The sequence below is a fragment of the Spermophilus citellus genome, assembly GCF_964194105.1.
Source record: "Spermophilus citellus genome assembly, chromosome: 9".
Taxonomy (NCBI): domain Eukaryota; kingdom Metazoa; phylum Chordata; class Mammalia; order Rodentia; family Sciuridae; genus Spermophilus; species Spermophilus citellus.
In genome coordinates this window covers 112635384-112704773 of record NC_138191.1, presented here as the reverse complement: position 1 = coordinate 112704773, position 69390 = coordinate 112635384, and the positions used below count along the sequence as shown (strand labels likewise).

General features: G+C 48.8%; 4 protein-coding genes across 10 annotated transcripts in view; 2 read left to right on the top strand and 2 right to left on the bottom strand.

Moving 5' to 3' along the window:
* The window catches only part of THRAP3 (thyroid hormone receptor associated protein 3), a 55533-nt gene extending 54366 nt beyond the window's left edge, over positions 1–1167 (top strand). For all 4 annotated transcript variants that reach the window (XM_081307740.1, XM_081307743.1, XM_081307741.1 and 1 more), the window contains one exon: positions 1–1167. This exon is cut by the window's left edge and continues 431 nt beyond it. The gene's annotated coding sequence lies outside the window, so the exon portion shown is untranslated.
* Positions 1168–2363: 1196 nt separating this feature from the next.
* SH3D21 (SH3 domain containing 21) lies at positions 2364–15711 on the top strand. 4 transcript variants are annotated; one of them, XM_081306192.1, is made up of 17 exons: positions 2364–2564; positions 2754–2830; positions 2993–3059; positions 3282–3400; positions 3613–3703; positions 3858–3913; positions 4003–4048; positions 4181–4281; positions 4399–4485; positions 4698–4740; positions 12996–13031; positions 13259–13352; positions 13445–13497; positions 13629–13723; positions 13881–14737; positions 14822–14885; positions 14955–15711. In XM_081306192.1, the coding sequence occupies exons 1-17, from the start codon at positions 2561–2563 to the stop codon at positions 15024–15026; spliced, it is 1962 nt and encodes a 653-aa protein (XP_081162318.1). In that variant the 5' UTR covers positions 2364–2560; the 3' UTR covers positions 15027–15711. The 4 variants fall into 4 exon arrangements, with proteins under 4 accessions (XP_081162318.1, XP_081162316.1, XP_081162317.1 ...); XM_081306190.1 differs by having other exon boundaries at positions 2754–2911; XM_081306191.1 differs by lacking the exon at positions 12996–13031 and having other exon boundaries at positions 2754–2911.
* Positions 15712–15866: 155 nt separating this feature from the next.
* EVA1B (eva-1 homolog B) lies at positions 15867–17487 on the bottom strand. Its single transcript, XM_081306194.1, has 3 exons — positions 17285–17487; positions 16835–16930; positions 15867–16534 (listed from the first exon to the last, which is right to left on the bottom strand). Exons 2-3 carry the CDS (start codon positions 16899–16901, stop codon positions 16110–16112), a joined length of 492 nt encoding a protein of 163 aa, XP_081162320.1. The 5' UTR covers positions 16902–16930; positions 17285–17487; the 3' UTR covers positions 15867–16109.
* A 6190-nt stretch (positions 17488–23677) lies between these two features.
* STK40 (serine/threonine kinase 40) lies at positions 23678–66858 on the bottom strand. The gene is made up of 11 exons (XM_081307546.1): positions 66652–66858; positions 45822–45941; positions 43477–43562; positions 42973–43116; positions 40319–40546; positions 39359–39411; positions 32182–32297; positions 27962–28106; positions 27700–27819; positions 27259–27343; positions 23678–25998 (listed from the first exon to the last, which is right to left on the bottom strand). The coding sequence occupies exons 2-11, from the start codon at positions 45931–45933 to the stop codon at positions 25780–25782; spliced, it is 1308 nt and encodes a 435-aa protein (XP_081163672.1). The 5' UTR covers positions 45934–45941; positions 66652–66858; the 3' UTR covers positions 23678–25779.
* Between the last annotated feature and the right edge of the window lie 2532 nt (positions 66859–69390).

Below are 69390 nucleotides of genomic sequence, written 5' to 3'. Positions count from 1 at the left end.
GGAGCAGAACACAACACATTGGGCTCTAGCTGTGTTTCATTTGTTGTTGGTGTGTAGGGTGGGGCTGGGGTCGGGAGGGAGAGCAATGCTTGGATTTTGGTTTGTTCCCTATTAGAAACCCAACAGTTTTGTTCTTAATTCAATTTCATTTGGAGCTGAGAGGACTAATTTGATGATTTGCAGTCTCTTCTCCCTCGTCCTGATTTTGAAAGTCTTGTCTTTTCTTTCTTTTTTTTTTTTTTTTTTTTTTTTAGGCATATGTAGTAATATTAGCAGAAAGATTTAATTTGGGCAACTTTTGATTCTTAAAAAGAGAAAACAAAGCATGTGAATAAACATTGAAGTGTTCACCTCAGTTTGGGACCAAACTGCTTGGATCTTTGTAAAAACCTGTTTTGTATGTCAAGGAGGAGTTTAAGGCCTTTCTGATCACCTTGTGTTCCCCTTTTCTGCGCAGCCATGTATCACATGGAGTTGCTTCTAAACCACTCCCCATGCACCCTTGCTCCTATATTTTCTGATTTCTTCTGGGCTGGGCTGGGCTTCCCATTTCCACCAGCAGCTCTAGTATTCCAAACTTTCTAGTCCTGCTGGTCCTCAACAACGGGTGGAAACTGGAGGGCAGTTTCTGGTCTGTTTTCTAAGAAACTTCTGAATTCTATTATCTTTACAAATATGAGAAAATAATTTTTTCAATATTTTTTATTAATCTTTTTATAAAATGAAAAGAAACTCCTATGATCGATTAAGGAAGGTGGTTATGGCTGGGTGGTTTGTGGGGTTGTGTGTTTTTTGGGTTTTTTTTTTTTTTCCTTTTCTCTTTTTAACCTTAAGCTTTAAGTTGAAACATTCTCAGATATTTGGGGGGAAAACATCCTCTTAAAATGGGTCCTTGTTCTTGCCTTCTGGGGAGGCGGTCCTGAGCAGGTGAATCATATGGCATTTGTGCATATGTTATATGCGGACTGCACCCTCCTCTTCCCCCCAACCTTTGCCTCTTGGGTTGTTGTGCTACTTTCCCCTTACTTTGCTATATTTCTATGGTTAAGTTGGTTTTACTTGAATGATTCATGTTTAGGGGAAAAAGAAAAAACACCCTTAAAATTTGTTTCAACTCCTCCTGCAAATAAAAACAATAAATGAAGTGGCAGATGTGCATGGACTGTGTTCATTGTTGCCTCTGTGTGTGTATGTGTTCCTGGGGGTGGTAGATAACCTCCCACAATAGTTTCAGCAAACCTGAAAGAAAAAAGAAGCCTGTGGGGGTTGGACCCAGATTGTGACTCAGCCCTTTCCCTTTCCGGGACTCTGACATTTCTCCACCCAGTAGTAACTCCATATTCCCACCCCAGTGGTTTTGCTTCATCCTGTGCCTTGGACACCTGAAGAACCAGATTTTTTTTCCCCCATTATAGTGTTGAAAGGAAATCAGATGTTGAATATCCAAAGCCCTTTCCTCCTGCAGCTCCTACCAGTGGCTTACCTTAACCTGCCCCAGGAATTGTTCCTCCCTGCAGGGAGTTATAGGACCTGTTAATTACTGGGTTATCACCTTCTTGCCAGAATCTCCGCTGTCTGGCCCATCCCCCACCCGTTTGCCTCTCACCTTTTGGCCCACGGGTCACGTTCGTGGGATGAGGAGAGGAAGGGTCGGGCAGGAGAACAAAGAAAATCTAAAATGTATAACAGGAGCAGGACACTTATTTGGTTACCAACTCTGGGTCCCCTTCTTCCTCCTGAAGGAGTCAGTTTCTATCCTTTAAAGCTTGATTTCTACGTTCCCCGCGGCAAGGACTTATGTTTCCTCGGTGGGGCAGAATTCAAGGGCTGGGTTAACAACTCGGCCTTCTCACGGTGCAGGAATATGACCTGAAAGCCTAACTCACAAGGGGCTGGTTTATAGGTGGGCCCAAACCTTCACACTCGGCTCTGGCCTTGATCGTATGCTTAATAAAAGATGTTCTTGTCTTCCTCAAGGGAGTATCTGGAGTTGTTTTCGAAACCCAAATAGAGCCCGAAGCATGGGATCTTCCGTTCTCCTTCCATAGGGGGTGGCGGGGAAGAGTGCACCTTGCAGGAAAGCGGAGGTTTGAAATAGGCGAGCAATAAATAAGCTTTCCGGACTGGAGCAGCCTCTCCTCCATCCAGGGTCCGGTTTAGAGCGGTCGCTTTCCGCTGGCGGGCTCCACCCTGGGCATGTGCCTCTCCCCACCTTTTGCCCTGCAGCTAAAAGCTTGGGAGCCAGTAGAGGTTGGCCCTGAGAAGGCTGTGTAAATGCTGGGTGGGAGCTTCCCGGTCAAAGCTAGGAGAAGGACTAGAATTCGCGTGGCCGGGGAAGAGCGGCAGGAGCTGTGACCCATCAGCAGTCTAGAGACCCTGGAGTCCTTACAGGGTAGGGGCCGAACCAGCTGAGCCAGGCCGCCCCCTCCCACGCCCACTCTGCATCTGGAGCCCGACCTACGGCTCGCGTCTCCGCCTCCAAGGCTCCAGTCTCGCAGCCCGTCCCACTCTGCCAGTACTCGCCTTCGGGACGGGCTAGGCTCTAGGAGCCCTGGAAGCCATGGGTATGTGCGGAGGGTTTGGGTGGCCTTCTGTACAACCTAAGGGGGACGTTGCAGGCCTACATCACCCCCATTCTCCCGCTTGACCTCTACCCCGAGCCTTGGACTTGTTTGGGGGTGCGCCCGCCTGGGCCAGTTTATCTTCCATGAGGCTTTTCTGAGCCGCGCCCCGATCCGGTCCTGCATCTGCAGAGGTCCTGGTTCTGGCTGAATACCACGCGCAGAAGGAGGATGAGCTGAGTTTGGCCCCCGGGGACATCGTCCGGCAGGTGCGCGAGGGGCCAGGAAGGGGCTGGTTGCTGGGAGAGCTGAGGGGCCATTGTGGCCTCTTCCCCAAGCGCCTGGTGCAGGTGAGGCCGGGTCGGGAGCGGGCTGGGGAGGGGTTGTCGGTGTTTGCCGCCCGGGAGCTTAACGCCAGTCCTCGTCCTCAGGAAATTCCAGTGGCTATGCGGGACGCCGGGGAGACCCGGAGACCACCGCGCTGCGCGCGCAGCCGAGGTGAGCTCCGGGCGGGTGGGCGCGAGCTGCGGGCGCAGCGTGGAGGCGGGCGTGGCTCTGGGAGGGGCCGTAGGGCCGATTTGTGGCCTGTGATTGGTTCCAAGGACAATACTCCACCTGAGGGCGGGGCCAGAAGGTACTAAACGTTGTGCGTCTGATCCGCCCCCCAGCTCAGCTTACTGGGGCACCCTGCTCAGGCTAACCTCTTCGTGTCGGAACCAGGTCACCCCGCCAAATCTCGGGGCCCTCAAAGATGGTGCAAAGTGAACTTCAACTACAGCCCGGAGCAGGCAGACGAGCTGAAGCTGCAAGCTGGGGAGATTGTCGAAATGATAAAGGAGGTGAGGGAATGAGATAAGAGGGTTTGGGAGAGATGATGGGGCAAGAGTGAGGAAATTTGGGTGAAGTGAGGGTGAGGGCGATGGGAATGATGAGGGGCGCAGAGATGGAAAAGTAAGGGAGCAGGGGCAGGAGCAGGTCCTCCGGCTGAATGGAGGGTGTAAGATTTCTAGAGACACTTGGCAGAACCCCTGCATCCTCCCCCCCTCCCCAGATTGAGGACGGCTGGTGGCTGGGGAAGAAGAACGGGCAGCTGGGAGCCTTCCCATCCAACTTTGTGGAGTTGCTGGACAATGGGCCCCCAAGTGAGATCTCGACCCTGTGATCAGATTGCAATCTCCAATGACCCTCCTGGTGGCATGAGCCTGTGATCCACACATCCTGACCCTGTAACCCCTTTGGTCCCTTCCCCTGACCTAACTGAATTCTCACCCTCCTAACTTTATTGTCCCCCACCAGGCCTTGGCAACCCAGACATGTCTTCCATCAGCCCTGGATCCCAGCAGCCTCCCAAGGTAAATTTGCTCAGAATGTGCACAGAGGTGGTGGGTTCCTCTTGGAAGGGCAGGAGGATCATCTTTTTCTGCCCCTCTGACCCCACTAGCTGAACAGCCTGTCCTGTAACAGCTCTCCAGAATACCTGCAGACAGGTGAGCTCCCAGCCAGAGCCCCCCTCTCCAAGCCACTCTGACTTGGGGGAGGGGGAACCTCCTAGGCTGATGGAGGAGGGAGCTGCTGACTGAGGGGGGAGGGTTGACGACAGCGAACTGACCTTCCCTCAGTCTTTCATCCTGAGATCTGCAGGGTCCTGTTTGACTACCAACCTGAGGCCCCAGATGAATTGGCACTGCGAAAGGGGGACATGGTGAAAGTACTGAAGAAGGTGTGAGAGGAACGGGGAGGGGGAGGTCTCAGGGAAGGGGACATTGAGACCCAGGAAAGGAGCCTGGGGGGCGGAGTGGTGGGTGCTCATCTTCCCGCCATGCTGTTTCTTTCTCAGAACACTGAGGATAAGGGCTGGTGGGAAGGAGAGTGTGAAGGCAGAAGAGGCGTTTTCCCAGACAACTTTGTCCTCCCACCACCCCCAGTGAGTACAGAGCTGGACATCCGGGTGGCAGGAGGCAAACTATTTTGACAAAGTTGGGGGTCATGGCACTCAGTGGACACAGAGGGGCATGAAGCTTCCTGAAAAACAGCTAAAGGGTGTGACACTTCCTGAGCCCAACTGGATGGTTACCCCAAATGAGAGTGGAATAGACTGGTGGGGCTCCTCTTTGATTCTAATGCTGCTCTGTCTAGATCAAGAAGCTGATCCCACGGACAGTGATCTCTCAGGAATCAGGTAGGTGCCTGAGGAGTCTGGGACTGGGGCATGTGCTCTGGGACATCCATCAATCCAAATCCAGAGGCCCAGAAATTCAATTTGCAGTCTCCCAGTGTTCCAGTGTACTCCAGAGGAACTTTCTCCCTGTAGGTCAAAGGTCTGGTAGGAATGTATGTGAGTCAATGTGTGGGTCAGTTTATTTATGTTAGTGTGTCAGTGTTTCTCTTTGAATCTTGAGAATGTGGTAATCACAGTCTCTAAGAATGGACCCTATATGTGTTTTGAGTCCATGAGACTCTGTTCATGAGTCTTTTAGGTGTGTCAGTGAATAGCTCTGTGTGGATTTGTACGTGTGTAGGAGTGTGTCTTTTTGTCTTTGAAGTATAATATTTGATACATGCCAAAAATAATACATAACATGTGTGTTATAAAACTTAATAATGAGCATCCCACACACTAGCCCAGGCACTAAAATATTGCCAATAAGTTAGTGTGTTTCTTCTCTTTCCTATTCTACCATTTTTTCCCACCCCAGAGGTAACCACTATCTTGAATTTTATGTTTGTGATTCTCTTGTTTTTAAGGTTTCATAATAAGTAATATGTCCAAAAGTAAATTTCTTTTTGCTTCTTTTTGAGCTTTATAAAAATGGTAGCATGGAGCTGGGGGTGCTGCTTAGTGGCAGAGTGCTTGCCTAGCATATGTAATACACTGGGTTCAAGCCTAAGCACTGCATTTTAAAAAATAAATAAAATAAAGGTATGCTGTCCATCTGCAACTACAAAAAAGTGTTTAAAAAATGGTAGCATAGGGCTGGGGATGTGGCTCAAGCGGTAGCGCGCTCGCCTGGCATGCGTGTGGCCCGTGTTCGATCCTCAGCACCACATACCAACAAAGATGTTGTGTCCGCTGAGAACTAAAAAATAAATATTAAAAAAAAAGTTCTCTCTCTCTCTCTCTCTCCTCTCTCACTCTCTCTTTAAAAAAAAAAATGGTAGCATATGTTGATAGTGTGTTTTTTGTTTTGTTTTGTTTGTTTGTTACTAGGGACTGAACCCAGGAGCGCTCTATCATTAAGCTACATCTTCAGCCTCCCTTTTTTTTTTCCTAGCTGTTGATGGACCTCCATTTTTATTCACTTAATTATATGTAGTGCTGAGAATCATCCCAGTGCCTCACAAATGCTAGACAAGTGCTCTGACACTGAGCACAACCCCAGCTTTTTTTCTTTCTTTTTTCTTTTTTTTTTTTTTTTTAATTTTTAGATAGGGTCTCACTCAGTTGTTTAGGGCCTCCCTAAATTGGTAAGGCTGGCCTTGAACTTGTGATCCTTCTTCTTCAGCCTCCCTAGTTTCTGGGATTATAGGCTTGTGCCATTGTGCCCAGTGACTTGGGTGTTTTCAATTAACATTGTTTCTAATATTCATCCATGTTGTGTGTAGATTGGCATTCTTTCTTTTTTTTTAAATTTTTTTAGTTGTAGATGAGCACAATACCTTTATTTTATTTTATTTTTTATTTTTTTAATTTTATTATTTTTTTTTAAAGAGAGAGCGAGGAGAGAGAGAGAGAGAGAGAATTTTTAATATTTATTTTTTAGTTCTCGACGGACACAACATCTTTGTTGGTATGTGGTGCTGAGGATCGAACACGGGCCACACGCATTCGAGGAGAGCGCGCTACCGCTTGAGCCACATCCCCAGCCCTTATTTTTTTTATGTGGTGCTGGGGATTGAACTCATGCCTCACGCATGCTACCATTGAGCCACAACACTGAGCCACAACTCCAGTCTAGATGTACATTTTCTATAATGTATAATATTCTTTGCAGGGAATTTACCGCAGTTTATGTATCTGGTTTCCTGATGTTGGATGTTTTAGTTGTTTCTAGCTTTTTGTGTGTGTGTGTGTGTGTGTGTTTGTTTGTGTGTATGGTGCTAGGGATTGAGCCCAGAGCCTTGTGCATGGAGTCAGGCATTCCACCAACTGAGCTATATCTACCTACCCAGCCCCTATTTCTAGTTTTTTAAAAAACTATTACAAATGGTGCTGCCATGAATATTCTTTTGCCCATCTTATGGTTTACAGATAAGATAGTTTCTCTGAGGCTGGGTGTGGTGGTGCATGCCTTTAATTCCAGTGGCTTGGGAGGCTATGACAGGAGGATCTCAAGTTCAAAGCTAGCCTCAGCAATTTAGCAAGGCCCTGAGCAACTTGGTGAGGCCCTGTCTCTAAATAAAATATAAAGGGCTGAGGATGTGGCTCAAGTGGTAGCGCGCTCGCCTGGCATGCGTGTGGCCCGGGTTCGATCCTCAGCACCACATACCAACAAAGATGTTGTGTCCGCCGAGAACTAAAAATAAATAATAAAAAATTCTCTCTCTTAAAAAATAAATAAATAAATAAAATATAAAAAAGAGCTGGGGATGTGGCTCAGTAGTTAAATGCCCCTGGGTTCAATCCCTGGTACCAAAAAAAAAAAAGTTTCTCTCAGGTATACTCCTAGGAATAAGATTGTTAGGGTTAGAGTTGTGGCTCGGTGGTAGAGCGCTTGCCTAGCATGTGTGAGGCCCTGGGTTGGATCCTCAGCACCACATAAAAATAAATAAAAAACATAAAGGTATTGTGTACAAATCAAAAATAAATATTAAAAAAAGGGAGATTGTTAGATTTTATGGTAAGTAAAGGTTCAGCTTTTGAGGTGACTGGGATTGAACCCAGGGCCTCAAGCAAGTGCTCTGCCACTAAGCCACATCCCCAGCCCCTATGAATTTAAACTTTTATGAGATAAAACCAAATTAATTTTCAAAATAATTGTATTCTTTAACACTCCACCATCAATCAGTATGAAAGATCCTGTGGATCTTCATCCTCTTCCACACTTTGGTGTTATAATATTTTATTATTTTTGTGAATCTGGTAAATCAAAGTAGCATCTCATTATGAACTGGATTTGCATTTCCTTGTTACACATTTAACAATGTGTAAGGGTTCTTTACATATTCTGAATATCAGTTTTTTATGGTATATATATTGCCAGTGTTTTTATCTTAGTTTGTGGCTTGTCTTCATTTTCTACAAAATGTTTACGAACCTAATTCTTCACTATTGTTATTATTATGACAAGCAGTATTACTGTTATCAACAGCAGCAGCAGCATTTGTGATGCTAGGGATTGAAACCAGGGCTTTGTGCATATAGACAACTGCTCTTCCATAGAACTGTATCCCCCCATAAGTTCTTTTTTTTTTTTTTTTTTCGGTTGGACACAATATCTTTATTTATTTTTATGTGGTGCTGAGGATCGAACCCAGGGCCTTGCACATGCTAGGTGAGCACTCTACCGCTGAGCCACAACGCCAGCCCGACCCCCCCACAAGTTCTTAATGTTAATGTAGTCACACATATTAATCTTGCCAGGTAAGGGCACATGCCTGTAACTCCAGCAACTTGGGAGGCTGAGGCAGGAGATTTGCAAGTTTGAGGTCAGCCTTGACCATTTAGTGAGACCTCAACAACTTAGCAAGACCCTGCCTCAAAATAAAAATAAAAAAGGGCCGATGTTGCTCAGTGGTAAACTGCCCCCTGAGATAAATCTCCAGATTCCCAGTATAAAAAAGAAAATCCTTCCCTGGGCTGGAGATACAGCTCAGTACTATAGGGCTTGCCCAGCATGGGTGAGACCTTGGTTTCAAACCCCAGTCCCAGACAAAAAGAAAAAGTAAATCCATCCCTATTCTAAGATGAAAAATTCATCTGCCTTTTCTTAAACTTTTTAAGTGTTGCTCTTTATATTTAAGTGATTTTATCCATGTAGCATTGATTTGAGTGATCCAATTTTACTTTTTCCTATATGGCCAATCAGTTCTAGCATTTATTATAAGGTTTATTCCTATATACTCCTATGTACTCTTGAGATTTTATTGTTATCTTTTAAAAAGCTAGATATTCTTCTCTTTATTGCAGGAATATAGAAAGGCATTGATGTTTGGTTTGATTTGGTACTGGGAATTGAGCCCAAGGGCACTTTACCCCAGAGCTACATTCCCAGCCCTTTTTATTTTTTTGAAACAGGGTCTCTCTAAGTTTCTGAGGGTCTTGCAAAGTTGCTGAGGCTGTCCTCAAACTTGCAATCCTCCTGCCTCAGCCTCCTGAGTAGCTATACCTGGCTGGCTTGATTTTTGTATATTGACTTTATAACCAGCCATGATGCTGAACTCTTGATTTCCAATAATTTATCTGTAGATTCCCCCCACCCCAGGGCTAGGGATGGAACTGGGGTGCTTTACCTACTGTATATCTCCAGCCATTTTTTATTTTGAGATAGGGTCTCTCCAAATTGCCAAGGCTGGCCTTGAACTTGAGGTCCTTCTGCCTTAGTCCCCTGAGCTGCTGGGATTACTGGCATATGCCACCACACCCAGCCTTACATACAATTTTTTTATTAAGAATGGATTTTAGGGTCTTGGGTTAGGGCTCAGTGGTAGAGCACTTGCCTAGCACATGCAAGGTGCTGGGTTCGATCCTCAGCACTGCATAAAAATAAATAAAAATAAAACAAAGGTATTGTGTCCAACTGCAACTAAAAAAATTATAATAAAAAAAATGAATATTGGAAAAGAAAAAGGGTGTTGAGGTCTGAGGATGCAGCTCAATGGTAGAGAATTTGCCCAGCATGTGTGACACCCTGGATTATAACCCTAGCACTGGGAAGGAAAAATGGATGTTGAATTTTCCCAAATTATTTACTGATTTTTGAAAAATTATTGTGTGATTTCTCCTATAATCTTTCAGTGGTCAATGGTGGTGAATGACATTTGTAAAATTTTTATATTTTTTATTTTATTTATTTATTTGGTAGTGGAATTAAACCCAGGGGCACTTAACGACTGAGCTGTATCATCCCCTTGTAAAATTACTGAGGTTGGCTTTGAACTTGCAATTCTCCTGCCTTAGCCTCCCAAACCACTGGGATTACAGGTGTGTGCTACCAGTAGTGCCTGGCTATAGAATCCCCTTGCATTCTTAGAATAAATCCAATTTAGTAATGGTTTCTTTTTCTTTTTCTTTTTTATTTGTTTTAACAAGTCATTGTTTCTTATCTTTTCATATACCGTTGAAATACTTTCTCAGTTTTTCTTAAGATCATAGTATTTAGGCCAGTCATAGATGGTGGTACAGACCTATAATCCCATTGACTTGGGAGGCTGAGGCAGGAGGATTGCAAGTTCAAGATCAGCCTCAGTAACTTAGGCCCTAAGCAATTTAGCAAGACCCTGTCTCAAAAAAATAAAATAAAATAAAATAAAACAAAAAATGCTGAGAATTTGGCTTAGTGGTTAAGCTCCTCTGGATTCAATCTCCAGTATAAAAAAGAAAAAAATATTTTTGTATTTACTTTCACTGTCCTCATCTGATTATCAACAATTATATTAGACCCATGAATGAGCTAAGTAAGGAGTACACATTTTGTTTTTATGGTGCTGAGGATCAAACCCAGGGACTCACAGATTAGGCAGGCACTCTACCACCAAGCTGCACCCTGATTTTGCTTTAGTTTTCTGGTAGATCGTATAAGAGGGGAATCTTTCCTTAAAAGGTGATAAAACTTGCCTGTAAATTCATATGGACTTGGTTTTGTTGTTGTTTTTTTTTTAACATTATGGGAAGATTTTAAATTATTTCTTAAATTTCTTTAAAAGTTTTAGAATAGGCAGGCAAAAAATTCTTGAAGCAATCAACTTTTTTTAATTTTTTTTTTTTTTTTTTTTTTTTTTTTTTTTTTTTTTTTTTTTTTAGTTGTAGATGGGCACAATACCTTTATTTTATTTGTTTATTTTTATGTGGTGCCAGGGATTGAACCCAGGGGCTCCTGCATGCTAGGACCCTCAGGGTTTTTTGGTTTTTTTTTTTTTTGTGATATTAGGAATTGAACCAAGAGATGCTTTACTACTAAGATACAGCCCCAGTCCTTTTAGTTTCTTATTTTGGGACAAGGTCTCACTAATTAGGTAAGGCTTATCTTCAACTTGATCGTCCTGTCATAGCCTTCTGCATAGTTAGAATTATAGGCATGTGTCCAGATCTTAAAGTCAGTTTTAAAAAGTTGTATTTGTAAAATTATCCATTTAATCTGAGTTTTCCAATTATTTGTGTGAAGTTGCTTATAATATTCTTTTATAAAATCTTTTAATCTCAGTGACAAAGTGACAATCTGCAGTTACAGCCTTTTTGCAAGTTTGTGTAAGTGCTGCAAACTAACCAATTGGGTCAGTAGGGCACCCTCCTTTTTTCATTTCTAATAATGTAGTACTTTTTTTCTTTTTCTTTCTTTTTTTTTGGGGGGGGAGGGGGGTGCTGGAGATTGAACTCAGGGGCACTTGAACACTGAGCCACATCCCCAGCCCTGTTTTGTATTTTATTTAGAGACAGGGTCACCTAGTTGCTTATTGCCTCACAGTTACTCAGGCTGGCTTTGAACTCTTGATCCTCCTGCCTCAGGCTCCTGAGCCACTGGGATTTACAGGCATGTGCCATCACGCCTGGCTTCTATTATACCTTTTTAAAAATAATGTGAAGCGCTGGGGCTTTAGTACAGTGGCAGAGTCCTTGCCTAGCATGTGTGAGGCACTAGATTAGATCCTTAGCGCCATAAAAAATAAATAAAAAAAAGCATCCTGTCCATCTATAACTACAAAAAAAGAGATTAAAAAATAATAATAATTATGAAGCTGCTGGGTGTGGTGGCAGGCACATTGCCTGTAATCCCAGTGACTCTGCAGGCTAAGGCAAGAGGATTGCAAGTTTGAGGTCAGTCTCAGCAATTTAGTGAGACCCTGTCTCAAAATAAAAAGTAAAATGGCTGTGGATGGAGCTCAGTGGTAAAGTGCCCTTGGGTTCAATCCCTAAAACCAAAAATAAATAGTTGTGAAGCTGGGTGTAGTGGCACATGCTTATAATCCCAATGACATGGGAGGCAGAGGTAGGAGGATCACAAGTCCAAGACTAGTCTCCATGTCTTAGGGAGAGCTTGTCTGAAAATTAAAAAGGGCTGGGTATGATGGCACAGGCCTATAATCTCAGCTGTGAGGGAGGCTGAGGCTGGAGGACTACGAATGAAACCCTGCCTCAGCAACTGAGTGAGGTCCTAAGCAATTTAATGAGACTCTGTTTCAAATAAAAACTGAAAAGGGTTGGGGATGTGGCTCAGTGGTTAAACACTCTGGGTTCAATCCCTGGTACCAATAAATAAATAAATAAATAAAATGATAATATTAAAAATTAAAAGGGCTTATACAACCAGAGATATGAAAAAAATGTGCTCTATAGGTGTATTATGGATTGTCATGCTTTCTGCTGTCATATATAACAAGTTAGAATAAAAAAATTAAAATTTGGAAAAAAAATTGAAAAGGGCTACTGCTGTGGTTCAGTGACAGAATGCCCTTGGGTTGGATCCTTAATGTGTTTAAAAAAAAAAAAAAAATTGTGAGGCAGGCTCAGTGGTGCATGCCTATAGTCTAGTACAGCTCCTTAGGAGGCTAAAGTGGGAAGATTACCTGAGCCCACCAGGAGTTTGAGGCCTGCCTGGGCAACATAGTGAGCACCATCTCAAAAAAAAGAACAGGAAAATGTATGTCCCTTTGCTTGTTGTTGGTCAATAACAATAACTCTCGAATGTGAAATATTTCACTTCTACTTCTTAATGTCTGTTTCCCCAGTAGACCCCAAGCCCATTCTAGCTATGGTGGGAGGAGCCTCACGGTGGGCAGGGGATGGAGGCTGAGTCATGGGCCAGGTGCTGTTGGGAGTGACTAACCTCCAAGTAGTCAGGAGTAATCAGACTCAGGATGTTTTGTTTTCCTGTGGGGCTGGGGACTGAACCCAAGGCTCTTTACTAGTGAAGCAAGTGCTCCACCACTGAGCTCCACCTCAGGATGTATTTTGATGGTGGAGCAGACAGGATCTGCTGAGGGTTTGGATATGCAGCATAAAGAAGGAAAAGGAGTCAAGGATGACTCTTCATTTCCTTGTGAGCAAGTGGGTAAATGGGTAAAACAGTGGACACTGAGAAAGAAACAGATTTAGAGGTGGGAGGCAAGAGCTTGGTTTTGGATGTCAAGTGTGTGATGCCAGTGGCTCTTCGAATCGGATTTTTTTTTTTTATTGGTTGTTCACAACATTACAAAGCTCTTGACATATCATATTCGAATCAGATTTTTAAAAATTTATTTAAATTTATATTTATATATTGTTTATTTTATTTTTTGCAGTTCTGGGGATTGAACCCTTGGCCTCCCATATGCCAGGCAAGCACTCTACCAAGAAACTACCCCTGCCCCCAAGTGGGAATATTGAGAGGGCAGTTGAACATGTGTCTGGAGCTCAGGGAGGAAGAAGGGGTTAGAGCGGTCACCTTCTTGAGAGTCAGATGGGACTCATCTGCCCACAGTCTCTGCACACAGCACAGACAGGGCCAGACTAGCATATGGATGGCAAGTCAATGAACACATGCTTCGCTGCTCTCTCCTCCCAGCTCTTAATAAGGAACCAAGAAAGTTGATGCCCAAAACATCCCTCTCTAATGTCAAGAAGCTGGTGACAGCCCCGTCTGGGCCCAGCAAAGCCAAGTAAGGAACACGTGGGGTTGGGGGAAGGAAAAAGGTACAGAGGGACTGTTCCTCCCACCTGCATCCCAGGGCCTGATGGGGATATGTTCCAGGACATCTTGGACACCCACTGGCGATAGTCAGAAGCGCCCCTCCCGAGACTCAGGTAAGGGCTTCCTTCTTTCAGTGGAGGGGACACCTGGTGGACAGTGATAAGGGTGGCTGTACTGAGGTACAGAAATGGGGAGAGATCAGGGCTCAGAGTAGCCTTGGGTCTCTGAGATTTTGCTCTGATAGGTTCCAAGGATGGCTTCCTCAGTGGGGGTCCTGGGCAACCTGGCAGAAAGCACTCCAAAACCCAGGCTTCCCGGCAGCGTTCCAAATCCAATCAGGTAAGGGGCTGGAGACATGGGAGAGTCTGGAGATACTGGGCAGAGCTGCGCCCCAGAGGTGTGGTGTGCAAGAGTGAAGGATCCTGGACAAAGGGGAACCAGACTCAACCCTTCACAGCATCCAGCCTTTGGCTGAGATCTCATCCCATCGACACAGGAGGAAGAGCCCCGCCCAGCAAAGCCCCTCTCTGTGAATAGGACCTCTGCTCTAGAGAAGACTGCCACCCCAGAGAAGATCCAGCCTCCACATAAGCCCACCAGCCCAGAGAAGATCCTAGCTCCTGACAAAGTCCCCATTCCAGAGAAGACCCTGACTCTGGAGAATAAGGCCCCCAACCCAGAGAAGATCCTGGCTTACAAAAAGGTCCCCATTCCAAAGAAGACCCGGACTCTGGACAAGGTTTCCACTCCAGAAAAGGTCTTTTCTGTGGATGAGGCCTGTGCCCTAGAAAAGAGCTTGACCCTAGAGCAAGTGTGTTCTGAAGTCTCCCCTGGAGATAATACTAAATTCCAGCACTTCTCTCCCCCGGAGAGTTTGCAGAGGGCGAAATCCCTTGTGGCTCAATCCCAAGAGGAGGCTATCATGCCAGAGAAGTACCCCCTAGAGCCTGACTCCTCAGAGAGTTGCCTTTGTATGATGAAACATGGGGATAGCTCCCCACTCCAGGATGCGTCCAAGTCTATGCCTGCCATTACCAAGCCCCAGACCCTGGAGAAGGCCAAAACCTTCCTGAAGGAGGCACTTGTGAAAGAAGAGCCTACCCCAAAAGAGGAGGAGATGCCTCTGACAGAAGAGGTGGCTCCCAAAGAGCAGGTGCTCTTTAAAGGGATAGACCCTGACCCCCAAGCCCCACACACTGTAGAGCCAACTCCAGACCAAGAGACTCCCAACTCCCATTTCCTAGTGAGGCAAAACTCTTCTGAAAGCAAGAATGATGAAGTGGATGTAAAGACTCTAAAGGATGAGATGGGGTCTCTAAGGGAGCTGCTGGGGCTGCTGGAGCTGCAGCTGGAGTAAGTGGACAGGGGCTGGGCGGTGTGGGTGTGGGGACGAAGGGAAGGGTCTGAGGACCCCTCACCTGATCCTCCTGTACACAGAGGGAAGATTACTGACATCTGGGAGGAGCTCAAGAGCGAGAGGGAGAAGCGCCGGTTGCTAGAGGTGAGTGGGGTGCAGACCCCCGCGGGAGGGTGGTAACCGCTGCCGGCCCTGACTCCCTCTCCCCTCTAGGTTCAGCTGATGCAGAGCAGACCGAAGTCGCCGAAGCAGGGCTTCAAACACGCGCAGACGCAGACGCACTGAGGTTGGGCCTGAGAGGCGCCACGGCAGGACCTGGGGGGACATCTGGCTCGGGCCAGCCCGCCCTTGTATACAGTTTTTAAAAACTCAAGAAAGTAAACAGCCCCAGACACGCCACGCTGATCCTGCCTGATTTGTGTGGGGGCGGGGCCTCTGTGGTGGGCGGGGTCTTTCGGCTCTCGCCGCCCTCCGCATTCCTGGCGGTCTCTCCCGGGCACATCTGGCCAACATGTGGCTCCCATTACGTTTCCAAGGCCTGAGCGCAGCTATTTTTATCCACCGGATGGTGGGGGGCGGGGAAGGCATCTCCTACCTATGGCAACCCCTAGCCCGAGACCTGGGGGCAGAGGGGGCTGGGCGGGTTGGGTTCTGCCTGAGGGCTGGGATTCCGGAATCCAGCTGTGCATGGAGGTTGGGCTGAGAAGCTCTTCTCTCTGGGCCCAGACATCCTCCCCCCACCCCCCACCCCCACCTACCTCCCAGAGAGTCACCTATCCACTCGAATGCACCCTCGGTTTAGACATGAACTCCGCCCCCTCAAGCACACACAGTTATATTGGGGCTGAAAGCCCTTAGCGTCAAGGTCAGGGTCCCCAGACCTTGTGTGTGATTGCAATGATGCCTGAGCCCAGGGCAAGGTGCTCAGGTGTTCGCTGGTAAGGAATGCATATTGTGGCGGAATGTGGAGCAAGGGTGTGTGACTCTTTTTGCTGTCTGTGAAGTGGGAACAAGCATGTCGGTCTGGCGGGGTGTAACGAGGTGGTACAGTCTGGTAAAGGAGTGGAGTTGGCTCTCAGTCCTGGGGACCACTAGTAGCAAGGGAACAGAGGGAGAGACTGAGTCACTGAGAATGCAGCTTTCATTGGTCACTTCACCTCTTCATCGTTTCTTAAGGAGACAAGGTGGGGACTTTGCATCTTCCTCCCACCCGGCCCAGGGAAGGGTGCCTCCCAGAAGGTAGCGCCCATATCCAATAGCACCAGGGGAATGTGAGGGGAGTGAGGCAGTCCAAAAGTCCTAGGGCAGCTCTAGGCTCAGTTGCCTGACCAGTACTCAGCGCCATGCACCATGCACCGGAGTAAGGCGTCAGTAATAGTGCATGCGGCCCAGTGTGCCCGTAGAGCTGGGCCCCAGGGTGCCGCTGCCCAGAAGGTCTGGCTGCCCTGTGCGCCAGATCTCGCGCAGGATCCGCTCGCGCTCCTCCAGCCGCTGCGCGCGCTCCAGTTCCTCAGCAGAAGTGAAAACATTGACGCTGAGGGGTCCGTCGGGCTCCGTAGCCATCTCCTGGCCAGGTAGCGTGTCGTCGGGGCCCAGTCGCGTCACCGTGTCGTCATCATCCTCATCGTCGTCCTCAGGCTCTACGGTGCTGCTGCGGAGGTCCCGGCGAGAAGCCGGACCCCCGGGCCGCGCGCGGGGCGCGCAGGAGATGCTGATGACCAGCAGACAGAGGGTCAGCAGCAGGCCAAAGCAGACGCCCAGCACGAAGTAGAGGCCAAAGCTCTCGGGGTTAGCTGGGGGACAGAGGGCAGAGGTCATGGAAGGACCTTGGCTTATAGGAGCCATTTCAACTTGGAAAGACTCTGGGTTTGGGGCAAGGACGGTAACCCCCCGAGGTAACCCCGATTTGAAGGACGGCGGGGAACAGTCATCAGGAAATCAGAGTGGGAGGGGAGGGAGTAGGTGACAGGCTGGGAAAGGGTTATAATGGCAGGGGCGTGGAGGTGGGGCGCGACCCGAAGGTGGGGAGCGATCGGGTGGTATAGGGGCGCGGAAGCGTTCTTGTCCCCAAGGCCCTTGAGCCTGGCCCTCACCGCGGATGTGTGCGTAGGCCGCCAGGCTGTTGCTGAGTAGCTCCATGTCTCTTCGGGGGGCGTCCATGCTGCTCCGGGGGCAGCTTCCCTGTCAGCCTGCGAGGTCAGCGAAGTCAATCCTCCCCTTCAACCCAGCCCAGCGCTGGCTCTGACCCGCTGGCCCCTTAGGCAGCTCCTCTCCACGGAGGAGCGGCCCTTTCCACCCCAGGAAGCGGCTCCCTAACTTGGTCGCAGACCTGGGTCCTGTTAGGGGGAATCCTTCCTCCCGGCGCGGACGCCCCTCCATCCTGGGGAGCAGTCGGGAGAGCCGCCGGAGGCTCCGCCCACCTGTGGGGTCCCCGGGAGGCCCGGTTTCGTCGTCCGGGGCGGGATGCGGGTTGGTGACGACTCCGGGGAGGGGAGGCCGCCCTCCCGAATCTCGCCCGGGGGCCGGAGGCCCGACTCACTCACCGTCAGCGCCCGTTCCCTGGCTGCCCGGCCCTGGCGGGTCCGGCGTGGGTCCCGGCGGCCGCATACACCCAGGGCCCGCCGGTCCCGCCCGGTCCGGTCCCAGCCGCCCCGCCCGGCTTGGCTCCCAGCGACGGCAGCGCGGGCCGGACACGGCCGATGGACCAGCGGCGGAAAGTTTCCTCGGAGGAAAGAGGAGGGGCGGGGCGGGGCGGCCCGGGAGGCGGAGGAAGGGCGCCGCAGAGGAAGGGGAGAGGAGCGCGCGGCCGCCGAGGGGTGGCGGTCGGCTCCCCCACAGGAAGCCGCTGGGGAGGCCGCGGGCAGGGGCCGCCCCCAGGCCACCACTAACAACAACAATAACTGTTATTAATAACGCGCTTTTCTGCCTCGGTGCCAAGCAGCGGGCTCAACCCTTTACACGTCCTCCATTTATTCCTAACAACCCTAGAACGCGAGTATCATTATCTCCACTTCGCAGATAAAGTAAGCAGAGTCATGGAGAGGCCCCAGAACCTCACCAGATGGTCAGGTTTTGAACCCACAGCTCTTTGACCCTAGCACTAAGGCTGCAAACCATTTCCCTCTCCCCTACTTCTTTCAGGGGTCTCAGACAGACCAAGCTCCCTCCCGCATCCAGGGAATACTGCCCCTCCTCCCCGATCTTTCCCAGACCTGGGCAGAGGTCGCCAGCACCTCTAGGCCCTCAACCATCTTGGAAGGAAGGAGGCTCTCAGCCCCTCCTCCCGAGGCCCAGGCATGAGTGTGTCCAGCTGGCCCAGCTCTGATCTGGTCGCGCAGGGTTAATGATTGTTGGATTGTTGAGCCAGGCTGGGGCCAGGCTTGCAGACCCAAACCCTGCATGGGGCCTCTGCTTGTGCAAAAGAGCTCTTGGGCTCCTCTTCACAGACCCCTGTGGCAGAATGCATGCCCCCACCCCCCAAACCTGCCTGGACACACACACATGCTTCTCCATTTGGGTTCGGGGTGTGTGCATGCAATGTGTGATTAGTGTTGCAGCTGGGGTCTTCTTTCTTTCTGCCCAGTACCCTCCTCCCTGCTCCATAGCTTCCCCCCCTGGTGTTGGAGCTGGGGTGAGGGGGAGGCCTTCTTGGCGGGAGCCTTAGAAAGGAGGAGGGAAGGAAGGGGGAGAGGAAATTGCAGACATAGCTGAAGGCCCTGCCTGAGGCCTGTGGGCCATCGACCCCCTCCCTGTCCAGGCCGCAGACCCCCACTCCACCACTCCTGAGACTGGGTTCAAGTAGAGGGCAGATCTAGATGGGGAAGTGACTAGGACTGACGCCCACCTGGATGTCTTTGTGACTGTTCACTCGGCTTCAAGAGGTGGCCTGGAGGTATTTCTGCCCACATCTGTGTGGTTGCCTATTTCCATTTAATAGTGCTTGAATCTGTTTGCGGGGGTGGGCATGCCTGTGTATAAACTGACACAGCCCGTGGTCAACAACTGCTGAGAGTGTGTGCCTAGCCCTTCCTCAAAATGGGGATTTGGCAGTAAACAAGACACCAGTCCTTGTCCTCTCGGAGCTGACACTAAATTGGGAAGAACGCATGGAGGAGATAGTCTTGGGTACTGTGAAGTGTGCACAGGAGGGTGGGCGAGGGGGATGGGGTGAAGGACACGGGGGTGCTGGCACAGGGACATTTGAAGTGAGACCTGAATCCTGCAAGGGGACAGCCAAGCCAGAATCTGGAGGAGAGTATCCCCAGCAGGAAAAAGGGAAAAGGGCTCACAGGACCAAAAAACCAGTATGGGCACCTGTGGGCATGGGAGAGTGACTGACAGAGAGGGCGACCATGCAGGGGCTTGCTTTTGATGATAAGTGTAGTGAGGAGGTCTGGAGAGCTTTAAGCAGGTGTCATGGTCCCATGATATTTGGGAAGATCCCTGTGGTGACTGGGGTAGGGAGGGCCACAGGGGTGCAAGAATGGAGGCAGCAGTGAGCAGGTTGGCAGCCATCCAGGCAAGTGACTGCCAGGGCCCCCGATTGGGATGGCTGGCAGAGGAGAGAGAGGAGACTGGTGGTGTTTAGAAGAGAGTTCCTGTGTGGACTTGGACATGAGGGAGGGAAGAATTTAGTGTTGATCTTGGGCCCAAGCACCGGAGGGAAGTTGATGTGGGAAGCAGGTTTTGGGGAAAGTGAGAATTTCATGTTAGATATTAGATTTGAGGTGCCCATTATATACCTGGGTGGAGGGGTCACAGAGGCAGGTGGAACCCCAAGACCCAGGTACCATTTCCAGTCAGGAAACAAGATAGATTTAACACCCAATTAGTGGTGGATCATCTAGGGTGGAAGAGTAGAGAGAGAAGAAATCTGTCTACAGCATGAACCCCCCACACCCAACTCTGGGTAGGGGTGGAGGTTACCTGCAAAAGTCCAGCGAAGTGGGAGAAAAAACAGGCAAGAGCAAGGACATGAGCAGCTGCGTTACATGGGACTGAGCGGTAAAAAAAAATGCGGCCAGAATCTGAACCTTGGCTTGGGCAACACAGTGACGTTGTCAGCGATGCTGGTAGGTTTCCATGGTTTATGTCCTACCTCTTCAAGGCATGCAAGTGCCGGGCTGATGGCACAGATAGTATAGTTGCTCTATTGTTGGGAATGTGTTGACATGTTTAGTACCCGCCATCTACTTGAGTATTGGTGTGTGCCGTGGCTTTGCTGTATAACCACGTGCGTTGAGGGGTATGCACCTCGGTTTATGTGGCACTTACCTGTGCTTCTGTGAGTGTGAACATGCACGCTTGTCTGGATGTGTGCAGGTGCAAAGCCTAGGATATGTTTCTGTAAAGCTGTTGCCATTCATCTCTGTGCTGTACAGAGCTCTGTGCACCTCTACCCGTAGGCAAAGGCGTGTCTGTGTCTGGGTTGGCATGGGATGTGTGTGTTTGCCATGGGTCAGGTGTGACTCAGCCCTGGGGAAGCAGGTGGCTATGCTGGAATAAGGTGAGTATTGACAGTTGCTGGTCCCTATACAGAGGGACACACAGTGTCCAGAGTGTGACCTTCCATAGGGGGATGCATAGAGCCAAGCCAGGCCTGGTGGGAGAAGTGGCAGTGTTGCCCTAGAGGGTTCTGAGAAGACAGGGTGGCTCCTGGAGGCCCTGGGGAAGGTGCCTGAAACCTTCAACCAGTGTCATCTGCACAGTCCATCTGCCCTGTGGCTGCCTGCCTGTCCCTGCCTGCTTCTCCTCCCTTGCCATCCTGCCTATAGATCTGCTCAGCCACTGCTTCAGTCTTGTGGCTGGGATCCCTCTGCATGTCTGTCAGGGGCCTTGTCTCGCTCATTTCCTGCCTGCATATCCATGTGCTAATCTCCTTCCTACCACCTCCCATGTCTCCCCAGAATTTAGCTACTGCCCGTCAGGTTACCCTCCTGCTGGCTACTTCTCTCCTATCTGCCTGGGAGACTGGGATTTGTCACTTTGTAAAGCACAGTACGCTCCTAAGAGGAAACCGGAAAGACAGGTCTCCATGGGAGGTCAAAGGGATTGAGATCCAGACTGTGGGGAGGGGCCTCGTGGTGCGTAGCACGTTCAGGGACCAAAGCAAAGCATTGCTCCCTCCCCCGTGGCCCAGCGGGGGCTGGCTCTGGCTGCTCTGCTGCTGACACTGGTCCTCCCCCAACCACAATGGTGGGTTTTGGATGAAGGCAAGAAGGGGCCTCACACAGGGCTTCCTGGGGCCTGCCCAGTGCTCTGCGTGTTTCCACTCCCCCAATGCCCAGGACAGCTGCTGAGACCAGGGTACAAGGAGAAGGAATAGAAATGGATACTAAGTCCCCTCCTGGTGCCTGATGCTCCCTGTGTGGTTCGCAGCACAAATCCCATTTGACAGGAGGAAAGCGAAGCTCCTGAGATGAAGACCATGGCTAGTATACCAACCTTAACATCTAATTTAAAAAACGTAGGATGGGGCTGGGGTTGTAGCTCAGTGGTAGAGAGCTTGCCTCATGTGTGAGGCACTGGGTTCGATTCTCAGCACTGCATATAAATAAATGAATAAAATAAAGGTCCATCAACAATTAAAAAATATATTTTTAAAATGTATGATGGATTTTTTTTTTTGTCCTGTGACAGAAAATAAAAAGGAATGATGTGGATTTTTGGAATGACCCCTTGCTGGAGGGCGACACCTGTATGCAGGCAGATGCTGGAATACTGCAGTTGTGTCGTGTGAACTGAACCTGGCTAAGGTTCTGAACAATGTAAAGTACGAATTTCCCCCACTCTACCCAGCAGTTAGATTCCCAGAAAATTCAACATTTATTATGTTGTGCCCTTTGTCTATGTGTGCGATGGAGTTGGATCCTGGCTCTGGTCATTATAAACAGGTTTCCCCTTATGTTGTGCAGGCTGCAGAGTCTGGTGTCCTCGTGGGGTTGTCCGAGATCCCTGGCCCCCACCCTCTAAATGCTAGCACTGACCCCAAGTCATTGTGGTGACTACTGCACTCCGTACACCCAACTCCAGTAGATGACAGAAAAGATTCTTGCTGTCCTCCAAGCAGCTCAGCAATTGAGTTTGGGAGAATCACTGAGTGGCAGGTCAGGTTTTGATGTGCACAGTGAACAACAAATAAGGGTTCCAGAAGACCAGGTAGGTGTAGCGAGGGAAGGATCTGAGGTGACATTCTGAGCAGCAAACTGCCAAAAGGGTGGGAGCTGTGCAGGTGGATACCTGGGGGAAGAGATTTCTGGAAAGGGTGCCAGTGCCAAGGCGGGGGTGGAAGCTGTGCCGGCTTGGGATGGGAGCCCTGTGCGATAGGGACAGAATAGGTGAAGGAGAGGGGTGAGGAGTCAGGAGGTGGCAGGCGGGAGCCTCAGTATGGAGCCATGAGGGCCTTTGGATTCCTGCATGGGGCGGAAGCCACTGGAGGGCTGTGAGGAATTTAGAAGGCACATTCTGGCCGCCGGCTGGTGCCTGTGCCAAAGCCCAGAGAAGGAGGAAGGAGAGGGTTAATACTGGAGTAGGGACTGGGGGCTGATTCAAGGCAGGGTTGGGGTGGCCAGGGAAGAGAGACAGATACAGGCTGACTTGGCTCTGGAGCTGGGACAGCTCAGCCACCAGGGCTCCGTTTCCTCACTTCCTTTCCCACTTTAGACAGCTCGGCCGGCAATAAGTCTGGCTTCTCTGAAACTGCTCTCCCTTAGGACCCTGGAGGCCGGGGGTGGCCAAAAGGGATGGAAACTTCTCAGTTCTTACTTTGTTTTGACTTCTCAGGAGCAGAGGAGGCCGATCACATCCACTTTGGGGTACCTACCTTGCTTCCAGGGAGCCCAGTAATAACTTGGGGAAGACAAACAATCCCTTTTCTGATCAATAAATCCACAGTTGTGTGTGCCACTGTGTCAGGCCTAGTTCATGCCGAGGCCACAGGGGTGAGCAAGACAAAACCCTGCCTGCAAGGGACTTGCAGCCTTGTGTCGCTGAACATAAGCCTGGCATGTGTAGGTGCCCGGGAGCCATCTGCACACTGAGACTGGAGGGGTGGAAAGGCAGGAGTGGGACTGCGAGTGGATTCAGGTCCAGGTGCAGTGGGGTGGGATGGGAGCCACGGCACCTCCCGACAGGGTGGGTATCCAGGACAAGCAGGGTATGGACCAAAGGTAACAGGTGGAACCAAAGACACCTGGGTTGCTGGGGTGGAGAGGGGCTGTCGGCAGACATGGGGCGAGGGGACTGGTGGCAGAGGGGCTGTCCTGGAGCAAGGGCAGGTACCAGGGCCTTCATACCTCTTGGGGAAGCATCTCTTGCTTTAGACACCTGCCCAGAAAGGATCTGCCCCTTTTGTGCTGGGCCTGGGTGAGGGTCTGGCGGAGGGAGGGTCTGGCTTACCTCTAGCTTCACTGCTCAGGAAATACAATCTACAGTCTAAATTTAGGCACGAGAAGGAAGGAAGCACGGAAGGAAGGAACCCCCTGGGCTTCCTACGGAGGGGAGGGCAAGGCAGGGAGGGTGGTGCAGGAAAAGGCCTGGTCTGGCCCTTCTAATCCCAGCTGCCCTGGACAGGCATGGACATGTGGGCAATCTTTCTGGCCACACCAGTCTTTGACAGAAAGAATCAGAACTCTCCAGTTGCAGAGGCTCTGGGACCCCTCCTGCCTGGCCAGGTCAAGCAGGCAGCTTTCATCCCGAGACTTAGCTAGAGGCTGGACAAAGGCCTGGGAGAATGGGGGCTGTACCGAGTCCCCTCCCTGTTCTGGCCACCTGAACACAGGGTGCTGCTTGCTGGCTGGGGTTAGGGTGCCCCTGCTAGCAGAGCCCAGAGCTGCCAGGACCTGCCTTGCTGGAATGGGAAGGGACAGGGTGGGGTGGGGGCCAGAGAGGGAGGCATGGAGCAGGGCAAGAATGGCAGACATACAGGCCACAGTGGCTCCAGATCAGGAAGTTTTATTGCTGACATGCAGGAAGAGTCCCCATGTAGTACAAAAATATGTCTTTATACAAACTTTTTTGTGACTTTTTTCATTTTCTTTACAATAGAACTTCTCCCAGTGTGTGACACCAGTGAGGGCAGACCCGATCTCCTCTCATGTGTTTCACCAGAAGAAGTGTAACCAGACGAGATTGACCTTGGAAGGAACCAGTCTGTCTGCTAGGGTTTTGCAGACCTGAGGATATTGCTTTGAAAAGGAGACAAATCACACATGGAAAGCAGGCCCAAGGGGCTGCTGGGCAGAGGCCCTGCCAAGGCAGGCCCTGGCCAGGCCTCAGAGCCTCACTGGAGGACAGTCACAGGGCTGGGAGCCCAGGCCGACTAACATTTCTGCTCCCTTAGGAGAATTTTCTTTAGCAAATAAATATAGAAAAGAGGCCTCCCCACCCCACAGCACCATGCCCTGGCTCTCAGCGGCTGGATGGCTGAGCTAGAGGCAGAGCTGGGTGCTCAGGGAGTAAGTGCTGAGCTCAGGTGGGCTCCCACAGACCCACCAAGGCAGAGGCACAAGGCGCCCAAGTGCTGGATTGGGAGCATGGGAAGGAAGGGGCGTGGGCGGCCCTGCTACTGCTGGCAAGAGGTGGCCCCATTTTTTCCAGATGGGGAAACTGAGGCACGAGGAGGTTTGGGAACTTGCCCAAGGTCACTCACAGTGAGTCAGTTTTTTTCCCCCCTTGTGTTGGGGGGGTGGACAGCTCACACTCTGGGAAACATTGTTGCATCCCCAATGGGGAGCAAAGACAGGTAGAAAGGGCCTTACGCTGCCCGAAGGGGACACTCAGACTCTCTGAGGATACACGGCAGGTAGGCCTCTGGGGAAGGGTCTTTGCTTGGCACCAGAAAGAGCCAAGGTTCAATGAGGGAAACGGGGAGAGGAGGGCATTCTGGTGAGAACAGCATTTCTGGCAAGACGGGCATCCACTTCAAAATCTCGGCTCAAGAGGCAGCAGGGCTGTTCTCAGGCCAGGTGGGCAGGTCCTCAACCCCTGCAATTCTCCCCACAAGCCTCCCACCCCATGGAGGCCCCTGGCCAGGGTCTGTCGGGGGAGACACACCATCTACTGAGGCAAGGTGGGAGGGGAGACACCCCACGGTTCATTCTCCGAACACCAGGGGTGGAGGCAAGACAGCATGCAAACAGGGCCCTGTCCCCAGCCAGGCCCACAGTACCCTCCCCAGCCCGGTCACAGGCTCCCTTCACATTGGGCTCCATGTTACCTGGTACCACATGAAGGATAGAGAAGGAAGCAGGGCTAACACGCATGTGCAACACCTCAGAAAAGCTACTGAGATGAGAGAAAGCCAAGTTTAGAAAGAACTCCCATCACTGGACACAAGCCCAGTGGGCTGGGAGCAGAGAGGTCCAGCAAGGAGGACCCCTCTTTGCCTGGAGGTGTGGAGGGAGCCCACATGTGGGCCATGGACCCCTGCTGTCCAGCCAGGCTGGGGACAGGGATTGGCCATGGGCTGAGCCACCTAAGGATGGGAGAGAACTTGGTTTCAGTAAAAAAATAAATATATTTGAATAAGATGAGGTGAAGGTTTTCCAAAGCTCGGATTGAGGGGCCGGGGGTCAGAAGGGAGGGATGGTGCAGACTGGGGGGACTGGGCAGTGGGGGGTGGCACTCATTCTGGGAGCCAGCAGCGAGCTGCACTTTCAGCTTATTTGACTGTGGGGAGCAGTAGCCCCCAAGCCGGGCAGACGCCAGCTGGATCAGGGCTTGGGGGAGTGGGTGGGCTCCCTCCTCCTATCGCTCAGTCCAGAGACAGCGTGGTTAGAGACAGAGGTAGATTAAAATGTCATGATTAAAAGCAGATTAGTCATCTAGGCCTCTCAGATTTAAAAACCAAACAATCAAGCAATCATTCCAAAAGGTAGCTTCGTGGTACCTCTGCTGACCCCACATGTGACCTGGGCTGTCCCTGTCCCTGCCCTATCCCTGTTGCAGCCTGGGAGAGTCCAGCACTATAGGGCCCAGCCTCAACAGGGCTGGGGGCCGGAAGAGGTGGTGCTGGGGCTGGTGCCCCTGGCTGAGGCTGCTATTTCCGCAGGTAGCGCTGTGCCAGGATGGCGGTGTCCAAAGAGGTCATGGGCTGTGCGTCGTGGCCCAGCCGTCGCACTGGTGGCACGCTGCCGAACTGTCTCTTGGGCACCCAGCTCCGGGCCTCGTGAATGGAGCTCTTCTCCTCGGCCAGCAGCAGCTGCTGCCGCATGTAGTTCTCAAACTCGTATTGAGAGCACTCCTCTGTCACCTTTGCCTGTGAGGCCCAGAGGGACCAAAACAAAGAGGGCAGCAGAGAGAGAAGACAGGGTGAGTATGGCACCTGGCTCCTGAGGTCCTTCCTAGACACCGCACTTTGGGCACCACTGAGCCTGGAGCCATGTGTGGGTCCGAGTGTCGGCCTCTGGCTGATGGCACGGCACACTGCTGGCTGCCCCTGGGCATCGCTTCAGCACACACCTGTGCCCTTTCCTACTCACCCAAGAGAGGTGACATTAGCTTCCTCACTGTGAGGGGAGTGGCTGTCTCCCCTCACAAACATTCTCTGAGCCCTGACAGGGGCCAGTGTAGACACGGGTAAGAGCAAGGCCCGGGGTGTTTCTATCAGTCCTACACATGGGGCCTGCTGCTGGGCTCCCCAGACACAGGCAGGCAGTGACTGAAACTGCACCAGTCATCACAGAGGAAGTGGGCTTTAGAGTCAGACTTGGGTTCAAGGTTCAGCTCTAACTTCTTCAAAGCTGTGTGACTTTGGGGAAATCATTTTCTCTGAGCCTACTTCTACCCTTGGGAACGGGATAAGAACATAGGCCGTGGGGAGGGCTGACTGAGACATACAGGGGTGGGCACTTGGTGCGTGCTAGTGACGATGATTTCAGCTGCTCAACAGCCCAGGGAAGGTGGGAGGTGGAGGGTAGGCCTGAAACTTTCTCTTCTCAAGGGCCTAGCCTAGATGCTTTGCTGTGGTCCCGGGCATGGATCCTCCTGCTCCTGCCCGCCCACTGCTTGCCAAGGTAGGCCAGGAAGGGAAGAGGTGCTTACAGTGTATTTCAGGCCTCGCGTTCCCCCAGGGCTCGGCCAAGCCCTGCCATCAAGGGGGCAGCCTATGATCACTAACGGTTTCTGCCTGGTGCTCAGGTCCCTACCCTAACTAAGGCCTAGCACTTTCTCCAGCGTAGGGAACTGGGAGAAGAGAAAACAGGGATGAATTAATCATCTGGAAAATGAAAAGCAGGAAGAGTGAGAAAGAACCCAGTGAGTCAGAGGGGCAGAGAAATGTGACTTGGGCAGGAAGAGGAAGCTCAGAGGGCCAGGCAGGGCCGCCTGCTGTGGGCCTCCCAGAAGCTGGTAATGGGACCATGGGAGTGCTAGCTGAGGAGGACACAGGCAGGCTGTGGCAGCTCAGGTGGGACACTTTTCTCCTTCCCCACTCCAAGGGCTGGGGAGAAGCTGAGGAGGCCCTGTGCCTGCGAGGGGCTGCCGCCTGGAACCCTCCCCATCTGCCCTCCCCACTCACCTCCTGGGAGCTGTCTGCATTGCTCATCTGGTCATCGATGTCAGGAACCACTTGCAAAGGCCCGCTCAGAGATGACAGGGACTGCCTGCAGGAAGGCAGACTGGTCAAGCTGGCTCCAGGCAGCCCCCACTGCTCCAGGCTTGGCTGGGGTCACTCTGGCCTGATACAACTGACTGCTTCTCTGAGCTCATTTGCTCATCCAATAAAGAAGAAATGCTCTTCCTGTGGCGTGGTGGGAACTCAGGCAATGCCCATCCCACAGCTGGCAGGATCTGGCCCAGCGGGAGAGGCTCTGTCTTGCACTCTGCCTACACCCTCCCAATCTTGCCCTTTGGGAAAATCTGGACATCTGACTGGCAGAGAAATGGGCTCGGAGTGGCCTCTTTTCTGCATAGGACAGACAGGACACCTGGGTGCTCAGCCCAGTGCCAGCCCACTTACCATGATGCAATGATGGCACTGAGGGCTTCCAGGACATCGGTAGCAGCCAGGCGCTGCTGGGGGTCAAGGACCAGCAGTTTCCGGATGAGACACACAGTGTTCTCAGAGACACGTCCATCCCTGACCACAGAGATGGAGGAAAGAGGGCTCAGCAGGGCACCATAGGGCTGGGTCTCTGACCCAGGACTCTAGGGCGCCCTGTGCTGTCTCCCATTATGAGCCCACAGGGCAGGACCATCCCCTCCCTGGACGCAGGACTCACTCGGGAATGGTGTACTCAGCGGCCTTGATCTTGCGGAAGAGCTCCTGTGGGATGCTGTCGTAGAAGGGGAACTGCCCGTAGAGCATGGTGAAGAGCACCACGCCCAGGGCCCACATGTCGCTCGGTTTGCCCCTGTATGGCCGGCCTGGGGGCAGAGAACACCAAACTCAGTGGCAAAAAAAACGCCATGGACACCCCTCAGCTGGTCAGCTAGTGCCTACAATCTCACCTGGGTGTCTCTCCAGCTGCTATTCTCACTCCTGGTCCCCTTCACACACTTGCTCCCAGAGCAAGCACAATGTAGCTGAGCTTCTGCTTGGAGTCCCTGTCGCCAGGAAACCTGGCTCCACAGGCAATACCTTTCCTGACCCTCTCATCTGTGTAGGGAGGAATCACGCTCCACCATGCCACCTGCTCTGACAAACTACAAGCCCCTGGGAGCTGGGCCTGACTTGGTGGCAGCAGAGAGGCTCCCAAAGCAAGTGGTCAATAATGTTTACAGAACAGCCATGTGGCTCTGGGCAAGTCAGCTACTCCCACTCCCCACTGCTCTCCTCTCATCCCGTGGTTCCTTCATGGCATGGACTGCCACCTTCTTATGTCACTCCCAGCTCCCCCACCGGAAGGCAAGTTCTCAGAGGCAGGCACTGGCTGTGCTGTGCTCCCTGCTGAGTCCAGTGCCCAGAACAGACTTGAACATTTGCTTTGTCAACCTCTGTGCTGCAGTTTCCTTACTCTGTGCCATGGTTTGAATGTCCCATTCAGGTTCACTGAAATCTCATTCCGATTCACCTGGACTGATGGGGTTTCTGGACTATCTTGAGGGGGTCTGTTATAAACCAGTCTGACTCTGTGTTGCTTTTTTTTCATTTTGCAGTTCTGAGGATTGAACCCAGAGGTGCTGTGCCACTGAGCTCATCCTCAGCCGTATTTTTTTTTTTTTTTTTTTGATGTGTGTGTGTGGTGCTGGGGATTGAACCCCAGGCCTGGTGCATGCAAGGCAAACACTCTGCCAACTGAGCTATATCCCCAGCCCTCCTTAGCCCTTATTTTTACTTTGCCATAGGGTATCACTAAGTTGTCCAGGCTGGCTTTGAAGTTGTGATCCTTTTTCCTCAGCCTCCCAAAATGGGCCGGGATGACAGGCGTGCAGCACCATGTCTAGCTTGAACTTTAAAAAAAAAATTTTTTTAATGATTATTTTTTAGTTTTAAGTGAACACAACATCTTTATTTTACATTTATGTGGTACTGAGGATGGAACTCAGTGCTTCAAGCATGCAAGCGAGCACTCTACCACTGAGCCACAACCCCAGCCCTAGCTTATAAACTTTTATTCTTCATAAATTACTAGTCTCTGGCACATGGTTACTGCAACAGAAAATGGACTAAGACACTAGGAAAGAAGGAAGCAGATTCTAATTCTAATGGAGTCCTTACCTTTTTTTTTTTTTTTTTTTTTTTTAAAGTACTGGGGATTAAACTCGGGCACTTGACTACCGAGCCAGATCCCTAGCCCTATTTTGTATTTCATTCAGAGACAGGGTCTCACTGAGTTGCTTAAGAGCCTCATTTTTGCTGAGGCTGGCTTTGAACTTGCGATCCTCCTGCCTCAGGCTCCTGAGCCCCTGGGATTACAGATGTGTGCCACCACACCCGGCTGAGTCCTTGCTTTTTGACAGCACTGGAAGAAACACTCATTTTACTAAATGTCCTTCACAACTGGATGACAGTCAGGCAACAGCAAAGTTATCTGCCCAAGGCCACACAGCAGGTGAGTGGCCCATGTCTAACTGCAAAAGGCCTGTTGCTTTCCTATTTTCAGGGCAACCAATTATCTCTCCATCCAGCAATAGAGCACCTCTCACTGGTCAGTCGCTGCCTGACCCACTCCTCCAAATGCAAAATGTGAGAACCACTGAAGCCTTCCAAGCTCCTTCCCAGTCCAGGCCTATGATATATCCTGTGGACTAGCAGGCTGAGGCAGTCCAAATCCTCACAGACAACTTAGCTCTCTATGGTGTGGAAGAGATGCTTCTGGACACTTGTCATTTCACTAGGAGCCCAGCACTGCCTGGGCAACACCACTTTTCTGGGTCACCCTGTAGTGGGTTGTTCAGGCCCCAAAGCATTCTGGGTAGCTGAGGATGCCTTTGGGGCAGGGGGCTGTGGTCCTCAAGGTCTTATTAGGCCCAGTGAAGGTCAGAAGCTTAAGGAGATGGGAATGTGATGTACATGGAAGTGGTGGCACAGGCCTTGGTTTGCACCTTCATGGAGTACCATGGAACCTTCTTATCAGAGCCTGTCTCTACATCTGTTAAGGGGATGGTGCTACTGCCAGCTGCATTGGCTGTGTGGGGGAAGCATCTGGTTTGACTGTATGGCAGGTGGTTCTGTAGAGACGAGCCCCTCCCAAGTTCTCTCAAGGCTGCAGTATCCCTGGATCTTTCCAGGGCTTGGTGCTCAAGAGGAACAGGAGTGACTTGTCACCAATCCCTTGGTCAATTTGAGGACAACTCTCTTCCCTTCCCCAGACTCTGCACCATCAAATGGGGTCCCCATATAGAACATAGGGCACCCCAAAAGGCTCTGCCTCTCCTTCAGAGAGGGACTGGAGGGATCCAATTTTGCAGAGGACCAGGGGAACAGGGAAGGAAACAGAGTCTACAGTGGAATAGGGGCATGGGGCTTAATGGGAGGCATCCCTGAAACGAGGCTCAGTTTTCAGGTTTACTGTTAGCTATGATTTTTTTTTTAAATATTTGTTTTTTAGTTTTTTGTAGGTGGACACAGTATCTTTATTTTATTTTTATGTGGTGCTGAGGATCGAACTCAGTGCCTCACGCATGCCAGGCGAGCGTGCTACCACTTGAGCCACATCCCCAACCCCTTAGCTATGATATTTTAACAAGAAATGTCATCTCTCTAAGCCTTGGTTTCCTCATCTATTAAAAGCGACTTGGGCTATTTCCCGTGCAGGGTAGCTGTGTGGTTCTAAGCAAATTATGTACATCGTGTGCTCAGCACAGTGCCTGCCACTTGGATATATGACAGCAGGTTATGACAGCTCAACAGTTTACATATTTGTGTACTGCCTGCTTCATCTCTGTACGAAGGGAGCTCCCTGAGGGCAGCAGTGTTCATCTGCTTATTCACTGCTACATCCAAAGTACCTAGAGCAGCTAAGGATGGCTATGCACGTCTGCAGTCCCAGCAACTCAGGAAGATCTCATGACTGCAGATAGCCGGGGCAACTTAGTAAAAACCTGTCTCAAAATGAAATATAAAAAGGGCTGGGGTGGGCTGGGGATATAGCTCAGTTGGTAGAATGCTTGCACAAGGCCCTGGGTTCAATCCCACACACACACACACAAAAGGCTGAGGAGTATCCTCAGGAGCAGAGCATCCCTGGGTTCAATCCCCTGTACTGGGGAAAAAAAGTTCCTAGAACTAGACTTATAGAACAAAGGATCTGGTAGGCCCAGCAAGGACGAGTAGAATGGATGCATGAAGTCCACTGAGGTGTACCTGGTTGAGGCTGGCTCAGCAGCTTCCTTTCACACCTGAGACAAATGGTGTTTCTCAACAGCCCATGTTGATTGAACTCGTGTGATCAGGCCTCTGCCCACCTCTCTCCAACTGCCATCAACTAAGCTCACTGTCTGAGAGTCTGAAGTTCTTCCAGTGTACCATGCTACCTCTGGGATACTCAGCCTAAGCCAGGTCACTGGCAGCCCTGCCACCACCACCCCCCACCACCGCCCCAAGGAGTTCATAGTTCTCTTTAAGATCCCAGCTTAGGGGCTGGGATTGTGGCTCAGTGGTAGAGTGCTCGCCTAGCACGGGCGGGACCCAGGTTTGAGCCTCAGCACCACATACAAATAAAAGCATTGTGTTGTGTCCATCTCCACCTAAAGAATAAATGTTAAAAAAAAAAAAAAAAAAAAAAAGATCGCAGCTTAAATGTCACTTACTGGGAAAGCCCTGCAAGTGCCTTCTTAGGGTCTCTGTGAAATTCTAGCACTAATCTCCTAGCACTAATCTCATGCATGAGTGTAACCAGTCCATCTTCCACTAGACTGCAGATTTTGTATATGGAGGAAGAGTACTGGTTTGGGCCACCAGTGAAGCTCTAGCACCTATCCCAGGGCCTGCTGACAGGCGACACTTGTTCAGCGTGTGCACTGCTGCAGAGCCTGCCTATGTGCAGCCCACACGTACCGCTGAGCACATCAGGACTGATGTAAGCAGGGCTCCCTCTCTGATCCTTCAGCAGGTCCCCCTCACTCACAAGATGCTTCCCGAGGCAGAAGTTAGTGATGGTTATCCGATGTGTCCTGAGAAAGGGAGGTAGAGGGTGAACAAATCTTGGTGTCAATAGTCAGGTGTACTAGACAAAAGTGGGGCACCCCGGCTGGGCCAGCCATTAATCCTGAACAAAGGCAGTAGGCTTCTCTTCAAAAGGCAAAACAGCTGCCTCCATACCAGGGAGCATAGAAATCCTAATCACATCCTTTTCTGGCCACCTGCTGAAATGTCCAGCAAGAATCTGTGCTGCTCTACCCTCTATGTTGCAGGGGCTTTCTCTGAACCTGGCACTCTGGCTGAGGCTCAGGGGGTACAGACCAGGGCTTGCTTAGAACAATTTTCAGAGATTTCTCCAAAACAGCCTCACATGATATTCTAGGTTGGGAGTGATCTAGAAATTTAGTTAGATTCCTTCATTCACACATTAGAAAATTCTAGCAGAGGTGAGTGACCTTAAAACCTTCCCACTCTGCACTGTGTGGTGGTCAGAGGGCAGCCCTTGAGCCTCCAACACCCTGCCTCACCAAATCCTTCAACCATTGCAGAGAAGGCAACAGAGCAGAAGAGTGTGCCTCCCCGGGTGGGGAACCTAGCACATCAAGGAGCACAGGGATGGGCACACTTGAGGATCCTGGTCCTGCAGGTACAGTTTCCACGTGCCCTGGGACAATGTGGAAGCTGGTCCTACACTGTGATGGTGCCAAGGACCATGCTAACAGCACAGCCCAGCCTTTCTGGTGGGTGCTGGGTTTCTCCAAGGAGCCTCTGGCCTGTGCTGGCATTCAATCAGCCACAGCACAGGGGCCGAAAAAAGCCTGAACCACCCCAACACTCTCCTCATCCCTGCAGTCCTCAGAGGCTGACGGGACACCAGGGAAGGAGAGCAGAACAGCTGTCACTGCACAGAGCAACAGCATGCCTACGGTTACTCTGACTTTCCAAAACCCCACTACAGGCTAAAGCATGCCTGGCAGATCCTGGCATTAGAAGGATGGCCTGGGAACCTTTCTGGGCAATTCCAGGACAGCAGGATCTTTGTCAACAAGTGGAACCAGCAGATGGCGAGAGACCCCTTATTCTTATGAGCAAACAGAACTTGGCTTTCTCCTCTTTGTGGCAGAGGGCGCACACTGGTGTAGATGCAGGGTGGCTGGGTGACAAGGAGCCTAAATGCAGGGGGATGGCCCATCCACTTAGGACTGAGATTTCAGTGGCCCTTTCTAGGCTCCAAACTGTTGTTCCAAGGCCCCCCACCCCCGACTCTCCACCTACTACTGGGGGTGAGGTCTTCTACTAAGGGCAGTCCATTCCAGAGAGCAGGCCCTGTGAGCTGGTGAGGCCACTTGGGGTCCTCAGGCAGGCTGGGAGAATGGAGCTTTGGGCAATTGGCCCTCTACTCAGCTTCCTCCCAAGAGAGTGCTGGACACTGACAAGGGCCCTGTGAGGGCCGGACAGCAGGGAGCACTCGTTGCCAGGTCTGACACTCCCTGGCATGTGAAGCACGGGCCCAACAGATGCTAAGGATCACAGTACACTGGGCTCTGTGGGCCAGCTGAGGCCACCAAACTTAGAGGGCATACTGCAGTGTCACATGAATAAGATAATGTGGCCAGGGCTGGGGTTGTTGCTTAGTGGTAGAGTGCTTGCCTTGCATGCGTGAGGCACTGGCTTCGATCCTCAGCACCACATAAAAACAAATAAATAAAATATTGTTTCCATCTACAACTAAAAAAAAAAAAAAAAAAAGAAAAAGAAAAAGAAAAAAGATAATGTGATCATGAGCTGGTTTACTCCAACAATTTTCAAATCCCTGCAGCACGGTGGAACACTTCCTGGTGTTTTTCACCTGGAACAACAGAGCCTGGGCTAGGAGCCACTAACATTAGCATCAGGTGAGGAATATGGTCCCTTCAGGTGGAGCAGGTAGGCACAGAGAGGTCATTTAGTCAAGACAGGGTTGGACTCTCCAGGAAGACCCTTGGCATAAGTTGGGGTGCTCCTACATGCTTTGGGGAGTTCCTGAGAAGGTGGGGGGCACAATTTACTTTGGAGGAAATGACCAACGTGGGGAGTTCAGGTGATAGAGGGTTCTGGAGTTCATCCTTGGGTGGCACTATTGCCCCCTTCTCCCAATCCCCCTTGTCATTATCAGCTGAGCACCTACTAAGAAAGAGGCCTGTTCTTGCCCCTCATGCAGCCCAGCAGGGAGCCTTTCTCACTGCCTTGTTTCAGATGGTACAACTAAAGCACAGAGAAACAGAGACTTAAGGTCCTATAGCTAATGAGAAAGGAGTAGGGTCCAACCCTAGGCTGTAATATCCAGAGCCTGCCACCAGGACTGACTGACACCCAGCTGTGTCTCTGGGCACTGCCCAGCACATGGCTGAATTTTCCTTCTGTTCTTTCAAGGCTGACTCATCCTGTGTTTTGTACTTCAGACTCTACCCTGACCCAGAAAACAGGATTCCCTGTCTCTGAGAGTCTTGGGGCAGTGGCTCTGGGCTCTGAGCCTTTCTAGGAAGTTCACAATGTGGACTAAAAAGAAGTCCTCAGGCCGGACGTAATCCCAGTGGCTTGGGAGGCTGAGACAGGAGAATCGTGAGTTCAAAGCCAGCCTCAGCAATGGTGAGGTGCTAAGCAACTCAGTGAGACCCTGTCTCTAAATAAAATACAAAATAGGGCTGGGGATGTGGCTCAGTGGTTGAGTGCCCCTGAGTTCAATCCGTGGTACCGGGGGAAAAAAAAGAAGTCCCCAGAGAGGAGTCATCTGCACACCTGGGGATTAGAGGGATCCACTGGCTCTCTCTAAGAGGCCCCCATGGGGGGTGCCAGTGAGGAAGGGTACCTCCTACCAAGCTGTCTTGTCCCTGTGTCAGCTGGGTGGGTACAGCAGCTGGGGGTATGGCAGCAAGGGAAGCTCCACAGGGGCCAAGCTGTCTCTTTACAGCACAGTCTCTATGGTGGGGAGGATGTGGGCTCAGAAATGCAGGGTGTGTGGCTAAGGGTGGATTTCCCCAGAGTTGCATCCAAGAGGCTCCAGAGCCCTGCAGCTATCTCGGGGAATTCTGCTGGCAAAGAGCTTGATGCAAACAAAGGCTCTTCTGTCCTCTGCATTCCCGGTGGGAATGTGGGTTCCAGCTCTCACGCAGGTCCACCCTACAGAATTGTGACTGGTGGCCAGAGCTTCAGAGTGAAGGCAAAGGGTCTCAGCAAGGGTCATGAGTACCTTGAGAAATGGGTGGCCCCAGCTCTGAACCCCCTATGTTTTTGCCTTGAACATAAGACTGCTTGGGCCTCTGGTCTGGAAGGTTCCCACAGAGCAGCACTGTATTTTCTCTTCCCAGCCACTGAAGCTGCAAGTGTATCCTGTGGGCTTTGAGGCTGAAGACAGCAGGAGGACAGCTTAAGGGAGGGGACAGTTGGCTCAGGACTCAAGATCTTTGGGTCCTTGTCCTTACCTCCTTGCTGTGTGACTCTCTTGCTAAGCCTGTTTCCCTCTGTGATACAGGGAGAACACTAGTGCCTGACTCAGGACCATGTTGGCATCTACCAAGGGAAGCCCACTGAAGGTGGCTGGCCTGTGCCTGCTACATAGCAAGCTGCCATCATCCTCATCCTCTGCCAGGGGCTACTGATGGGAAACCCCAGGAAAGACACTGTCCATGAGGCAGTGGGTAACGATAGGCCCTAAAGCACATGTGCCAGGGTGGCTGAGCCTCTCTGCCATGGCACAAGGTGGGGCTCAGAAAAGAGTGGCTGGGACTTGGGTTGAAGGGGGACCCAGGCCTGTTCTACCACAGAAGTGCCTGCAGTCTCTCCCACAGGAAGCAACACGGCAGCCTTGAGACCTCCCTAAGCTTGGCAATGCTCCTCTGTCACCCGCCACCACTGCCGACGTGGGCCGGGTGGCTCGCAGCTATCCTCGGGAGTCCCAGATCTCCTAGCTGGTCCCCACAAGAGAGTGAGGGCAGTGAGGGGTAGAGGGGGGTGACATGCGTCAGCAGGGTCTGCTCTGAGTGAGTCACTCTTCAGCTATGGCCCTCTGGGCTACCACAGTGTTCCTTTCCTCTTCTAGGAATTGGTATGCAACTTGCCAACACAAAAGGAAGGGGGAAGGAGAAGGAACCATGGCCAACCTCACATAACCCGAAAGAGGACTCAGGAGTTCAGCCCTTTCCTTTAACCCAAAGCCTGGGGAAGCTGACCTTGCAGCCACTGCACAAGCACTACTCCCCTTTCCTTCCTGGGGGTGCTCTCTGTCCTGCTGCTGAGAAGCAGTGAAAGGCCATGGCCTGCCTGCCTCTCCTGACTAAGAGACCAAGAAAGTGAGGCCTCAGAAGGAGGGGTGTGTCAAGGACACATGGGGAGCAGGGAAGAGTTCTGTACCACACCCCCTTCCCTGCTTCTGGAGCGCCTGCTATTTAAATGAAAGGCAATCATTGAAGGGGGTGTGTCCTCTGCCTGGTCCAAGACTCAGAAAAGGGAATTATCAGATTAAGGAAGAGTGACCTGAGCCACACACACTCCGCCACAGAGCTGCTACAGCTGTATTGGCATGTTCCAGAGGTATGACCTCCCGATTATGTTCCAGAACCTAGGGAGCCAGGGGAAGTGAGAAGAAGCAAACCCACCAGAGTCATAAAGAGGCCCAGCATGCTGGGGATGGAGCTCAGTGGTAGAGTGACTGCTTAGCATATGCCAGGTGCCCTGGGTTCCATCCCTAGCAGTGAGGTGGAGGGTAGCGGGGAGTGTGCTGGTGTGCTTGGCCAGCAGGAGCCCTGTCTCCATGTTCCCCTGACAACCCTTTGGATGCTCACTTAGAGCAGAGTGGCTGCGGTGGAAGTCCTGAGTTCTCAAGTCCACCTGGACAGGACATACGTCATATATCCAGAAGCTATCTCTTTGTAATCAGGGGCCGGCAGTCCAGGGAAGGGCAGTGACTGGCCCAAGGTGCCACAAGACCTAGGATTGTGCAGGACCCAAGTCTCCCTCTAAAACAATACACTCCCCACAAATGAGGCCTGGGTGGCCAGCACTGTCCAACACCTGTGCTTCTCTTGTGATTCAGAGGTGGGGCTGTGAACTGCTGGCCACCCTCATCAACCATTCACCACACAGCAGGCCCCATCTCGCGGGGAAAGCCAGCACATGGCCTGTCCTCCTATCTCTCAGTCAAAGGAACCTCCAGGCCCCACTGGATCAGCACTCAGGGGTATCCTTCTGATGAATCAAACCCCTACAGACAGTTTCACATCCACTTATTTGCATCCAAAGCCACTCTTTCCAGGAAAGTAAAATCATCTCCACTTTCACAAATGAGGAAACAGGAGCTCAGGTAATGTTTAGGTCAGGCACAGTGGTGCATGCCTGCAATCCCTGTGACTTGAGAGTAGCAAGACCCTGTTCTTAAATAAAAAATAATAATAATTAAAAAAAGGGTGTAGTTCACTGTAAAGCACCCCTTAGCTTAATGCCTAGGAAAACACACACACACACACACACACACACACACACACACACACACGGACAAACTCTCATGGTCTCCAAAAATAAGTAAGAGACAGCAGCCCTGGGACATAAGCCAGGTCTGACCCCTAGGTCATGCTCCTTCATCTTCAAGCCTAACTCCTCACTTAGCCAGATGGGGTTCAAGCAGCCTTGGAATTTCCTGTTTCCCTCCCTCTGCCCTTCAGAGAATGACAGGGTCATGTTCTCATCTCTGTATTTTCTCAGGCTGGCAAATCTTTACTCGTCCTTCATAAATCAACTCAGCTGGCAGACTCACTGCCCTTGCATGTGCACCCGCATTTGTCTTCAATCCGTGCTGTCTTTGGTCACACCTCATCAGATGCTGATCTCCCTAGGGGGTAAGAGCTGCAGCACCAAGATCTGTACTAGGGGCTGGCAGAAGGATGGAGACAGCTTGGCCATCTGCTGCCCTCACCCTCCTCTCCAGAGCCTACTTCACTGCAGCTTCTTTTCCCCTGACCATTGTGGTTTTACAGGGACAGCAGGCTCAGGGCCCTTCCTGGGCTGGGCTGACCACATCACGAAACAAATCACCCTGTCATTTCTGCTGTGAATCTGTACTGCTGGCCATTTGGAAGTTTTTGAGCCCACTTAGAGGTAAGAGAGTAAAGGAGGGAGACTCAGAAGAGCAGGTGAGGGGAGATTGCTCCCTTCTAGCCCTGAGGTTTCTAGGACTGTGGTGGCCCAGAGCAGTCCCCTCCAGACTGTTTTACCTGGGTCTCTGCCTGATTGATGCTCCTCTACCACTGCCTCAGATCACTTCAAAGTGGCTCAGACCCTCTGTTGGGGTGGAGTGATGACCTGAGATGGTCCTCTGCCTTGGTTCACAGATATTACTGGGATAAGCCACTCAGATATCCCCCAAGACTGAGGTGTTCTCTTCCTGATGTTGGAGTGCTGGTTTCTGACCACTCAAGAGTTGTGCCCTCTCCAGGAAGTTCCAAGGGCCAAAAGAAACTGCTGCTTACTCCAGGCTATGCCCCTCCTTAGGCACAGCACTTCTAGAGTCTGGTGGTTGTGAGGCACAGAGGTCATGCCCCCTTTCTCTGAGCTGGGAGGTCTGACGGGCATCCAGCTCCCATACTTTCAGGCTGAGGGCCCACTGTGACTTCCCCCATGCTTCAGCCTTCCCCTCGTCTCAATGCCACCTTTTCCGCTCTGAGCAGCTCTGCCCAGTGAACCTCCTCACACACATCCCATCTGTTCCCTGAGGAACCCGACCTATGGCAAGGCCTCCTTTCACTCATTTCTTCACCCGTTTGTTCATTTTTACAGTTATTTACTAAGCATGCACTAGAAGCCAGGCATGACCAATGATCATGTCATGCTGGGGCTGACAGCCCCAATCCTCTCCAGACCCGCTTTGTGAGGCTCTTTACACCTGGCCTCGGTGAGCATCAGATTCCCATATGGCAAAGGACAGAAGCAGCCACCTCACCCCAGAACCCTGGGATTTGGGGCTTTTTTGAGCCAGGATTCCCATGGGAAAACTGCAGGGTACTAGGTAGCTGTAGCCTGTCCTAACTCCAAGGTTATAGCACAGAAGAGGAAACCGTCTTACCTTTTATTGAGCACCATGTTCCCAAGTTTCAGGTCTCTGTGCACAATATTTTTCTGAAAACCAATAGGCATATGGTTTGCACATGAAAGTTAGAGGTGGAGTGGGGCCAGCCTATTAAAATGGGGCTCTCCAGGGGTTTCGAAGGAAGGAAAACCCTAGGATATGTCTCTTAGACCTCATTAGCCATGTGTCTAAAAGGATAAGCCAGGGCAGTTTCCTTAAGTCCTTCTTCCCTCAGGGCAGAAGCTAATGAATGGGTAAAGTCACTGTCTTTGGTACTGGAGATTTTTTTTGGGGGGGGGGGGGGGCTTTACCACTGAGCGACATCCCTGAGCGACTTTTATTTTTTATTTTGAGACTCACTGAACTGCTTAGAGCCACTCTACAATGCTGAGGCTCATTTCAAATTTGTGGTTCTCCTGCGTCCCTGGGATTACAGTTATGTGCCATTGTACCTGGCAACTTCTTTTTTTCTTCCACCAAACATTCCATGGAAACAAGCTTTGGGCTGGGGTTAGGGCTCAGAGACAGCTGTCTTGATTCGGTAATCAACTACTACAGGCTCAGAGCATCGAATATTTGTGTCTGGAAGAGGCTCAGGTTTCTCTACCCCCATAACTAGGGGTGCCTAACATCCCAATCCTACAAAAAACTCAGATGGTTGTAGTTGTCAGGTGGATATCTCTTATCTACCTGAGTTGGGAGGCTACAGTTTAGTTTCTGGACTGAGGGGAATTACTGCATGGGGCTCTGCAGGGCTATCTAGTCGGCCTTAACTGGGAATGTGGACTGTGGCCTGCGGCACTGAGCCTCACCACTCAGGGCATCTGCCCTTCAGCCACTTTTCTCTGTACACTCCCAGCTGCAAAACAGCAGGACAGAGTTGCTTTCTGCTGAGCAGCAGCAAGACGGATGGTTTTCTGTGACACATGGGGCTCTGGCCACTATGTGGGTTCTCACCTGGTGCAGGGCTTCCACCACGCGTACCACGTCATAGAAGATAACCACAGTCTCCCGCTCGCTAAGCCTCTTCTCCTTGATGACGTAGTGTTGCAAGTTGATCAGGTCAGCAGTCTTGTCACTGAAGTCGTGTGCACAGAGGCAGTCCAGGACAAGGCAGATGCGCTTCTTCATCTTCTTAACCATTCGGCTAGATTCTATATCCTCAACGATTTCACAGGTGCGGTCCTGAGAGGTAAGTGGGCAGACAGGGCTTGACTGTGGACCCAGCAGGGCCAAGGCCAGGGGTTTGGGACTCTCCTCAGGAGCTGTACACTCAAACCAACCAGAGCCTGGATGAAGACTGCAGGTGTGGGAGGTGGAAGAATGAGGCCCAAGGAGCCAGATGGAGTGCTTAGCACAACTCAGCTTCCCCACACCAAGTGCCAAGACCAATGGGCTGAGGATAAAACATCTCAGGTTAAGGATTCATACTTTGCTCATAATGCAAAGGACTAGCATCTGAGCTGAGCATTTAAAGTCAACTGGGTATTTAAACCCTAATGCGCAGGCAGCAAAAGTGGGGCTTGGGGCATCTTCCTTCCACAACACTCCCACCAAGGTAACTGGCTTTAAAATGACCACATCCCCAACACTTTTTCTCACCAATGTAACTTCCTTTCAATGTCCATTATGATAGACACAGTTAAGTTAAAGAGTAGTCAATCCTAAAAGGCTCCAAGGGTCACACAGTTCTGTGTCCAAGACAACTGCTTTCCCAGGTTGCAGCATTCCCAGGTAGGCACATAATCATGGCTAAGAGTGTGGCTCTGTCCTCAGAAAGCTGGGTTTGGCCCCAGCTTCTCCTTGTCTTAGCTGTGGGACCCGGGGTAATTTTCTTTCTTTCTTTCTTTTTTTTTTAGAGAGAGTGAGAGAGGGGGAGAGAGAGAGAATTTTTAATATTTATTTTTTAGTTCTCGGCGGACACAACATCTTTGTTGGTATGTGGTGCTGAGGATCGAACCCGGGCCGCACACATGCCAGGCGAGCGCGCTACCACTTGAGCCACATCCCCAGCCCCCCGGGGTAATTTTCTTAACCTCCCTGAGTCTCTGGTTCCTCATCTGTAAAAGGGAGCTGGCAATACCCCTCCCCAATTGTTGAGAATTAGAAATGAGAGAACTTATGTCCAGTGTCAAAGCCAGGGCTCAGTAGGTGGACACTGTGACCAACATTGTGGATACAAGAATCATTCTCCTTGTTGCAAAGTATTCCAAGTGAGGTAAAAATAAGGACAACATGGAGACTTTAATCCCACCATCTTAAGGAGGTCCGTGGTGTCATCCCAAGCAGGCTGACATAAACCATGGCCAAACTTTCAAAGATGTCAGAGATGAAATACTAAAAAATCACAAATACCCTCAATGCTTTCATGTTTAAAGGAAACACTCTAACCTTTAGAATTGCCTAATGATACTCTGAGTTGCCTCTAACTACAAATCTAAGAATGAGACCTTATGGGGTATGGATGTGGGATGTGAGTGGCATTTTCCATTTGTTTTGTCAGGAAATCAAGTTGATGAGAAGTTGTTATTACTTGAAACAACAATGATGATGAGAATGTGCCACAACTGCTGGGTGTGTTACACATACACTCATTAATCTTCCTGGCCACCCTTTGAGGGAGGTGCCATTATCACTTTCTCCATTTTACAGATAAGGAGGTCTAAGGCTCAAGTCCAGAGCCTGAAAATCCAGGGCTATCAGCTTGTGTCCTCCCTGGAATGCTACTGCCTCTCAAACATCAGATCTGCCTTAGGAGCTGGCCCTGGGCAGGCTGGCTGAAGGTTCTGCACAAGCTCTGCTGACACAGAGGCTGCTCCCAGGCCCGAGCTGGGGGCCTCCTGGTCATCCTGGCTCTTCATTACTAGAGAGAGAGAGAGCTTCATTTCTGCCCCAGGATGGCTCTTCTCAGAGTATCATCTGTTAACCAGTACCTGTCCCGAGGAATCTGGAACATCAGAGCCTGGGAGCTCAAGGCCATTTGCTGAACCAACTGAAATGCCTGGGCAGACAAAAGGCCTGGTGGTGCCTAAGAAAATCTAACAAGAGCCTTACTGACCCTTCCTCACTGCCCTCCCTTCTGCCCCAGCATGCCCAGCTCCTGACAATGCAACTGAAAAGAGCCCTGATGTCCTTTTTAATTTTTTTGATAGAAGAGATCAAACCTAGGGTCTCGTGTATGCTAGATAAACACTTTATCTCAGAGCTATACCCTTAGCCCTTTTAAAATTTTTATTGTGAGACAGGATCTTGCTAAATTGCCCAGATTGGCCTCCAACTTGAGATCCTCCTGCCTCAGCCTCCCAAGTAACTAGTATTATAGGCATGCCCAATTGAGCCTGAGCATCTTTAAGTGACTTCCTGCTTTGCTTTCTTCTTGGAAAACTAATCTTTCAAAAAAGCCTGGATGCTGAAAGAAGCTTCTGCACCACAGAAGTGCTATAGAAGTTAGTGTGGCCCCAGCCTGACTTCCACCCACCCCAGAGTTCCTGATACATCCAGCAGGGAAGGTACACTAGTGAGTCATATGCCAGGAGTTGTTCGTGGAAACGTACTCTCAGTAAGAGAGGTTAGGTGAGGGGTTAGGTGAGGATGGAGAACAGGTCACTCACCTGGAAGAGCCCGTGGTGGTGGACCACACCGTCCTGCGTGTGCAGGAGGGAGAGCAGAGAGTACTCAGTGTGCAGCAGCATCTTGCCCTGCCTCTCCTCCTGGCTCTCTATGCCTTGGTCACCCCTCTCCTCAAGGGTAAGGATCTTGAAGGAAGCACAAAAAGAAAACCAAAAGAACACACACCTTTCTTTACCCAGCAGAATGATTGCAACAGGGGAAGCAGGGAATTTGCTTTCTACCATGTGATACATGTGCACAACTCACACAAACACACACACACACACAGTGAAGTGAAGCCATTTTTCTTAATGTGACAGGCATGTCATTTATGCACAGATAAACCTCTTTAAATCGAGAGTTATTCTGAGCACAACTGTGTGAACTTGATTACTTCCAGGAAAGAAATGGTGCTACTCTTGCTCATGGGAGCAACGCTGGTGTGAAGGTGGAGAGGAGGGTGGAATGGGCTGCCAGGATGGGCCGTGGGTTCCCGTCTCGCTTACCTTCAGTTGATAAAAGTCATCTGTGCCGTCTTTCCTTGCCAAACACTGCACAATGCTTGGCACTGGTGAATTGCCCAAACGAGGACCTAGGGCACAGAGGACCACTGGCTTACTTTTCAGAAGTCCTATTACAATCCCATGTCAACATCCCATGTGTGTATCACAGTTCATCCCCACTGGACTGACCACTCAATCTCCTGGTGGAGAATTCTCATAGTCTTTTCTCCATAAACAGAGAGGGATGCCTATAATCCAGTTACTTGGGAGGCTGAGGCTGGATGATCACAAGTTTGAGGCCAGCCTTGATAATTTAGTGAGAACTTTTCTCAAAATATATAATAATAAAAGAGGACTGAGGATGTGGCTTAGTGGTAGAGTGGTACCAAATTCAGTTTCTGGTACCAAAAAAAAAAAAAGAAAGAAAGAAAGAAAGAAAAGTAGAGGGAGAGATAGAGATAGAGACAGAGAAAGAGAGGGGGAGGGAGGGAGAGAGGGAGAGGGTAAGGATGAGGGAGAAAAAGAAAAAGGATGTGTATGCATCTAGTATCTGCCTGAGATGCACTTGGCTTTTGCTGGCACATTCCTCAAAACAAAGGTTTTTTACTTATACTGGAATTTCTAGGGAGCATCTGTGAGAAAAGGCTGCCAAATGAACCTCTAACTCAGTGACCCCAGAGCGAGGATCTAGGACACTACAGCTTAACAGGTTCCCCTAGTGATTCAACATAGCTACCTGATCTCTGCTAAGTGCCAGCTGTTGGGACCTTCTGTATTTCTGCAGACACATGGTGCTTGCTGTCCTGGGATAGCATCTCCCTGATCTTTCCGAGCAGAAAGATGATCATGTCATAATGCCACTGCTCTTGAAAAATGCTTAACAGTTACCCACTGTTTTTTTTTTTTTTTTTCCTTGTGGTGCTGGGAATTGAACTCAGGGCCTCGTGCATGCTAGCCAAGTGCTCTACTACTGAGCTACATCATCAGCCTCTGCTGTTCTTTTTTTTGCGGGGGAGGGTACCTGAACTTAGGGGCACTTGACCATTGAGCCACATCCCTATCCCTATTCTGTATTTTGTTTAGAGACAGGGTTGCTTAGGGCCTTGCTAAATTGCGGAGGCTGGTTTTGAACTTGCGTGTGCCACTGCATGTGGCTGCTATTCTTAACATACAACCCAAACTCCTTCCTTTGTTCTCCAAGAGCTTGCATGATTTGTTCCAACCCACCTTTCTAAGTTTTTTTTTTTTTTTTGCTTTTGTGTACAATTCTGGAGATTGAACTCAGGACCTCTTGTATGTCCTGCCCACCTTACTAACTGCACTGTCCCATCCCTGCATCCTAACAGGCTCTTAATTCCTAACACAGTCAGCCTTTTCCTTCCTCTGCACCTCTGCACAAGCTGTCCCTTCTGCCTGGAATTCTTCCCCCCTGATTTTCACATGGCTGCTCCTTCTCATGCTGGGGTGTCAGCTTGAGTGTCACTTCCTCAGAGTCATTTCTTGGTTGCACTATCTATAGGTCTTTCTCATTCTCACACCATCTGTTTACTTCCTTCACAACTTTTCAAGCACCAGTGATGATCTTATTTCTTGTTTACTCTGTTTATTTCTAACTAGAATGTTAAATTCCATGAGGGCAGGAACTTATCTGTCTTTTATCATTGCTATATCCCTGGCAAACAGCACAGGCCTGGTATGCAGTAAGTACCATTAACTATTTGATGAATGTCTGAAGTCTGAGCTATCTCCTATGCCCATAAGTCCAAAATGTTGTCCCAAAGCAAAAGTCATACCTGGCCTCTAGCACCACGAGAATCAGGGTTCCCTGAGGACCTACATCACCTGCAACCCTGACCATATGACTTGCTGGCCTCAGATATTATGTAGAAACACCAGCTGCTCCTCTGGCCTACTGGGAACAACCAATTCTACGGGATTTCTGTACTTATAAGAAGGGTTAGGGTTGCTATACAAAATACTCTGTGAAATTAATCATGCTATCTAAGAATAGTCAAAGTAGTGTCTTCAATGATGAACCTTGGGTTCTACTTTGGTTATGTGTTTGCTGTGGGTACACTGATCTAAGACTGGTATGACAACAACAGAACTGATAACCATTGGCAGAGTGATCTAGGGGCTGGTCTTCCAGTGACATAATGCTTTAAATTCAACCCCCAGTGTTACAAAAACAAAAACCAAAAAGCCACAACAACAAAATAAAGTGGTAAAGTGAAGGTTCAGGCTGAAGGCTGGTCAGGACCACACTCTGCTGTCTGCCAGTCTGACTGAGTGAGCCCACATGCCAGGCCCTACCCTGAACACACCCACCCACTTTGTTGGAGACTTACCGAGGATGAATGGTCCAGCTCTCTTGGCGTTATTTCCAGAAATCCCACTCCCTAGAGCCTTCGCTCTGGCCGACGTTTCCCCAGCTCCTCTGTCTGATGCTCTCCGCTTCATTCTCAGCTCTAGACAAGACAGAAAAGATCTCATTTGATGAATAAGTCGGCAGCCTCCCTTACGCCAACCTGGTCTGTGAGTCTGATTCAGGGACGATCATACACTACCACTGCTGGCCCTCCACTGTTGCTGCTGCCTCCTCCCCACCTGGAGGAGCATCCGAGGTTCCCAGTGACAAAAAACTACATACAGTTCCTTCACTTGGGATTAATTAGGTGCTAACAGAGGGTATCCTTTAAGGCAGCAGATAGGAACCACATAATTGGGGAACCAGCCTGATGCAAAGGGGTTGGTGAAATGCAGAGGAGGAATCTGGGCTTTATAGAGATGACAAAGCCAAAGAGGAGCCTGAGACACAACACAGGCAGACACGAGGGGAGCCAGTCCCATCCAACTGCACCCAGCCCTAAAGCACCTGGCCCATATCTGAGGAGTGCTGGGGCATGGTCCCTAGGAAATGGCGTGTTATACAGGAGGCTGGGTACACCTGTGCCCATGAAGGATGAGGAGTACAACCCAGAGGACTTCCCCACCTAAAATTTGAGCTCCTCTGAAATGAAAGAACACCCAAGTTTTCAATGGGTGAGGGGGTCTACTTCCTCTTCCCTCTCCTACTTTTAAATTTTTCTTTAATTACTCCGCATTATGTACAACCACAAAATGGGATCCTAATCAGAATAAGTTATACTCCATGTATGTATAAGATGTCAAAATACGCTCTGTCATGTATATCTAAAAAAAATAATAATAAAGAAATGAATTTTTTTTCTCTTTAATTAAAGGGAAAAAAATACACTGTGCACATAAAGTTGGGTGAAGAGCACCACTGGAGCTCGATGATCACTGACTTGCTGATAATCCCCTTCTCCCCCAGGCGTTCAATAAAAGGGGCCATAGGAGCCCTTTTATTCTAGTTTCTGGACAACAACCTCTCGACATGGATTTAAAAACAACAAAGAAAGGGGCTGGGGATGTGGCTCAAGCGGTAGCGCGCTCGCCTGGCATGCGTGCGGCCCGGGTTCGATCCTCAGCACCACATACCAACAAAGATGTTGTGTCTGCCGAAAACTAAAAAAAAAATATCAAAATTCTTTCTCTTCTCTCTCTCTCTCTAGAAAAAAAAAAAAAATAAAAAACATTTAAAAAAAAAAAAAACTTCAAAGAAAGAGTTGTTTCTTTCAGAAAGTCAGACGTCTCAGGAAAGCAGAGCCCAGAGGTGATGAGCAATGAAAAGTGTACACGAGGAAGGCAGGGCTCACAGGCTGCTCAGTGTGGCGAGGACTCAGGCAACATCTCCCTGAGTAGGTATTAGGGGTGTGCCAGGCAAGGGGCAAGGACCCTCTAAAGGAAGGATCTGGGTGAGCAAATCCAGAGATAAGAAATGGCACAAAAGCGGGCTGGGGATGTGGCTCAAGCGGTAGCGCGCTCGCCTGGCGTGCGTGCGGCCCGGGTTCGATCCTCAGTACCACATACCAACAAAGATGTTGTGTCCGCCAAGAACTAAGAAAAAATAAATAAAAATTAAAAATTCTCTCTCTCTCTGTCCCCCTCTCTCTCTCTCATTCTCTCTTTAAAAAAAAAAAAAAAAAAAAAAAAAAGAAATGGCACAAAAGCAACAAGTTCCAAGTAGTCTGTGTTGCCGTAGTTCCAATGTGAGGCAGGGAGTGGTAATCAGGGGCCAAGAGAGAGAAACCAGATGGCCACATTAGGGTTGTAGCCACCACCCTTCCCAAAGGGCCCAGAACAACAACATTCTCCCGTAAATTCTTTCTTCACATAAAAATAATTGATGTTCCCTGTAGAAACACTAGAGAACACAGATGAGCAGAAAACAAACAAACAAACAAGGAAGTGTCCTCTCACCACTCAGATGCAATTGCTGTTAACATTCAGTCAGACTTCTCCTGTGTGTATACTAATATTAAAAAAACTCTTTCATTATTACAACAATTTGCATGAACTGTAATGCCACTTTGTGAGCTTCTTTTTCTCCCACCTATTATAAGCATGATATTTATAGTATGGGAAATATATCCTAATAAAGCCGTCAACAAAACAAAACAAAACCCACCCTGATAGTCAGGCACAGTGGTACACACCTGTAATCCCAGGTACCTAGAAGGCTGAGACAGGAAGATCACACGTGTGAGACCAGCCTGGGCAATTTAGTGAGACCCCATCTTAAAATAAAAAACTGGCCAGGATTACTACTGTAATCCCTGTGGCCCGGGAGGCTGAGGCAGGAGGATCATCAATTCAAAGTTAGCCTCAGCAAAAGCAAGGAGCAACTCAGTGAGACCCCATCTCAAAATAAAATATAAAATAGGGCTGGGGATATGGCTCAGTGGTTGAGTGCCCCTGAGTTCAATTCATAGCATAAAAATTACATATATATATAAATAAAAAAGGGGTTGGGATATAGCTTAGTGGCAGTGGCAAAGTGCTCTTGGCTTCAATTTCCAGTACCAAAACCAAAACCAAACCAAACGTAAAAAACTCCCCAAAGAAGATATTCTTCTATGGTACCATGTGAGACAGCTACAGTTTTCTTGGTATAAATATATTATGACTTATCTGGCCTCTTCCAATATGGACATTCATATTCTTTCCATTATTATTTTTTATTAACAGTCCTGCACATACAAGTATACATTTTGCATCCTTAACTCTCTCAGGATAAATTCAAAGAAGTGAGACTTGAGGATCAAATGGGTACACATTTTTAAAGGTATTTGATGATGTATACCACACCAGGCTGTTCTCAAGAAAGCTGTGCTACCAAGTGTGGTGGCACACATCTGTAATCCCAGCAACTCAGGAGGCTGAGGCAAGAGGATTGCAATCTCCAGCCTCAGCGATTTGGCAAGGCCCTAATTCAAAAAGTAAAAAAGTCTAGGGATGCAGCTCTGTGATAAAGTGCTCCTGGGTTCAGTACCCCATTATTTACCTCAAAAAAAAGAAAAGAAAAAAAAGAAAGTCATGCCAACTTCTTCTCACATCAACTGTGTTGGGGAGAGTCCCAGAACCTGTGCAGGATCATTTTCTTACTCTTAAAAATGACTATTACGATGAATAATAAAAAAAGAAGTCTATCATTTAAAAAATTCACATTTAATAATTTCTGAAATTAACCTATCTCACATGCTTACTAGTTGTATGTATTCTTTTCTTTTTTACATAATACCTCTATTTTATCTATCTATCTATCTATCTATTTATTTTTATGTGGTGCTGAGGATTGAATCCAAGGCCTCACACATGCTAGGTAAGTGCTCTATCACTGAGCCACAACCCCAGCCTCTGTATGAATTATTTCTTTTGTGAATTTCCTTCATATTTTTTAAAAAATTTTACTGTTCTAATTAGTTACACATGACAGAATACATTTATGCACTTTATCATGTATAAATGTAGCATAATTTCTCATTTAAAAAATATGTTTTTAGTTGTAGGTGGACACAGTGCCTTTATTTTATGTATTTTTATGTGGTGCTGAGGATCGAACCCAGCACCTCGCACATGCTAGGACGAGCACTCTACCACTGAACCACAACCCCAGCCCCTAATTTCTCATTTTTCTGATTGTACATGTTATAGAATCCATTGGTTTCATTCATATTCTTTCTTCATTTTTTTACTGCTATATGTTTATGAGTGTTATTGTTTTTAGGAGTCCTTTATATATTAAGGCTATAACTGACACAGAATGCAGTTTTTCCTTCATCTTTAAACTTATTCTGTATATAAAAAGGTTAAATTTTATGTAAATATTTTTGTCTTTTCATTTAGTTTGTTTTTACTGATATTCCTGAAAGACCTCCCCTATCCTGAGAACAGATAGGTATTCAAGATGTGGGACAAATCCTCACATGCTGCTGTTCTGGCCCTTGATCCAAACCCCAGAAGACTAATGACATGCAGTGATCTGGAAAGCAGGAGAGATGACCCCATGCACTGTTGGCTTAAGCTACCAGGCTTCCTTCCCATCAGCTCTGATTTGTTCTCTGAGCTGGCCACTGGGGAGCAGAGCTACCGCTTCATTCTGAAGAGTTGTTAACTCAGTGGGCTCAGCAGTCCCCAGATGAGTAGAAGCCAGTTAGGTCCGAATGTGACCTAAAAAACAGGGAAGAATGAAACTGCTTCTAGAAACATCTTATAAAGCTGGGCGGTCTTGCATCTGGCCCAGCATTCCCACTCTTTGTGTAGCTAACTCCTAAGCAACTATCACTTCCTCAAGGAAGCCTGATCCCAGTTAGTCTCATAGTACTCTGTCATTTCCTTCATAGCACTTCCCACATTTTGTAATTATGTATTTATTTGTATGTTTGTATGCTTAATGTCTCTCTGCACCACTAGAAAAATTCCGAACCTCAAAAAGTTCTATAAAGAAAAAACACTCATATACATATGCATGTATTTATATGTGTGTGTATATATATCTACATGTATCATATATATATTTATAAATATGGGTTTATATATATAAATAAAAGCACTGCACTTCAGCAGGTGCACCATGGTTGTGAGAGTTATTTCCAGGGTTAACAGTCCTGTGCTTGTCCTAAGCTGCCCTGGTAATAAATAAATGGTATCACATATTCTGATTCCATCCTCCATCTTCCCTGGGGTGCTGAGCCTCTTCTTCTTCGTAGTTCCCTGGAGAGCACTGGAGAGCTGCATCACATCTGTGTAGAAGCTTCTTACATCCTACGCATGGTCTAGACGACAGTTTGCCAGGAAGAGCTGCAGCCCAGACAATGAGTGAGCTCAGACCGACCCCACCTACCCCACTCAGGATTCAACTCAAGCAAATGGCACGGGAACTGCTCCAAGACACAGGCAGACAGAAGGATGGGAACAGATGGGCAGGGAGAGAGAGAAGGTGCTGGCGGGGAAGAGGTAGCCAGGCTGCCTCCCTTCCTGAATACCCTTTCGTAATACCCAGAGTTGACGGAAGCAAAGCAAGCATGGTGGAGAGGCAAGCTCAGTAGATTGGAAGATGTGGGGGCAGGGCTCACTAGTTAAGAGAGCAAAGATGAAGCTCTTGGGGACACACTTTCCTGCCCCTGCACCCACTGATACACAGGAAAGATGTTCCCCACCCTCAAATCATCCTAATAAGTGTCCCTTCAGAGACACACCTGCAAGTGGTTCACAGATGCTCCCATGGGGAGGCCTGCTTGCAAGGATCTTGGCTACACAGTGTGATGATTCAGCTCTGGATACTCTGGTCTCAAGAACTTAGGGCCCTGGCCCCTCCAGAGATAGCTGCTCCTCCTGTTTGAGTGAAGGGTCCTGCCCAGCCTAGCTCAGGTGCCTGCTGTTTCCTGCATTCATTGCTCCGTGTCTTGGCTTAGAAGTAAAGTATCTAGAGCTTTGAACAGGTCAACTCTTCCCTGTTCTATCTTCACATGTCAGCATCAATCTCCTTAGAACCTAAACTTAACAGGAAGACCAGTGAGGCAACAATGGTGGGTGGGGGGAGGGGAGTTGTCAGGAGAGGGCACCGAAAGAGAACCCAGACTGGCAGCTCTGCCTTCTTTAGGCTATAGCTATACTTCTCAGTCTGAAAGCAAGGGCTTCTGTGTGCTTTTCCAAGCCTGAGGAGTGGGTGTGGGTCTCATCATGAGAAGGTCTCAATTCTGAGACAGTTACCATAGCATGTGTGATTAGGGGAAGCCTAGTTTTAGCTATCAATTTGGGGCTAAGGTCATCTAAAGTAGATGGGCAATGTGAGCCTGGCTTTCCCAGGCAGGCTGTAGAGACATAGAAAGGTTCTAAGGCTACAGATGCCCAGAGTCTGGTGGTACAGTGTGCCAGGGTACAGCAGAGTTGGGTGGGGTAGCCAGGTAACACATTGACACAAAGCATTGTTTGGCTTCATGGATATTATCTTCAAAGAGAGGTGGACTGCAAAGAAAGATGGTACTAAACTAAGGAAATAGTCATTGTCCTACCCAGCTTAGTCTGTCCTCAGCTTCAACCACTGTAAGGCAACTGAAGGCTGGCCAGCGTGTGGAGGGTCCAACCACTTACCTAGAAGTGGACCAAAAGCACGGTCCCCACACAGGCACAGAACAGAGCAAATCCCCTTCCCTCAGCAAACATGACAGGCAGCAGTGGGGCCTACATATGTACAGAGGACTACTCTTAACCTCATTCTAGCATCCTTTTAGCAACCTTGGTTTCTGGAGAGACTGAGAGGTCCTTGTAAGCCAAAACAATGTAGGAAGAGTCCAAGGACAGTCCCCATAAAGAACTATGGTCCCATCCCAGTGAATTCCTCACTGTGTGAACGTGTATTTGCATGTGTGTGGACAAGAACAGCTGGGAGCAATGTTTTGTCAGCAGCTGTCAAAGCCTGCTAGAAGGCAAAGGACTATTGCAAGGTAACACTAAGCCAACAGCTTCAATATTCAGATTGTCCCTGTCAGTAGTCCCAATCCCCATCCCTAGGTTTCCTGGTTGTGAAAAAAAAATCAATCAATAAGCTGGACATGGTGGTCCACGCCTGTAATCCCAGCAGCTCAGGAGACTGAGGCAGGAGAATTACGAATTAAAAGCCAGCTAATATAAATATATATAAAAAGGGCTGGGGATGTGGCTTAGTGGTTGAGTGCCCCCAGTACCAAAACAACAACAAAAATCAATCAATCAATAAAAAGGAAGTTTTCCTAAGCTATGCAGCCTTCTGTCTTCTAGTCTTTACCTCTGACATGATCTACCAAAGGCAGGGATCCTGCACCTCCACTCAAACTACTTTTGGCACCTGGAAAACTTTTATTCTTTTTTTTTAACCTTATTTTATTTACTTATTATCTTTTAAAATATGTATTTTTTAATTATAATTGGACACAATATCTTTTTTTTAATTTTTATGTGGGTGCTGAGGATTGAACCCAGTGCCTCAGATGTTCTAGGCAAGCACTCTACCACTGAGCCACAAACCCCAGGCCTTGAAAACTTTTATTCTTTAAAGACATAGCTTCTAACTGTGTGCATTTGTCAAAACAATTGAACCCATATGATTGAAAAATTTGTGAAATTCACTGAGTTTAAAGACACCACAAATGAAAAAAGCAAGCTGTAAACTGAAGGAACTGGTCAAAATCAATATTACCAATAATGGAAAAATGACATCATGGGCTTACTGATATGATGTGCTGAACAGATCCATCTATTACTTATGCTATTCCCTCCCCCAAAAAATAATACAAACTGAATCTAATGATGAGACAAATAAATTGAGGTATATTTATCAAAATGGGCCTATATGTTCCAAAAACATCAATGTCAGATAGTCAGAGAAAATCTAAGACACTATTCCACCTTAAAGGAGACTGAAGACATATACCAAGTAAAGGCACGGGGGTAATCCTAGAAAAAAAAAATTATAAAGGATATGATTAAGCAACTGGTAAAATCTGAATATACATTAATATTATCTAATATCAGATAATAGTGTTGTATCAGTTACATTTCCTGAATTTGAATATTGTGTTGTGGTTACATAGAATTCCTTGTTCTTAGATTGTCCTTGTAATATATGCTGTAGTATTTAGAGGTGAAGGTCATGATGTCTGGAATTTACTCTCAGGCACTCAGAGGCAGAAGAGAAAGTCCAACCTACTAGAATAATTCTCCAAACCCAATATACAGGTGCAAAGGGCCTGCCTGCTGGGCATGGTGGTGAATACCTGTAATTCTAGTGACTGGAAAGACTGAGGCAGGAGGATGACAAATTTGAGGCTAACCTTGGCAACTTAGGGTGACCCTGTCTCAGAATAAAAAATAAAAGTACCCCCCCAAAAGGGGGAGGGAGTCTACCCTTGGATGCACAGCTATAGTGGCAAAATCTGGAACCTCATACTAGGTAGGAAGATCCAGGCTGGCATGAACTGGAGTTTTAGTCTTTTAGCATGAAGGAATGGGAAAAAAGTGAGGGTTCCATGCAATCTCCAGGTTCACCACCTTGAGGTGTCTTTGTGTTCACATCCTCAAAGGGTTTCTCTGCACCAGGTGTGGGACAGTGGGGCGCTGCTCTCCTTTAGGCTAATCAGGAAGGACACAGGAACCACTCCATTTTAGCTGGACAGATTTCAACAGGCTGTAGTATGTCTGTCTGCCATGGAGGTCCTGCAAGGGCTTCCATGATTTTCAGGAAAAAAACGTAAACTCCTCAGTGAACCTGTCAGACCCAGGCTACATTCCCTGCATCACTGCTCATGTATGTACACTGTACGCAGCCACAACAAATGACTCATGAGTCCCTAAGTATGCCATGGACACCCCTGCCCTGCCCTTCTCTCTGGCTGGCTCTTCCTTCCAATCCTCACTGAACTGTCACCTTCTGCAGCAGATCTTCAAAGAAGGCTGCTTGCCAGAGCCAGCTGCTATTCCTCTAATTCCCAGAGAACCACAGCACCACTGTCCTCTCCTACTGGGCTGTAACCATTGGTTTATTTGTGATCCTCCATCCCAGGTGGTGGGCTTCTGAAGGCTGAAGTTCAATTTGTCTCTACTTTCTCAGTGTATAATAAACTGCTTAAAGAGAAGACTGAGGGACTGTCCATTATGCATCTAGAAGGCACTAAAGCCTCTACTGGATAGGAACAGCTGGATAAGGAGATATAAAATATGGTTCTGCCCTCCTTGACACCAGAGGCTTGAGTAGGACCAGAGAAAGTACATCTGATACCCTGAGCTAGCCAATGTCTGCCAGCTAATGGCAAGAGACAGGGCATCACAGCTACAGACAAGGGTTGCATTAGTGTTGGGTAGTTTAATGAGGAAAAGTCCCATGTCAGAAATGCATGGGGCAGGACAGGGTCTAAATGGGCTGATCACCAATGCTTAAACAGTGATTTCTGCTGGAGAGCCACCCCCACAGAAGAACCAAACCTGTTCATGACACACGTAGTTTGTGCAGAACTCCTCACCCAAGAAGAGACAGACCACCCCCTGATATAAGAACACCCCTTTTGCAACCAGCACAAAGATCTGCCTTCCTACAGAAAGATGTGCGAATGTGAGAGCCTAGCCTACCACTCACACCAGCAACAGGTCTTCTAGGCAACTCTAGGTTTGTGGTGTGAAGGTCCTTCTGTTGGTGTAAAAAACTCCTACCACTCTCATTATATCTGGAATGACAGGAGAAGATTAGAGGTGAGCAAGGTGAATCTGAATATGTGATCCAACTAAGATAACCCATGGACCCGTGCTTTACAAACCACCTTCCACGCTGGAGGGCTGCCAGTTCCCTCATCAATTCCCAGTGAGTCTCCCTGGATGGTGAATTTCAGACTCATGAGTCCATGTGGGAGGCCCACATTAACTATCTAATTTTTGTACATGTTTTTATAGTTTTCAAAGCACTCACAAATATTTAATAATAATGGACACCCTCACCAAACATACAAACATTTCTAGGGGAAAAAAATTGAGGTTTAGAGATACTGAGACCTACTTAAAGTCACCTGGCTAGCTACTGAAAGCTGAGACAACATGAACACAGGTTTTCCATCACTGAGTCTCATATTCTATTTACATGACCACGCTGCTTTCACCACTATTCCCATTCCACCTAAGCCTGCATAATTCTAGGAATGTCAACCCCAGAGAGGGCAGCACCCTCCAGACCTACTGTAAACAAACTGCACTTCTGGAAACTGAGGGCTGCCAAGCCGGAAAACTGCAGGTGAGTGGGGAAGGGAAGGGCCATGACATTCTGGAGGAGGAACTGTAGAGCCTCTCTGGTCAAAGGGCTAGGTCAAAGGTTGCGTTACCAAGCCGGCCTCCCCACAGCCAACCCCCACCTGTTCTGACCCAAGCACTCTGTAAGCCACCCTCACTGCACCTCAATGCTCACATGTAGATGCATCTACCTGGATCAAGGACTTCCCTACAGACCCATTCTCTATCCACACTCAACCCAAGAAACCAAGCAAAATTCATAATTCACAGATCTGAGGGCTTCAAACCATGAACCACTTATCCAAGCGCCAGTTGGGAAAAGCAAGGTAAATCAAGAGGTCATATACTGGGTTCAAGTCTCAGTTTTTATCACTTGAGGAGACCTCCCTTGTGGCAAATCTTTCCAGGCACCTAGCCTTTTAACTTCCATTTTAGGGGTACCTTCTATTTGCCACAAAGCATTCCTGGGGTTTCCTAGATTTTTTTTTTTGCATGGTGCAGGGAATGGAACCCACGGTCTTGCACCTGCTATATGCAAGCACTTCACCACCGAGCCACATCCTGGTTCCCCCCCTTTTTTCTTCTTTTCTGGTACTGGGGATTGAACCCCGGGGTCCTTAACCACTGTGCCACAACACAAGCCCCTTTTATTTTTTTTAATTTTAAGACAAGGTCTCACTATGTTGTTTAGGGCCTTGCTAAGTTGCTGAGCCTGGCTTTGAACTCACTATCCTCCTACCTTAGCCTTCCAAGTCACTGGGATTACAGGTGCACACCACCACACCTGGCATCCTAGTCCTTTTTATTTTGAGATAGGCTGGCCTCAATTTTGTGATCCTTTTGCTCCAGCCTCCCAAATATCTGGGATTACAGGCGTGTGCCATTGCACTATTCTCTCTTTAATTCTCACAACTTTTCCCCCTTTATTACTGAAAAAGCAAAGCCTGGAAACAAGGAGGTTCCCTGAGGCCTGTTCTCTTCTACTCCTGCTAGCCTGGCTGGAAGGAGACACTGTTACAGGGCAATGTCATTCAGTAATGATAGCCATTGCTGAAGGAGGCCTGAATCCTCTCCCTGGTAGCTTGAAGGAACCACTGGAAGCCATTTGCTTTGTGCTCAGGATAGATGCTGGGGGGATGGGGAGGTGGAGGGAGAGGAGGATTAGCAATCCTCTGACTTCAACCAGGATTCCCTGATAACATAGATTGGTGCATGTACTGTCATCTTCACTGTTCCCAGAGTAATGATTTGGTTCATTTTCAAAATTCAGGATATGCATAGCTCCAATTTGTCAAGAATATATATCACATAATTCTCTAAACACTGGGCTTTACTGCCTGGGGGGTTACAAGTGAACCAGGGCTTCTACTCAAGAGTTTTCTGGGTACACAGGGTAAATCCCAGCCCCTGAAGCTGCTTTGCTCCCAGGCTTGTGGGAGAGTACCTGCAGCAGCCAGAGAGGAAGTGACTCAGCCAGTGGGAAGTAGGAGGGGTGCTCACAAAGAGGGCCCTGTGCCCAGCCTGCTCTTCCCAGCACATCCACACCAGACCTGTCCTCTATGGCTGCTTTTTCTCAGAATAATTCCAGTGTGCTGAGTACAGCAGGGCAGGGGACCACAAGGGGCTGAAAAGCCCTATGTCTGCAGCTTGGGGAACCAGCTCAGAGTCTCCTCCAGGAGACAGGATTCATAGATTAGCCCCACACCAGGAGACTGTGTAATCATTCTCATACCCCTCTTCACTCCAGTGACTTGAGGAAGTCCCCACTGGGCTCCATTGTGGCCTCTGTGAAGGGTACAAGGAGGGTTTGGAAGCTAAAGGTCCCTTGCTCAGAGAATGCCAGAAGAATTCTTAAAGAAAAGCATTGGGGCTGTGCACACAGAGGTGGACAGAAGATCTCTCTGCAGGTTCTTCTGGGGAAAAGATCAGCCAAATAAGAAAACAGTCCCTAGGGGCTGGGGTTGTGGCTCAGTGGCAGACCACTTGCCTCGCACACGTGAGGCCCTGGGTTCGATCCTCGGCACCACATAAAAATAAACAAAATAAAGACAATGCATCCGTCTATAACTAAAAAATATTAAAAAAAAAAAAAAAAAAAAAAAAAGGAAAACAAAACAGTCCCTGGGGATGCTGACAGGCTGGCTCCTCCTGGGGGCAAAGGACTTTACTAGCAGTCACTTAATAGCCACCAAAACAGGATCCAGGGCAATGCTACCAGCCCTGCCACCAGCTCACCCCTCCTCCCTATCTCCGGAAGCAGCTGATGTGACAACAAATATCTGTCACTATGTGTGGGTGTTAGAGGAGGAAGGGACAGACTTAATAGCTCTTTCTTGGGCTGTGCTGGTCTGGGATTCCCCATCTAGAGAAGCAGCCTGGGGAAGCAGCCAAGCACAGTGGCTTGGAAAAAAGTTGTGGTGGTCTTTGACTCTGCAGGGGCCTTCTGTCATGTGCAGCAATAGCAAAGCAAGTCTCTCCTGTGTCATGCCAACCTGCTCCCGCTTCCTTGGGCTAGAAGATTGCAACAAGGGAAATCCTGGCATGAGCATGTGACTCAGGGGCTCCTCAGCTCAAAATATCAGTCATTGCTTTATGTGGTGACTCAGCCCAGGTACAAGGCCTCCATAGGATCCCATGAGGAGTTCAAGTCTTGCTACTCATGACAGCCCAAATCAGGTAGGAGAAAGCAGCAAGAGACCAAAGATGGACTGGTTAAGCCTGAGAGTCACCTCTCTGTCCACTGTATGGCCTGGACACATGCTTCTCTGCTAAAAGCCTCCTCACTTAGAGAAGAACACCACTGCCCCTGAGGAGGGTACCTCCAAGGACTGCCAGAAACCAGCATATAGGAGGTACTAGATAAATGTTATCTCTTCCTTCTATCACAGACTTCCAGAGTCACCCAGGAAAGCCAAGGCTGATCCAGGTGCATACAATTCTCTCTTTACACTGTTTTCAACAGCAAAAATCACTACAACTGTCCTGTGAAAAAGAGAATTTGGAGTGGGGCCAACAAACTGCCTTTCCTTAACTGCCTCTATAAAAACCTTAAATTAAATTTCACAACTTTGACAGTGAACAATACAGTTTGCTTTTTGAAGTTTTATGGAATGCTGCTGCCTGTGGTTGCTCAGAAGGGCAAGAAGCTGCCTGGTATGATTATAGAGGCAGGCAGCAGGCCCCACCATCAAAGTGCCCCTCAGCTGGCCATTCACGTGGGTGGGCCCATGTAAGAGCCCCACCTGCTCTGAGCCACTGAGAGGTCAGACAGGGTTGATGTTGAGGGCCATGAGACATCCCACACACACTAGCGAGAGCACATTTATTATCCAATGTATGTCTTCAGAGGGGGCTTCTCTATTTCAGGCCCAGAAACTGCACAGAAGATGTAATGAAACTATAGCCAACAATGAAAAAGAAGAAAATACACATGCCTAGGTCCAGCAATTCCAGATCTGGGATATACTCAAGTAAGTTTATAAAAATAAATGGGCTTGGGCTGGGGTTGTAGCTCAGTGGTAGAGCACTTGCCTAGCATGTGTAAGGCCTTGGGTTTGATTCTTAGCACCACATATAAATAAATAAAATAAAGGTCCATTGAAAACTAAAAATATATCAAAAAAAAAAAAAAAAAGAATGAGCTCAACCAGGGTCCCTATGGAACCATGCATAGTAGCAAAAAACAAAACCAAAAAAAATTAAAAACACCCACACATCCACCCACCAAGACTGACCTGGAAACCTATGTTCCTCTAATAATGGGATGCTATGTAGTCTTAGGTCCATACCTCCTAAGAAAGATGTCTATAATAAAGTTATCCCCAAAAAGCAACTGCAGTACTATATGTATAATATGATCCTACTTTTGTTAAAATATTAAAACTGGGCACAGTGGCACATTTCTGTGATCCCAGGTACTCAGGAGGCTGAGGAAGGAGGATTACAAGCTCAAGACTAGCCCTGGACAATTTAGCAAGACTCTGTCTTCAAATAAAAGGAGTACTTATCTAGCATGTATGAGGCCCTGGGTTCTACCTCTAGTACCACACACACTAAAACAAAAACCCCTATATCCTTGAATATTGTTATGGTTTGGATGTGTTACCCACCAAAAGCTCACGTGTGAGATAATGCAAGAACATTCACAGGTGAAATGATTGGGTTGTGAGAGCTTTAACCCAATCAATGTATTAATCCTCTGAGGGGATTAACTGAATGGTAACTAAAGGCAGGTAGGGTGCAGCTGGAGGAGGTAGGCTTGGGGGCGTGGCTTTGGGGTTTATATTTTGTATCCAGTGAGTGGAGTTCTTCTCTGCTTTGGTCATCTTGTCTTGAGCCACTTCCCTCCTTCATGTTCTTCCTCCATGATGTTCAGTCTCACCTCCTGCCCCAAGAAATGCAGCCAGCTATCTATGGACTGAGACCTCTGAAACTGATAAACTTTTTCTCCTCTAACTGTTGTTATCAAGTCTTTTAGTCACAGCAGCGAAAAAGCAGATTAAAAAAATATGTGAAGGAGACTTCTAGAAGAAATTTAATAGTGGATACCTCCAGGCAATGGAACTAGGGGCCCATGAAGAGGGGGGAGTTTTATTTTATATTCTTTGGTATTATTTGACTATTTTACCATAGACTACTATAGCAATAATTTAATAATAATAATTTTTGAGAAACTAAAGATTTTCTGAACTCATTAGAATTATTAAGCACAGTAATGGAACCAAGGATGGCTGGGCTTCACAGAAGGCAACTTGAGAGGATATGGCATAGCAACAAGGGTAAGTTAAGTGCCCCAGATGTATGTGTACCATGCAGGAGATTGAGGATGGAAAGGTCAAGGTCAACATTCCTGGACAGCTTCAACTCTCCTAGGCAGCTTGCAAACATTTCTATGAGGAACTTCCTGATTGCTACCTGGCATGCAGAAGGGCTGACAGCTGGCTCAGGAGGCTCCTTTGGTGATACTTACAGATCTTCCAGCAATGACATCTCCTGGGCCCCATCATAGCTGGGGCCAGGGTCCTGACTACATAGTGGTGCTAGGCTAAACAGGCTACAGACAAAACACCCTGTGTTTAATCCTCAGTACTATAGTGGATACGGGGATTGTTATGCCTATTTTTAAAAAAATATTTATTTACTTATTTTAGTTGTAGTTGGACACAATACCTTTATTTTATTTATTTTTTATGTGGTGCTGAGAATTGAACCCAGGGCCCCGCACGTACTAGGCAACGCTCTACCGCCGAGCCACAACTCCAGCCCAAGCCACAATTCCAGCCCTGTTATGCCTATTTTATAGAAGCAGAAACGGGGGTTAGAATGATTTGTTCAAGTTCACTCTACTAGCAGGTGGCACAGCTGGATTCTGAAGCCAGGTCTGCCTATACCCTTAACTGCTACATAAACTAGATTTAAAGTCTTTTTACCCACTACCCATAGGACAGGAGGGGGAAGAACTTGTCTGTAGGCAGTGGGAGTTCCATTCTTCCGGCAAAGAAGGGACTGGCTGAACTTTGTCAAGGTCCTTTCAAGCTTCATAGTTCTATGAATCCAAGAGTCTATGTGGACTCACCTCCCTGGGGCCACAGTCTAGTCAGGATGGAGGAAGGAAATGGCACAGGTTCCAGAGACGCACATATGTGGCTGGAAGTCCCGGCTCTGTCCTCACTAGCTCTGTAATGATAGACAGGCTACTTAACCCTTCAGTCTAGTTGTGCTGTTCTATAAAGCACAGATAAGCCCTCCTTCCTCAGAGTCAATACAGTACTGCAGAGGACTCAACAAGGGATCTGATGGTTGTGGGGATCCTTCTTTTTTGCTGTTTTGCTTCCGGTTTCTTTAGATGCAAATACCGAGACACCCTAAACCCATTGAAGCCTGAAGCAACATATTTGCTGCAAAAGTAGCAGGTCTCTTCCTCTCCAGAAATGGCAGATATCAGCAATGGAGTCGAAAGCCCCATGGAATGTTGGGCTATGCTAATCTCAAGATCTACAAGGGGCTGAACAGAGCTTATCCCTAGAAGTACTGCTGTCCCCTTAACATACCTCATATCAGCTTTGCTCCAAACATAGAAAAGTCCTGCTCTTGCCAATTCCTATTCCAATGACCACTCCAACACCACTGGGCTCTTGCCCATCTATTCAACCCGGGAGTAGATATACTTGCTGGGGGAGTAAGGGTGCTCCAGCTTATAAATGGACAGCCTAGAAATTCTTTTTAAAAAAATCGAGAGAGATTCTAATTGGGGCAGCAACCCCTCTTCTAGAAATGCATCATGTAGATATCTAAAGATATCTAAAGATAAATTCATATGTATGAAGAAAGTTACATCAACTTTGGGGAGCCAAAGACAGAAAATAACCTATGTTTATCATCAACAGAGAGTTTGCTGAATAAACTACACTCAAGATGGGACAAAATATGGCCCCAAATGACCCAGACACGTACATGCATGTGCCAGAATGGAACCATTTCTAAGACAGTAAGTCAAAGCAAGAAAGACCAACTTTCCCCATCCTGGCTCTTCATTACAGAACCTGGTGTTATGTAGAGGCAGCTATGGGCCTAGAATCACTTTCAAGGATACAGTATCATCTGAGCAGGTGGAGAAAAAAATGCTCTTATTTCAGGTGACTTTTCTGTTCATTTAACACCATAACCCAAGGACAAAACCTGTGAAAAACTCCCAAATTCCAACAGGCTTGTTCCACTCTCCATAGCCTCACTGGATTCAGGGACAGTTCCCAGCTCCCTCAGAACCCAGAGGGACAAGAGGCAGCTTCCTTTTACATCCCTGATGGTTCTGAGTTCTGAGAAACAGGATTCAATTTGATAACCCAGCATCAGGCAGTGAATCCAATCTCAAGGTCTCTTTCCAAATAGCATCTACAGGGGGCGCTGACAAAGGTCTCTCTCCTCTGAGGGTCTGCTGCTGTTCAGATCCCTCATCTGCTATAGCTTGCTGAATCAGGGTGGCAATCCTCAGACGGAAGGGCTGACTGTATTGGAGTTTCTGAAATTTGATTAAGTTCACTCTCTGGTCAAACCTGGACAGAAAAAAGGCAAAGGGAAGCTGCCCTTCTTTAGGTGCTGACCCAGACAAAAGCAGCACACCTGCCCCAAAGCTCAACAGGGTTCCATAGGACTTTGCAATTGATACTCCCCTTGGGGGTAAGCTCAGGGCTTACTGAATGGAGCTGCAGATTCCACTGGCTATTATTTTCTCCCTGAGCCACCAGATCACTGCACTATCATTCACTGTCACCCAAAACCATCACTTCCAAATACTCCTAAAGACCAGTGGATTTCCCCTCAAGCATTTCTGATCTCTGCCCTCCTCCCCATCCCCATCCTCTCTGATCCAAGCCCCCATTAGCCTTTGCTCTGATAACTACCAACAGCCTCCAGCCTTCAACTAATTCCTAATTTTTTTTTTTGGTGGGGGGTATGGGGATTGAACCCAGGGTGCTTAACCACTGAGCCACATCCCCAGCCCTTTTTTATATTTTACTTAGAGACAGGGTCTCACTGAGTTGCTAAGTACCTGGCTAATTGCTGAGGCTGATTTTGAACTTGAGATCCTCCTGCCTCAGCCTGCCAAGTTTCTGGGATTACAGGTGTGAGCCACCTTGCCCAGCTCCAACTGGGACTCCAGTCCATCCTCATCCCACAGCCAGAGGGCTCTTTGGAAGACACAGGTCTAATACTGTATTTCCTCCACTTCAGACATCCATCACTAACAGAATACAAAGTTCAAGCATCTTAGCATGGTGCCTGCCTACCTCTACAGCTTGCCTATAACCCCTGTGGCTCCTAAAATACCACATAGTTGCACCTGTGCCACACTGCTCCCCCTCTGAGTGCTTCATGGACTCCCAGAAAATTCTATTTACTCCTCAAGATCCAGTTCAAGTTCTAAGTACTCTCTGAAGTTTTCAATCTCTTCATCCATTTACTTAGTTCACGCTACATGCTGCACAGACTTCTAGCAGATTCACCAAGCTCTGTGCAATGTCTATGGGTTAGGTGCCCACCTGTCCCTGCTGGAATACAACTCCTCCAAGGCAGGGTCTTACTTCTCCTCCTCCTCCTCTTAGTACCCAGCACACACCAGCCATACTTGGCAGCTCACGTGTATGCAATTGGGGTTCTGTATTTTGAGTCACCAGACTCATCAAAGTGATTGATGCTTCCTGATTATGCCAATTTAGGTTCCAGACAAGGGTCACTAGTAGGGACTCACAGAAAAATTCTAAATACATTTTCTCCTATGTGTACTTTAAAATGCTGTTTTGTTTTCCCCCCCTCTGCAGTCCCTACTTCTATTTTAAAAAATGGTTCTTTTAAAAAGCCAAGCTGAATCATCTGCACCGCTCCCATACAGACTGGGTAAACTCCCCATAGATTTTCTTTTCAGAAAGAATATAATAAAATTCTGTGATCTTGTGATCCCTCAGGACAGTTCTGACAGCTCACTGGGAAACATTTCTAGTCACCATGAACTGCTTCAACTAATTCCTAGAAGTTCTTTCCAGCAGCCTGCAGTAAAAGCTAACACTTACCAACCATCTATTTGATGAGTACCAAGTATTCAACCTGCACCATCTTACTTAATCCTTACAACTGTCCCGCTAGGGAAGTACTCATATTGTTCCTATTTTACAGATGAGAAAGCTGGGCATGGAGAAAATGTTACCCCTAGTGTAGAACCCAGAACCAAATAAACCACTACAATCTACTGCCTTCCTCAAAGGTCAAATTAAAGGCACACATGAGCAAATATATCCTTTACAACCAGCTATCTGAGAGGTCAGCCTCACCTACCCAGCTGTTTAAGTGATCTGCAATCCCAGGAAGAGAAGGGCACATGTGGCAGGCTGGCACTTCTGTACCAGACAGAGAAGCCCAGGCCCATGCAGGGAGTACCTACTTATCTCTGCTTTCTCAGCAGAGACCCCTACCATAGTACCAACACTCCTCCCTCAGTAGCCCACAGTGGTCTCTGAAGAGGGCTCCAGCCTATCAGTCCTCTCCTCTTTCTTTTTTTCCTGTAAAAGGATCCCAGGGACATCTATTTAAAATACGGATCAAATCATGTTACTCCTCCACTTAAAAGCTGTTCACGGGCTCCCCAGTAACCTGGGCATAAAGTGGTATCCTCTAGTCAACCTATATTGCTTTACCTTGTACTATGCCAATTTCTACACTATATTGAACAATCAGAGGTTCCTGGAATAAACTATGAATCTCTCTTTCTTTCTCAGAACAACACCTTCCTCTTCATTCTCACCTGGCTAAGTTTTCCCCTCCTCTCCTCTGGTCTTGGCTCCACAGTCACTTCTGCCAGGCCCTCCCATGGTATTCGTCACCTCTTGTCCCACACCCCAGGCTGAGCTAACCTTTCTCTGCTGGGCTCCCACAGCACTCTGCTCCTGCTACTATTAGCTTTTTTAGATCACCTTTCAACTATTTTTTTTTTTTTTTACAGGTCAGTCTTCTTTATCTATACTGTGAGCTCCTTGAAATAGAAACAACTAACACCTTGAATTCTACTTAGTGTGGCAGACATGGTTCTAGGTGTTTTACATGTGTTAATGTTTAACTCTTCCTGATAACTCTATACTATCACCCCTGTTTTACAGATGAGAGCAATGAAGGCACAAAGAGGTTAAGCAAAGTGCCCAAGATCAAAGAGCTAGAAAGCTACCAGAATTTGAACTCAGGAAGCGTGGTTCCAAAGCCAACTTCTTTGAGCCACATCCCCAGTCTGCTTTTCAATTTTTATTTGGTAGCCACTGAGTCACATACCTAGCCAATTTTATTTTTTATTTTGAGACAGGGTCTTGCTAATGTGCTGAGGCTGGCTTTGAATTTGCCATCCTCCTGCCTGAGTCCTCACAGCTGCTAGAATTACAGGCCAGCGCTGTAACACCTGCTCCAAAGCCCACTCTCAACCACTGTATTATACAACACTTGCCTCTTCAGGCAAGAACCCTGTTGTTCTGTGAGGAATGAATGAATGGCCACTACCTTTAGACTGTCTAGATCTAATCCATTAACAACAGGCAGAGGGAGGTCATGAAAGAGGGCTGAAGGAGCTCACAAGCACTGTTTACAAGTAGGGATTCTCTGGGGCCTACAATTACATATTCTGCTCTTCCTTATCTAATGCAAAACTACTCAGGCAAGTGGGAAAGGCGCCCAGCCCAGCATGACTACCCTCTTCCCCCAATGGGTTTCTCAAAACCAAGCAAAGCCAACCGGTTTCCTCCAGTGAGGAAACAGAGCAAAGTCTATTCTGCTACAGAAGGCGGCTGTCATCTCTTCCTTCCGCCAACAAAAGGGAAACAAACCTGGGGAGTGGGGTTGGGCAGAGAACGCCTTCAGAAAAATGAATGCCCCTATCTACTGGTTGGAAGGTGGGGTCAAGTGGCGTGGAAAAGGGCGGGCCTGACCTGCACGGCAGGTGAAACACTGACCACAGCAAGCTCTCCCCTTGGGGAAGACCAGCCAAACGTGGACCTGGCAAGCAGGTACCTGTGACTAGCACCTGAACGCCGCCCAGGATCCGAAAATTCCCCAGCAGCGATGATACCGGTGCCAAAGGGTGAGGGTTCCAGGAGGAAGCCCGGCTGGTCCTCCCTGGGGACTAGTCCTCTAACTTTCAAGTCACTCTTGGGATCAGGAGGGAAACGTGGAGAGGCCGAGGGCGTCTCTCTGGGAAAACCTGACTGGGTTAAAACGCTCAACACTTCACTCAGTGGCTGAGTGACTCTGGGCAGGGCTGGCTGTGCCCACTTCCCAAGGTTGCGGCGGAGACTGAGGCTCCCGGAGGTCGCCGCCCCCGCCGCCGGGGAAGAGCAGACCCCCCAGCGGAGGAGGAGGCATTCGCTGTTGCCATTTCTGTCGCGCCCGGATGATTTCAAGCTGTCACTCGGGTCCCACCGCCAAAGCCGCCGAGGCCCGCCGGGCCAACACGCACCCCCCTCCCGGCTCCCAGTTCTAGACCCCCGGCCTCACCTTCCCCAGGTAGTCAGCGCTGCTCGCCCATAGTCCGCAGCCCGGAGCCGGGGCTGCTCGGCGCTCCGTCCCGGAGGGCCAGGGCCGGGCCGGGGGCGTGGGAGCCGCTCACCGCCGCCTCCCAGCACAGCCGCGCGAGCAGCCGCCGCCGCCGCCGCCGCCGCCTCCCTCCATGGCTGCGGCGCCGCCACCTGACAACGGAAGTGACGCACCGCCCCTCCCCGGCCCGCGCCGCAGCCCGCCCCACCCCCTTGCCTGCGTCGTCGGCCCCGCGCCCTGGGCTTCTGCGCCATCTTGACATTGGGCGGAAGCCTTCACGTAAGAGTCCAGAATCGGACTGACGATTGGCTCAGGATGGGGTCTGGGCCGAAGATTGTGAGACCATTGGAGGCTGAGACCCCAAGGGGCGGTATTTAACCACAATCTAAGTGTGCGGTGAGGCTGGGACTGAGGCACCGCCCCACCTAGACTCCACAGAATCTCGAAGGCCCTACACTAGTGCTGCTGGGGTTGAAGTCTCCGGCAGTTGGAAGATCGGTCAATTGTTGTGTATTTATCAGAGAAAGGCGATCCTTCTTTGATCTCCATTTCTCGACTTCTGCAACTCTGTGGAAAGCGCTGCAGTTAGGCTCAATGAAAGACAGGCATTCCTGTCGCAATGCTCACAATTCATTTGCCCTTAGAAACCTTGAGGATGGTCAGACCAGGAAGGTTTACAGTGAAGAGTTCCTATTAACGATTCCAGTCATTTAACCTCACTCCCTTCCGCTACAGTTTCAGCCCCTCCTGATATAGTTTCAATCCCTTTCTCCTCCTCCTCCTCCAGCAACCACGCCCTCCATGAATCAGCTTCTTGCACTAGCAGATGAGCCCTTTAAAGGGATTGCATCAGGCTGGTGACTCACCGGAGCCCTTTGAGAGCCTGGCTTCCCTCCCCTGGCAAGCAGAAGCAGCTAGAAGGGCTCAGGGGCAGCAACAGCAGCAGATATAGCCCCACTCCTTTGTCTCAGAGAAGTGAGCAGGGTGCTTGATGCTTGTGATTGTTTAGCTGTCTTTCCATTTGTTCTCTGGGCCACCCTGAATCTACATGTAGGCGCACGTGGCCAAGCCTGTGTGCACTGCTGGATTTTCCTTGGGTGTGTGGCCAAGCACTTATGTGTATGTGCCTTTGTCATCACACAGGCAATGCCTGCCTGGAACATGAGGGCTGGTCTGAGTGAGGTCTGACTGCCTCTGATTATGCCCTTTCTTTTATTTCTCTGAATGTCTGGTGTCCACTGAGCTGCTGATCAGGATGAATAGCAATACTAATTAGAGCAGCTCCCATGTTGTGCCCCATATTGTGTTAAGCACTTTAGAGACATCAGCATTAGGCATCTAATGAGGATGAGGAAGCTAGAACTCAGAAAAGAGCAATAACCTGTCCAAAGATGCACAGCTAAAAATCGCAGGGGTATGATTTGAATCAAGTCTGGTGGATTCCAAAAGATTAGGATCTGAATCCCTTCTTTGTCACTTACAAATTGGGTAACTAGATGCAAGTTCCCTTACCTTCCCACTGTCCAAATAGGGATAACACTTTACAGGATCACTGTGAGGACTGAGTGATTTATGGAAATAGTTTCTTACAGGACCCAGGGAGTGCTCACACTCATCTCAGTGGCAGAGCCTCCATGAGGTAGACGACCAAAAGATAGGTACAGAGAAATCAAACCCCAGCCCACCACACTTCTTTCTCTGATAAAGGGAAAGCCTAGGGATTCCGGAAGCCTTGACTCTGACAAGAATGAGTTTTGGATTTTCCAGAGCTCTGATTATTGGCTAGATGAATCACTTGGCACTGATACCACCATCCCCATCCCCAGGAGACTCTCAGCTGATTTAAAATATAGGATTTTTAACAAAGAGGAGAAGGAGGAAGAGAAAGAGGGGAGGAGAGGAGGCAATGAATAGAAACTAAAGGTGCCAGCCAGAGGAAATGAAAAACTGTCATCAGGACACCAACATGAGGAGATTGCCAGAACACATACACAGTGATATGTTCCTGCTGGCTTTCCCACTCTAGCTCACTGGCTGCCGTAACAAAGTGACACCTGTCACAACAGCACAAGATGGTTGCTTAATAAGGTATAGGAAGATCTGCTTGTCACCAAAGGAGGGAGGAGACACTTGACCCCAGGGGCTTTTGAACTCCAGTCATTCTTCCTGCAAATTTTTGGCCTTGGTGTGGGGCCAAGTTCTAAAGCCTGGTATGGCTCTAACACTGTGGCTGGGTACAATCACTGAAGTGGGCAGAAGAAGCATCTCCTACATCATCTTCAGTGTGATGTCAAGAATGCTAGGAAGAAGGCTGGGGCTGTAGCACAGTGATAGGGCGCTTGCCTACCACATGTGAGGCACTGGGTTCGATCCTTAGCACCACATAAAAATAAACAAATAAAATAAACACATGCTATCCATCTACAACTACAAAGATTAAAAAAAAAATGCTGGGAAGGACTGGGGATGTGGCTCAGTGGCAGAGTGCTTGCCTGGCATATGAGAGGGCCTGAGTTCAATCCTTAGCATCACACACACAAAAAAAGCTGGGAAATTGAATAGTATGTATAATATTGCAGTTAAGATCATGGCATTTGAAGGTAGCAGACTTAAGTTCAAACCCCCCACTCTGCTGCTCATCTTGATTAGACCATTTAATCTCTCCGAGTCTGTTTGCATATATGTAAAATGGGCCTGTTA

Coding starts and splice junctions, on each gene's coding strand:
- SH3D21 (XM_081306190.1), top strand. Junction 4,486..4,697: donor TTGTCCTCCCACCACCCCCA/GTGAGTACAGAG, acceptor TGCTCTGTCTAG/ATCAAGAAGCTGATCCCACG. Junction 13,498..13,628: donor GCGCCCCTCCCGAGACTCAG/GTAAGGGCTTCC, acceptor TTGCTCTGATAG/GTTCCAAGGATGGCTTCCTC.
- EVA1B (XM_081306194.1), bottom strand. CDS start 16,901: ATGGACGCCCCCCGAAGAGACATGGAGCTACTCAGCAACAGCCTGGCG. Junction 16,535..16,834: donor GGCCTACGCACACATCCGCG/GTGAGGGCCAGG, acceptor TCTGTCCCCCAG/CTAACCCCGAGAGCTTTGGC.
- STK40 (XM_081307546.1), bottom strand. CDS start 45,933: ATGAAGCGGAGAGCATCAGACAGAGGAGCTGGGGAAACGTCGGCCAGA. Junction 39,412..40,318: donor TGGTGGAAGCCCTGCACCAG/GTGAGAACCCAC, acceptor ATTGGTTTTCAG/AAAAATATTGTGCACAGAGA. Junction 25,999..27,258: donor ATGCAGACAGCTCCCAGGAG/GTGAGTGGGGAG, acceptor TGGGCCTCACAG/GCAAAGGTGACAGAGGAGTG.